This window comes from Lissotriton helveticus, chromosome 5_1 (genome assembly GCF_964261635.1).
Source record: "Lissotriton helveticus chromosome 5_1, aLisHel1.1, whole genome shotgun sequence".
NCBI lineage: Eukaryota > Metazoa > Chordata > Amphibia > Caudata > Salamandridae > Lissotriton > Lissotriton helveticus.
This window is the reverse complement of record NC_136065.1, coordinates 147,600,702-147,672,061: the sequence shown is the minus strand read 5'-3', so window position 1 is coordinate 147,672,061 and position 71,360 is coordinate 147,600,702. Positions and strand designations below refer to the sequence as shown.

The following is a 71,360-nucleotide window of genomic DNA, read 5'->3' as shown; positions in this document are numbered from 1 at the left end:
CACCCTCTCACCCACGCTCTCACCCTCACATACCCTCACTCACACCATCACCCTCACACACACTCACCCTTACACACCCTCACCCTCACACACCCTCACCCTCACACACCCTCCCCCGTCACACCCCCTCACCCTCACCCTTACACCCACACCCCCTCACCCTCACCCTCACCCTCACACCCCCTCACTCACCCTCATACCCTCACCCTCACACCCCCTCACCAGCATAGCAAAACAAAACATAGCATAACAAAACAAAACATAGCATAGCATAACAAAGCATAGCATAACAAAACATAGCATAACAAAGCATAGCATAACATAACAAAGCATAGCAAAACAAAACATAGCATAGTATAACAAAACATAGCATAGCAAAACAAAGCATAGCATAATAAAACACAACAAAACATAGCATAGCATAACAAAACATAGTATAACAAAGCATAGCATAGCAAAACACAACAAAACATAGCATAGCATAACAAAACATAGTATAACAAAGCATAGCATAGCAAAACACAACAAAACATAGCATAACACAACAAAACATAGCGTAGCATAACACAACAAAACATAGCATAGCATAACAAAAAAAAGCATAGGATAGCAAAACTAAACATAGAATAGCATAACAAAACAAAGCATAGGATAGGAAGACAAAACCTAGCATAGCATAACAAAACATAACAAAACATAGCATAACAAAACACAACAACACATAGCATAACAAAACATAGCAAAACACAACAAAACATAGCATAGCTTAACAAAACATATAATAGCATAGCAAAACATAGCATAGCATACCAAACACAACAAAACATAGCATAGCATAGCATAACAAAACATAGCATTGGAAAACAAAGCATAGCATAATAAAACACAACAAAACATAGCATATCATAACAAAACATAGCATAGCATAACAAAGCATAGCATAGCAAAACATAGCATAGCATAACAAAACATAGCATAGCATAACAAAACACAGCATAGCATAACAAATCAAAAGCATAGAATAACAAAACATATCATAGCATTACAAAACAAAACATAGGATAGCAAAACAAAACATAGCATAGCATACAGCATCACTCAGCACCACCACAGCATCACTCAGGGGCACCACAACATCACTATGCGCTTCCAGAGCATCACTGAACGCCACAGCATCACTCGTTCGCCATCACAACATATAACTCGACGCCACCACAGCATCAATCTGTGCACCCATTCAACAACAACTGGTTCAAATATATTCTCTCAATGTTTCAAGCTTTATTACAAATGTAACAAAAAGATGTTATTTCACTTCTGTTCTTGGATTTTCGTCACAATAAAATACACTGAACATAATCTTCACAAAAGTAATTTACAAAAGTTTAAGCTATTGCCATTATAAATTACAATAACTTTTATTTAAGTATTCATTATTTAAAAAAATTAAAAGCCATTGTTATTTGTAATATCAATACATTTAAGTCACGTAAATACAACACATATTGCATTACAAATGCTATAGGTGTCACATTTGCGAAAGTTAAAACTATTGGCATTGTAAATGACAAAGCTATTAATTTCGCTATTTTCAAAAACAAAACATAAATAAAAAATGTGTCATTTACAATACCAATAGCTCAAACTTTCCTAATGCAAGACCTATTACATTGCAAATGCTTGTTTGAGTTGGTACTCCTCCATTGTATTTGAGAACAATAAACGAAAGGAAAAAGTTCAAATCCTCTTTTTTGGAAACAACTTAATGTGTTTATTTTCAATAAAGCTTTGTGAAAATGTTTTTTTTTCCAATTGATTCAGTATCTCATTGGACAGAGGATGTCAGCCGACACGTGTTTCGCCTGTTAGGTCAAATCGACCAGGGCTTTTTCAAAGGAGAAGGGGGCTTGGTGTGCGAGTGAGTAGGTGCTTGGTGCGTGAAGGAGTAGGGTAATTGTAGCGTGGAGGAGTAGGGGGCTTGTGTGAAGGAGTAGGGTGCTTGGCACATAGAGGAGTAGGTGGCTTGATGCACGAGGGTGTAGGATGCTTGGTACTCGAAGGGCCAGCTGACACAACTAGGTGTGGCCGCTGTCCTGTTTTTGGCAGTCACGGTGTGGGTGTTTGCTCAGAACGTGCAGCATCTACGCCGGGAACAAATGTCTCAGATTGCTTGGAAGAAAGCGCCTCTGACACTTCTTGGCACGGGGGCTGGGAGCTGCCGGTCACGGTTGTCCTGTCGGAAGGGTTTATTTTATCGCCGCACTGACGAGATGGAAAGTTACTAGGACCGCTGCCGCTTCCAGCTGCTTTCCGTCGCTGATTTTATCTTCACGAGTTAAGAAAGAATAACCCACGGTTTGCCTCATTGACTTTAATTAATTTATATGTTATAAAACGCATTCTTAAAGACCGAAAGTTGTTTGCAGCGTCATGGCAGGCCTACCCCACAGTGATAGGATTAGAAACTGCATAAATAGCATTATATCGGCTTTGCTTACAGCAATATGAACCTGTCGATTGTATATATCCGGCCTTGTTCGCAAGGACCTGGAGCTGCTAACTGCATCATGTCGGGGCTTGGGGCTGGTTGCATATTAATTGGTCTTGCTCAAAGCGATATGAAGCTGCTGATTGCATTATATCAGGTCTTACTCTTAGGGATAGGAAACTGCTGATTGCATTGGATCAGGCCCTACTCCCAGTGATCTGAAACTGCTGATTACATTTTGTCAGGCCTTACTCTTAGGGATAGGAAACTGCTGACTGCATTAGATCAGCCCTTACTCTTAGGGATAGGAAACTGCTGACTGCATTAGATCAGGCATTATTCTTAGGGATAGGAAACTGCTGATTGCATTAGATGAGGCCTTACTCACATTGATATAAAACTGCTGACTGCATTAGATCAGCCCTTACTCTTAGGGATAGGAAACTGCTGACTGCATTAGATCAGGCCTTATTCTTAGGGATAGGAAACTGCTGATTGCATTAGATGAGGCCTTACTCACAGTGATAATGAAGTACCGGGTTATTTAGAGCCCAGCGGTGCCAGGGGACACACCCAAAGACTTCGGATTCTCCTGTCTCAGACTACAGAAACGCAGAGACTTCTTGGTGACGTCAAAGATCAAATTTATTGGCTGCAACCAGTAACAGAGTTCCTAGAAGTACAACACTGTGTATGTTCTCAGGAGACTGCTCCACTTTACAAAGCTGTCATCCCTTTTATACCAAATATTATGCTTCATGCAAACATTCCTTATTTACAGTTGACCATTCACATATTTTCACGACAAAGAAAAAGCAGAGTCATGATGACAAGCCCATATTTCAGTTTGTCCAGCCCACAATCAATTACCCGGCAAGGCACAACACTTTTCATCAGATAATCGGACGGACCCCTAATAAAATTGGGCACCTCCTCATCGTAAAGCAGGCCATAAAGAAAGAACAGAGACAGGTGTGAGTAAGATTAGACATAGTTGTGTGCAATAAAGGGTTTATGGCATGCTGTGTCTTGATCCCTAATCTTGAGCGGCCACTAGCAAAGGAACTGGCCTAACAAGTCCGGCCTCGGGCAACGGAGTAAGCTTGCCCGGTTCACACAGAAGTCAGCTGAAGGTGTACGTGTTCCAAAAGACTCGTTTGGCCTTAATCATCGGCCTATGTGAGGGCAACCACAAAATGGCTGCCGACCACAAAATGGAACCCGAGGGTTCAGAACGGAATCCCTGATTTCATGGTGATCTTGCCACTCAAATATGACGAAAATACCCGCACACCTTACACTTGTCATTCTCGTCTGATGTTACCAAAATCATCATGATACGACGATTTTTATGACACGGGTGCAGAATCTCAGTACCACAGACCCTCCTTTTGCCCTTACATAGGCAATAACCTACACTCACGCTAGTCTGAGTCTAGGTCTATATTCATAAAATCATTGAGATGTTGCTGTAGCATCATCCTATAACTTAGCTCGTCTCTCGATATAGGTTTCCTTACACATGATGTAGCACAGAGGCCACATATAGTAGGAGCACACTGTACGCACAGACAGAACAGAAAAAGAATGGCTAAGATCATCCCAATGACCATCAGAATCTTCCATCCCCAGGCCGATATCAGTTCCCAGAACCACCCCATCAACGACCAATCTCCTTTATCCACATGTATAGAGTCGGAGATCTTATGCAGTTTGGAAATGGCCTGGTACACTGTCGGAGCATTATCTGGAATGAAAACACAGCAACTTGATTGGATCACTTTACATACCCCACCTCGGTCTGCAAGTATGACATCTAATGCAACTCTGTTCTGAAGAGTCATAAGACGATCTGACTGGAGCTCAGCAGTCAAGTTACTAAGGGCACCAGCAGTTTCAACTACGGTGAACTCAACCACTCTCGTCAATTGCCATATGTTTCTGCTGTTCACCATAGGTCCCCAAAACGGCAGAAAACCCTTCAAGAAATCTCCTAATTCTTGTCCTGCAGTATCTTCCTCAGTGAAGACACCTCTAACTACCCTTGTCTTGTGGTAATCTGTCACAGCTGTGTAGGTGGGAGGCAACAGGAACGAGACAAAACATGTGCCAGAGAAATCAGGGGGCAACCATGTGTATGCTCTATCGTAGCAGATGAAATAGGTACCCTTAGCTGCTAAGAACGAAGGGGAAGTCTGGGACACAAAGACATATGTCTCTTTGCAGATACTCTTCCCTAGCTGAGCTCTTGGATTCTTGCCATTACCCTGCAGACAGTAGTGACCCTGATGGGGTACAACCCAAATCGGGGAGGATCTTTTTGCTAGCTGGTTCTCACTCAGACTAACTCCATATCCGGTTACATTCCATCCAATATATGCCAGTGTCTCATCTCTCGGGATAGTCTTATAGGAAGTAGTTCCTCTAATCATATCTACTATACCCTTAACTAGAGCACTACTCTTTGGATTATCTTTTACAGAACGTAGGGGATGGACTTCACGAGCATAGATGAACATCGTTCTGTATGCCCATACAGAACCATTGTAGCTGAATGGCAGGACCAGGTAGGGAATACCTTTATCAGTAGTATGAGGCATAAGACCACACACCCAACAGTTAGTTGTGTTCACTACTAATTGGTGTTGGTGCAGAAGCTGAACGAAAGAGTTATTAACAAATTCCAATCTTCTAAAGGATTCATGTTCAGGCAGAGGGTGAAAAGAATGTGAGGAAACTAGAAGAAGGCATAGGCTGTGCAGTGGGTAAAAACGTCACTCGAAAAGAGAATAAAACATATCCTATTAAAAACATCATTACGCTAAACAACATGAAAATGCATATTATCAGAAAGCGTTTTCTAGTCATCATTGTACACATTTTGGCTCTAAAGTTCATCTCTTTGGCAGGTCTCTCCATCTCGAAAAACTCCATCCTCTAACCTTGCTGCTCGCGGAGGTAGGGTGTTCCGTGCTAAGGAATGCGCCTGTCAGTCCAGGGAACTCCCAAGGACCAACCAGAACCGTCGACCTTGTGTCTTCGGCTTGCACTCCAAAGACTTGACGCCGCGACCCTACAGCTGAACCCGGATGGTGGTTTGAAAAACAAAAATCAAAAAAGTTTCTCAGATGAGAGAGCTGCACTTCCAAAATTGCAAAGAAAAGGAATTTTTATTTATTTGTCCATAGTTCTCGGCCTCAAATTGTAACGGCTTTTTCCTGGTAATGTCTCATCTCGAAACAATAGGTCAGGCTCAGTAGTGTCCAATCGAACTGCAGATGGCACGGCTTCTTGCAGAAGATCGTCGCTTTCACGCTCAGAATTTGTCCCAATTAAACGTGCATCGCTAAAAGGCAGAAAACGAGGCACAGTCTCAGTTTCAGAATCTGCAATACCCTCCTGGACCCACCGGTCATACGGCAGAGGCAAAGGGACCCTCTTACAGTGTACGCCGTGGATCCAGTTCTTCTTTCCTTGCACTCGCACTGCAGATCTCGTTGATAACAGGACTAAATAGGGGCCGTTCCAGCGGGGCTGATCATTCTTTGTCCGCTGAAAGTTTTTGACTAAAACCCATGAACCAGGATCGATGACGTGTCCTGGATCTTCAGATGCCTGAGGCAGAGTATTGTGAACCTGTTGGTGTAAAACACGCAATTTAGCCGTCAAATCATACAAGTAATCGAGCAGTACAGGGTGTTCAATCTCGCTGAATTTCGTCGGCCTCGGCACTCCCCATATGTTGGCCGGGCGACCGAACACAATCTCATACGGACTAAGTCCCACTCGTGAATGCACAGTCATTCTTGTCGATAGAAGTGCTAGGGGCAAAGCATCAGGCCATTTAAGACCAGAGCTCGCTTGTATCTTGGCCAATTTCAGTTTTAATGTGCCATTATAGCACTCTACTAGTACAGCTGATTGGGGGTGATTTGCAGCGTGAAATTTTTGCCGGATTCCTAGCCCTTCACATACACTCTTCATCACTCGACCTACAAATTCACTCCCATTATCGCTCCAGACCATTCTCGGCAAACCAAACTGTGGGGATGAGGAGCGGTCGGAGCACACAGAGACGGACTCAGACGAGGAAAACACCACTTCCTGGTTGCCGAAAACACAGAACCAGGAAGTCAACGGCCGCGGTCTAGTTGTTGCACTGCGGAAGGAGGAGGAGCCTGGTCAGCCGCCGGAACCCGGAAGGATAAGAAGGAGAGGACTAGAACGGACGGTGTGCGAGGTCGGAGAGGAGGCAGCAGAGCACTCGGAGGCGGAGGAGAGAGGAAGAGCGGAGAGCGAGAGAGCGGAGGCGGAGGAGAGAGGAAGAGCAGAGAGCGAGAGAGCGGAGGCGGAGGAGAGAGGAAGAGCGGAGAGCGAGAGAGCGGAGGCGGAGAGTAGAAGAGAGGAGAACGAGAGAGCGGTGGCGGAGGAGACCCGAAAGGCAGAGCGGACCCAGCGCGTGCTGCTGAGCAACATTCCCGAAACTGCTACCATACCCGGTGGGCTGAGGGGAGAAGATGCCACGGGTCCAGCTGCTGTGGTCCGGGAGTCGGGCCACAGCCCAAGGCAAGTGTTGCTAAAAGGGGCATTCTGGTGGGGTGTTTGGGGAGGCGGGAGGTAGCAGGTTTGGGGAGGCGGGAGGCCCTGTGGTGACCCTTGCACTCACCCCCCCTCCTTTTGGAAAACGGTGACGGTAGCACTACAGTCTAAAACTGAGAACAGATCAGTGAAACCCGTTTCTTTTTCTTTCTCCCTGAGGCCACACGAACCGGGAAGACGGACCAACCCTGACATACCCAGCAACCAGCAACAACCCCCCCTTGTTTCAGAAAGGACTGTGTGGTCAAAGCCCCACTTACGAACCAATAACAATAAACAAACCTTTTTTGTGTCTAAACAGTACTCTGGTCTCATTCTCTGTCCACCACTAGCCCCTACAAAGTGGTGTCAGAAGTGGGATAGACAGGTGTCGCCATGACACAGCCCGTGCCTCTCCCAGCGGGCAACATTATCACCCAGCTAGCAGAAGGACAGAGACACCTGCAACTGGTGTTTGAGCAGCAGTTGGCGACTGCTAAGACAGAAAGGGATGTCCTGCAAGAGGCATTGAAGGATCAGGCCACCCTTCTTCTCGCCAACCAACAGGTACAGGATTCGGCTATCCTGCGCCTTACCGATGCTATTGCCACTGCTCGCATACATCCCAACGTACCCAGTTCGGTCCTTCAGAAATTTCAGGATGGAGAGGATCCGGACTATTTCTTTACTAATTTTGAAAGAGTAGCAACAACTGCGTCTTGGCCGAAGGAAAGATGGAGCCAGTATATAGCACCCCTTCTTGCAGGCGAGCTACAGGCAGCATATCAAGCAGCAAATCCCGCAGGCAGAACCACATATGAGGATGTGAAGAAGGCTATCCTCGAGAGACTTGGGTGCGACCAAGAGTACTACAGGGCCAAATTCAGGAAAGAAAGGTGGAACCCAGGAGACAATCCACGAGCCATGTATTATCGGATACAAGACTTAGGTACCAGGTGGCTGACTCCCCTGAACTCCACCGTAGACGATCTGATGGCGAAGGTCTTCCTAGAACAATTCCTGGAAGCACTGCCCCCTTCCACTCGATCCTGGATAAAACAACACCCTAACCTTTCCCCCACTGTAGCGGTGGACTTAGCCTGTGCATTTCACCGGGCGCCTGAATTCCGCACCAGCTCTAGCAAAGCACCCATACCCGGCCCTAGACCCCTGATCCCCAGACCCCAAACCAGACCAGAACCCAGGGTCCCCTTTCTTCCCCGGGTCCTGTTTAGGCCGACCAACCCCGGCTCTGGGTCCAGCACTCAGGGACCCCAGTGTTACCACTGTTCTGAATGGGGACATATAGCCCGGAACTGCCCCCGCAGAGCCCCACAGGCTGAACCAATGGAGATAGGGTATACCGGTGGCCGTGTGTACGTCATAGGCAAGGGACCATGTCAGTACAAAAGAGAAGTTCTCCTAAACGGAAAAAGACAAAACGCCCTGTTGGATACCGGATGTCGTGTATCCGTGGTCGATACCTCGCTGGTCCCATCACAACAGCTACAAAAAGATGAGACCGTCTACGTCACCTGTGTTCATGGGAACACCAAAGGCTATCCGGTGGCGGAGGTGTTGCTGGATGTATCCAATGACCCCCAAATGCGCCGAGTGGGCGTTATACCCTCCCTGCCCGAGGCCGTTATAATAGGCACTGATCACCCTAAGTTTGACCAATATTTGGAGGAGGCCAAGAAGGAGTCCGTGAACTGGTGGAGGGAGGCCCCTTTTGGGAACAGTGATGTTGAAGGGGTTGTGGGGAGAGACCGTAAGAGCCGAAAAGAAAGGAGGAAGGAGAAAGCCGGGTATACCCAGAAGAAAGGGCGGTTATCTGTTTTTTCTATGACCCCTACAGATACGGTGGGACCTGCTCGTAGCTTCCGGTCAGCCCAGTTGGATGACAACACCTTGTTGCGCGCCTGGGAACAAGTACAAGAGCCGGACAACAACAAGGTAGGACCCTATTTCATTGTACAGAGGGGCTTGTTGTATAGGACCACCAGAAAGGGAGACACGATAACAAATCAACTCCTGGTGCCGCTGGCTTTCCGTAGGCATGTGTTGGAGCTCGCCCACAATTATACAGGGGGAGGACATTATGGCAAAGAGCAAACCCTTTCTTATCTCCTAACCAGGTTCTATTGGCCCGGTGTTTACAGTGATGTGGCCCGACACTGTGCTGCATGTCCTCGGTGCCAGTTCTGCAACCCCGCTGCCGTCAGAAAAGCACCCTTACATCCTCTCCCCATTATAGACGTACCGTTCAAACGGGTGGGTATGGATATCGTGGGTCCTCTAACACCCTCAGCAAGAGGACATACTTATCTGCTGGTGATTGTTGACTATGCCAGTAGATACCCCGAAGCCTTCCCTTTGTCTTCAGTGTCCACCCCAGTGATTGCTAGGGCTATGATCACTCTCTTCTCCCGAGTGGGTTTCCCCGAGGTGATCCTCACAGACCAGGGGACCCCTTCATGTCTCGCTTAATGTCCCACATCTGTGACATCCTGGGAGTCCGACAGATACGGACTGCAGCCTATCACCCCCAGACAGATGGCCTTGTGGAGCGGTACAACAAGACCATAAAGAACATGCTCCGCAAGGTCATCTCAGACACAGGAAGGAATTGGGACCATCAGCTACCCCTTATACTGTTTGCCATAAGGACTCACGAACAAAAGTCCACGGGGTTTTCCCCTTTTGAGGTTCTATTCGGGAGGAGACCCCGTACCCTGCTGGACATGGCCGTAGAACAGTGGGAGGAGGAAGAAGAAGAGGGGAAACCCCTGCCCCAATTTGCAGCTGACCTGAGAAATTCCATAACCCAGATATGGGGAATGGTCCATGACCATTTGGAAAACGCCCAAGCGTCCCAGAAACGCCTGTACGACCGTGACAGCCTGTTACGGACGTTCCAACCCGGGGATAGGGTATTGCTACTCCTTCCCTCGTCTGACAACAAGTTACTGTCCAAGTGGCAGGGACCCTTCACCATAGAGAAGCAGGTGTCCCCTGTCACGTATAGCGTACTTCAACCCTTACATCCGGGTGGGAAGCAAATATATCACGTCAACCTGTTAAAAAAGTGGGTGGAACCCCCTGATGAAGTAGCAGCAGGACAAGCGTCGTTACTAGTAACCACACAGAAACCCCTGGACATCCCAAGTATCCCCACCGCAGTTCCCTCCTCGGAGACCATCCCCACAGGAGAAGTCATAAACCCAACCCAACGAAGCCAACTCGAGGCCACTCTCGCACAGTTCCCAGGGCTCTTTTCCTCCACACCCAGATTAACCTCCATGGTACAACACGACATCGTCGTCCTTAACGACACCATTGTCAAACAGAGGCCTTATAGGATCCCCGAAGCGAGAAGGGAAGCCGTAGAAAAGGAAGTCACCGCCATGCTAGAGGCCAGGATCATAGAACCCTCCGCTAGCAACTGGTGCTCTCCCATCGTTCTTGTGCCGAAATCCGATGGAAGCCTTCGGTTTTGCATCGACTTTCGGCAGGTGAACAGAGTCACTAAGTTCGATACCTACCTGATGCCAAGGGTCGATGAGTTGCTAGAAAAGCTAGGAGCGGCAGCATACATGACCACTCTTGATTTAACAAAGGGTTATTGGCAGATCCCTTTATCCCCCCTTGCCAAAGAAAAAACAGCCTTTTCAACCCCGTCAGGACTTTACCATTTTCGTGTGTTGCCCTTCGGCCTCCATTGGGCCCCCGCTACATTTCAAAGGCTTATGGACCACCTCCTCCAACCCCACCGAGATTACGCAGCCGCCTATCTGGACGATATAGTGATCTTTAGCGCGTCCTGGGAGGACCACTTATGCCATCTCTTTGAGGTGTTCACAGCCATACAGAACGCCGGCCTAAAGATCAACCCGAAGAAATCCCTGTTGGCCACGGATTGCATCCATTACTTGGGTTACACCATTCAGGGCGGCCATCTCCTACCCCAGATGAGTAAAGTAGAGGCCATTAACGCGATACCCAGCCCCAAAACAAAAAAAGACGTCAGATCATTCCTTGGGTTTATAGGGTATTATAGGCGGTTCATACCACACTTCTCCACACTCGCAGAACCCCTTACTGACCTGTTAGCTAACAATCAGCCTGCCCACATCCGGTCATGGGAGACGAAACATGAAACCAGCTTCCAGACTCTTAAATCCATGATCTGCTCGAACCCAATCCTGAGGTGTCCAAATTTCCAGAAACACTTTGTGTTGCAAACGGATGCCTCTGGCGTGGGCCTGGGGGCGGTTCTTCAACAACCCGATCAGACAGGTGAACTGGTACCCATCTTATTTATCAGCAGGAAGTTGTTCCCTAGGGAAGTACACTACTCAACAATTGAAAAGGAGTGCCTGGCCATCAAGTGGGCGGTGGAGGCCCTGCAGTATTATCTTCTGGGGCGTTCCTTCACTTTACTAACTGATCATGCCCCCCTCAATTGGCTTGCTAGGAATAAAGACACCAACCAACGTGTACTCCGGTGGTTCCTTTCATTGCAACCCTTCTCGTTTCAGACCCTGCATGTTCCTGGAGCCAAACAGGTCTGTGCTGACTTTCTGTCTCGGCATCCGTACCCCGATTGGCCACCCCGTCCGTTCCTGAGGGGGAGGATGTGTGGGGATGAGGAGCGGTCGGAGCACACAGAGACGGACTCAGACGAGGAAAACACCACTTCCTGGTTGCCGAAAACACAGAACCAGGAAGTCAACGGCCGCGGTCTAGTTGTTGCACTGCGGAAGAGGAGGAGCCTGGTCAGCCGCCGGAACCCGGAAGGATAAGAAGGAGAGGACTAGAACGGACGGTGTGCGAGGTCGGAGAGGAGGCAGCGGAGCACTCGGAGGCGGAGGAGAGAGGAAGAGCGGAGAGCGAGAGAGCGGAGGCGGAGGAGAGAGGAAGAGCGGAGAGCGAGAGAGCGGAGGCGGAGGAGAGAGGAAGAGCGGAGAGCGAGAGAGCGGAGGCGGAGAGTAGAAGAGAGGAGAACGAGAGAGCGGTGGCGGAGGAGACCCGAAAGGCAGAGCGGACCTAGCGCGTGCTGCTGAGCAACGTTCCCGAAACTGCTACCATACCCGGTGGGCTGAGGGGAGAAGACGCCACGGGTCCAGCTGCTGTGGTCCGGGAGTCGGGCCACAGCCCAAGGCAAGTGTTGCTAAAAGGGGCATTCTGGTGGGGTGTTTGGGGAGGCGGGAGGTAGCAGGTTTGGGGAGGCGGGAGGCCCTGTGGTGACCCTTGCACTCACCCCCCCTCCTTTTGGTAAACGGTGACGGTAGCACTACAGTCTAAAACTGAGAACAGATCAGTGAAACCCGTTTCTTTTTCTTTCTCCCTGAGGCCACACGAACCGGGAAGACGGACCAACCCTGACATACCCAGCAACCAGCAACAACCCCCCCCTTGTTTCAGGAAGGACTGTGTGGTCAAAGCCCCACTTACGAACCAATAACAATAAACAAACCTTTTTTGTGTCTAAACAGTACTCTGGTCTCATTCTCTGTCCACCACTAGCCCCTACACAAACCTAGGGAAAAATTCTTTGACAAGGGCTTTAGCTGTGGATAAGGCAGTGTTATCTTTCAGGGGATATGCTTCTACCCATCTCGAAAAGGCACAAACAACAACGAGTACGTATTTCAAGTTGTTGCACCTCTCCATGTGGATGAAATCTAGCTGCAAAACCTCGAACGGATACGTTGGAGGCGCAAAATGACCAGCTGGAGTTGGAGTTCCCCTACCAGGGTTGTATTTCAGACAAACCATACAATTCTTGACCACATTCTCTGCACACTTAGGAATTCCAGCATTTTGCCATAATGGAGCCAACAACTTACAGATCCCTTTCACACTGATATGAGCCATTCCATGCGCCATCGTAACCACTGCAAGCACATACGCATCGGGTAGCAACCATCGCTGATGCTCTGACAATTCAACCCAACAACCATTTACATCTAATTTACCCGTACTCTCTCTCCACACACTCAGCTCTTTCTCTGTAGCTTCAGCTTGAATAGACATCACACTCTCTATCGTATCTTCACACATTCCAACGTCACTAATCCATCTTGCAGGGCCCGCCACATATATTCGACTCATCATATCTCTTGCTGTTTCTTTCGCCACTTCATCAGCAAACGCATTACTGCGACCAACGTCGTCAGTAACCTTCTTGTGTGCACTACATTTCACAATTGCAACTTGCAATGGCAAGGTAAGTGACTCAAGAAGCTCATTCACCAGCTGACCATGCTGTATCTTGGCTCCATGCGAAGTCAGAAACCCACGCTCTTTCCACAATCGTCCAAAACTATGAGCCACACCAAACGCATACTGACTGTCAATATATATGGCCACTTTCATTCCTTTTGATAATACACACGCTCTCGTAAGTGCAATCAACTCGGCTGCTTGAGCTGAATTATGTGGGATACGTGCAGCTTCAACAATCGTTTGCAAAGTCGTAACAGCATATGCCGCAGTCGTATCCCCATTCGGAAGCTTGAAGCATGAACCATCCACCCATAAGGTACCATCACACTTCACAAGAGGAGTGTCCTTAAGATCTACTCTCCCTTTCGTTTCTTCTTCTGTCCTAAGAAAGCAATCATGCTGTTCAGAAACATCTGTCTCTGCTACAATCGGCAACAACGTAGCTGGATTCAACGTGTTGCATCTCTTTATGTGCACATGACTCGCTAAAAGTGTTAACTCATAACCTGACAATCGAGCACTAGTTAAGTGCTGTGTCTTGGTCCTGTTTAACAAAGTGTCCACTGCATGTGGAACCATTACAATCAATATATTATTCATCACTAAACCAGCAGACTGTCGAATAGAAACAGCTGCTGCTGCCGTTGCTCTCAAGCAACTCGGCAACGCTCTAGCCACCGGATCTAAAGTTGACGAAAAATACGCACATGGACGCTGCTTGTCCCCAAAAGACTGTGTCAGCACTGACAAAGCACAACCTTCTTTCTCATAGACATACAGTGTAAAGGGCTTACTGTAGTCGGGGGTACCCAACACAGGAGCCGAACACAATGCATCATGCAATTCGGAAAAACTTTTCTGACAATCTTCAGACCACGGAAGGGGATTTGGCGTATCTTTACAGGTCAATGCCACCAAAGGTTTGGCTAGCAAGGAAAAATTCGGTATCCATTGTCTGCAATATGACGTGATACCCAAGAAAGCTCGCACTTCTCTCTGTGTAATTGGCACACTCAATTTTGCAATCGCTTGAATTCGTTCTGGGGTCAATCTTCTTCCCTCCTTCGATAAGAGATGACCTAAGTAGGTCACTTCTTGTCGACAATACTGTAATTTAGAAAGGGACACTTTATGATGCAGATCAGACAAATGACGCAACAACGACAAGGTGGCTTCTTTACAAATCTCCTCAGTATCTGCAGCGACTAGTAAATCGTCGACGTACTGAATAAGAGCAGCACCATCAGGTAAAACAATCGTATCAAGCTGTGTCTTCAACTGACTATATATTGATGGACTCTCAAAATAGCCTTGAGGAGCTCTCTTAAACCGAAAGCTTCGACCTAAAGAGAAGCCGAAAATATCTCTACTTTCCTCGGCAATCGGGATGCTGAAGAAGGCATTCTTCAAATCATTCACCGAAAACCAAGTGGTTGAAGCTGGAATCATGGTTAGTAAGGCAGTGATATCAGGAACAACTGGAAACTGTGGCACAACTATTTTATTCACCTCTCTAAGATCAATCACAAACCTGTAAAAAGGTGGCTGAGAAGAGTCAGTTCGCTTCAGAACAGGCAGAACAGGGCTATTGCAAACGTTACCTCTTGTTTCTTCAATTACATCTTTTTCAATCAAGTCATGAATGATCGCTAGCAACGCCCTTTCACCTTCACTAGAGATCTTGTATTGGGGAATGCGTGGCATTTTAACGTTCGCTTTCAACGTCACAACATATGACGGTATTTCCAAAAGACCCACATCATTAGGACCAGTAGCCCAAATAGAATCAGGAAGAGAAAACAGTTCTGCCGGAAGTTTATCCTTCAACAAATACATTGAGGAGACCACTTTCTTACCCAGTGTAAGCTGTACTCCCGAAGGAGAACAATACAATGTCGCGTACAATCTTTTCAATAGATCCAATCCTAACAAGTTCTCACCACAACCCGTCGTCAGAATAAGGGGTGCTTCGAATTCACAAGGTCCAACAGAAAGAGGCATAGGACTAGAAATCGGGTTCCTAACCGGGGCGCCAGAAAAACCTACTGAAACATTCATTTCGCCAGACAAAGGTGCGCCAGGGAGTTTAGAGTGCATAATAGAACTTTTTGTAGCACCAGTATCCAACAGAAAAGGCTCTGACACACCTGATGTAATCACCTCAACATAAGGTCCACTCTGATCTACTGGAACTGAAACAACTCCCTCTCTTTGTCTATGGCTGTCCTAGCAATCATCACCTTCCATATTCTCACCTTCTGCATAGTAGTCATCAGCATAGTACTGAGTCGTCCTACCAGACGCGTTATTCTGCTGATCAAAATTATTCATTGAATTCTGTGGAGGAAAGGGACGTGTGTTCTGGGGAAAACCTACACGTCCTCTACCTCTAGGAGCTTGTGGAGCACCCCGACCTCTTGCGCTAGAAACACCATTCATACGTTGTAACAAAACAGGGCAGCTACTTTTAAAATGACCCTCTCCTTTGCAATATGCACACTGATTAGGGCCTACAGGAAAACGTTGCTGAGAAAACTCGAACCTTTGCGAGTTTCTCTGAAACTGCTGAGGTTGCTGATAATCACGCTGGCCGCCACGAGGTGGATACGCCTGCTGCAAAAGAACCTTCGTCTTTAATTCTTTCGTTTTCTTGTCTGCCGTATCCTTCTCGTCCTTATCTCTATTTTCGTAGTACTGTGCAGTAGCCAATATCTGTGCTGAAGAGGAAACGGCCCACGAACTCTCCGAATCTTTCAATTTCTTACACAACTCAGGAAGTAAATTGTGCACAAACTTGTCAACGAACAACCGTTGACCACCTTCTGTACTCATGTCTTGACCACTGTGGTCGATAAACGTCTCTTCATACCTGGTGAAGAAATCAGACACGGTTTCCTCTTTCTTCTGCTTACATGCAGACAATTTATCCCAATTTACACGCATCGCAGGCATTAAAGTTTTCATGTAAGTAACGATCTTACCAGGGAGTTCTGCTACTAAAGTCTCAGGTTTAGCACCATCAACTTGTCGGCCATCTGCAGCAGCAATATTAACGCAGGTATCACCTAACTCCTGCGCATGATCCGTGTGACGAATCAATCCCCATAAAGGCTGTGGAACCACATTTCCAAACAACATGTCTATATCAGCTAGATTCATAACACATGAGTCTGCGGTCTGTGATAATTCCTTATAATACCCTGCAGGATTTTTACTTGAGTCAGGTAAAGTCTGCTTAAGAGCCAAAACTTCATCTCGCTTCCATGGAACATGCACCCAAACACGCTGAAAATGAGGCTGAACAGGTGGATTAGCTGCTAGATCCCCTTCTTTCCAAACTGGGGGAACTTCTCTCATCGGATATTGTCGCGCTTTTCTCCTAGCAGAGGGATCAGGTTCAAACAACGACCGAGAGATAGCCTCACTCCTAAATGACAACAATGTCGCAACTGCTCTCTCAACATCGGAACCCACAATCGTGCCTTTCGCAAACTCGAACCGTACACGATACATCTCAGGCGGATTGGATTCCAAATCATTATCCTCCAATTCTTCACAAAGGAAAACACACATTTTGTCAAAAACATATCTCTTCTTCGGTGCTTCCCATTGACGGAAGACATCCATAACAGACTCTAACTCATATCTTGTAGGATCAGTAACCCATTTATGCGCCAAGTGATCCAACACTCCCTTCTCTCTAGAATCCGGCAGTTGGCTACGTAACTGTTTACGCTCTGAAACAGGCGTCGTAGTTAATGACCCAAAGAAAGGAGACAAGAGACTAGTAACAGTATCAGTCATTCTCTGTCGAACAGAAGGAAAAGTCAACAAAAGAACAGGAGGAAAGACAGGATGAGACAAGGCAGACGCAGAGGCAGTATCAGGAGGAATATCGGAAGAAGTAGTTGATACAGTAGGCAAAGTCGTAGGAAGTATAAGCGGGGTAGGTAGCAAAGTCGGCGGCCCTTGAGGAGGCTGCACCATAGCAGTGGGAGCCAACTAATGAGCTGGCGGTTGTGGAAGAACCTGAGGCAAAACAACCGGAGGTTGCACAACTAAAGGTTGCGGAGGTGCTGTAGCACTCTGCGCATAAGGGGGTGGCGAGCTCAACAAATGCGACATTAAAGGATCTTTCTCTAGTTCCTTTGCTGCATCCTGCTGAAGAGGCGGCAAAACTGGATAGCATTTATCAATTGCCATTTTACGTTGCCTGTGCAACTGCTCACTCGCTTGTTCTTCTTCATCATCTTTATACTGCATAGCAGCTTGCATTATCGAGATACCCTTTTCTCTTTTATTCCTTTTTGCTAATTTAATTTCTTTCTGTTTGGCTTCCTTACGCCATAGGCGGAAAGAGTCAAACACCGCCGGCCGGGCTTTCTTCTTAAAAAGGCTAACCTCTAGATTATCTAAGATTTCCGTGTCAAAACTACCATATTGGGGCCATTTGAGGACACCGTCCTTCCTCGTGTATCGGATCCACACTTCATTATATGTGATGGGGCCCACGCCATGCTTCACATAGAGTTCATAGGTTGGAGTTCCAATCGGAGGAACCGGACACGAGTCCTCCAATCGGGGATCCCTATTTCGACCACAACAAAACAAATTTCCAAGTCTGCTAAGACCAGGCATCTTCGCTCACTAGTCTAGCTTCAAAGGATTATCAAATACGATAGTCTCATGAATACACGAGTCCCTCGGCTTTGGTACTTGCAAGTTCCAAATCAAAGATCCCAAGGGGATACCCAAAAACTAAGGACTTGGAGACGCTCCACTCATACTTAACTGAGGTATCGATGACGTCACCAGAAGACTCGTCTATCGTTTAACTCTACAAATCATCAAAGGGTCCAGGACAGAGCGATAGTCAGGGCAGCAGTCCTTCGTAGCCGTCGGAAAGCGGGGAACCTCGCAGCAAAGACTTTCGGACCACGACGCGAGTGGTTGGCCTTCCTCCAGAATTTTCACACGAAGCTCCTCACGAACCTTTGGCTTGGACCGGTACCGCTGAAATCGCCCCACGTTGGGCGCCAAATGAAGTACCGGGTTATTTAGAACCCAGCGGTGCCAGGGGACACACCCAAAGACTTCGGATTCTCCTGTCTCAGACTACAGAAACGCAGAGACTTCTTGGTGACGTCAAAGATCAAATTTATTGGCTGCAACCAGTAACAGAGTTCCTAGAAGTACAACACTGTGTATGTTCTCAGGAGACTGCTCCACTTTACAAAGCTAGTCATCCCTTTTATACCAAATATTATGCTTCAGGCAAACATTCCTTATTTACAGTTGACCATTCACATATTTTCACGACAAAGAAAAAGCAGAGTCATGATGACAAGCCCATATTTCAGTTTGTCCAGCCCACAATCAATTACCCGGCAAGGCCCAACACTTTTCATCAGATAATCGGACGGACCCCTAATAAAATTGGGCACCTCCTCATCGTAAAGCAGGCCATAAAGAAAGAACAGAGACAGGTGTGAGTAAGATTAGACATAGTTGTGTGCAATAAAGGGTTTATGGCATGCTGTGCCTTGATGCCTAATCTTGAGCGGCCACTAGCAAAGGAACTGGCCTAACAAGTCCGGCCTCGGGCAACGGAGTCAGCTTGCCTGGTTCACACAGAAGTCAGCTGAAGGTGTATGTCTTCCAAAAGACTCGTTTGGCCTTAATCATCGGCCTATGTGAGGGAAACCACAAAATGGCTGCCGACCACAAAATGGAACCCGAGGGTTCAGAACGGAATCCCTGATTTCATGGTGATCTCGCCACTCAAATATGACGAAAATACCCGCACACCTTACACTTGTCATTCTCGGTCTGATGTTACCAAAATTGTCATGATACGACGATTTTTATGACACGGGTGCAGAATTTCAGTACCACAATATAAAACTGCTTAATGCATTAGATCAGGCCTTACTCTTAGGGATAGGAAACTGATGATTGCTTTAGATCAGGCCTTACTCTTAGGGATATGAAACTGTTGATTGCATTAGATCAGGCCTTACTCTTTAGGATAGGAAACTTGCTGATTGCATCATATCAGGCCTTACTACCCATGATATGAAACTGCTGATTGCATTTTGTCAGGCGTTTACTCTTAGTAATAGGAAACTGCTGACTGCATTAGATCAGGCCTTACTCTTATGAATAGGAAACTGCTGATTGTATTAGATCAGGCCTTACTCTTAGGGATAGGAAACTGCTGATTGCATTCTATCTGGCCTTACTCCCAGTGATATGAAACTGTTGATTGTATTTTGTCAGACCTTACTCTTAGAGATAGGAAACTGCTGATTGCATTAGATCAGGCCATACTCACAGTGAGTGGCGCTCTTAACTGCTATATATCGGTCCTTGCAGTGATGCAAAGATCCTGATTACATTACAGCATGCCTTATTGACAGTCATATGAAGTATTATGTCTGGCCTTGCTCACACTGACAAAGGTTTTGATTGCATTATATCACGCTTTGATCACAGTAACATGAAACCCTTGATCTTATTAGGCATGTATTGATTGCATTATGTTAGGCCTTGTTCTATAGATTGGGTTGGTGTCTGCCCTGTCTCCCTTAGGCCCTGCACACCCTGACTGGATATTTTTCTCAGACGTGCGTGTGCTGAGAGTTTAAGAGATTGGCATTGTAAATGACAATGCCTTTTTTATATTTAAAAAACCAAAACATAAATAAAAAGCTCATCCCCCCTCCGACCCCACTTAATGGAACTCTGCTTTTCTGTGTTTTTTGGGGGGTCTTGACCTGAGAAAATCTACGATGTGTATATATGTATATAGAGATAACTCTAATCACTAGTATATGCAGTAGATCTTTGTACTCTCTACCATTCCTATGTGACTCTTTGAGTATATCCCTTCGTATCCCTTCCTTATGTATATAGAGATAACTCTAATCACTAGTATATGCAGTAGACCTTTGTACTCTCTACCATTCCTATGTCATAGCTGCCAAGGTTTTAGATTGCTATGTGTGATATTTTCATAATTTCAGGAAAATTATGAGTGACATTCCAACGACTACGAGTGACACTTTCTTACTTGCAAAATCAAGCAACAAAATCAAACAATAAAGACGAAGGAAACATATAAATACCATAGACTACACCCTTTTGAGCAACAAGAAACTCTAAGAAGATCTTTAAACTTCTGAAAAGAACCATAAATAGAAAGGTACTAACCACTCTATCTGTGCCGTCCACCCCACTGTGATGGCATTATAACAGGTATATCCATGCCACCCTTTTGCCCCCCTTCTTCCCAGGCCGCGTGATTGGCAGGTGCAGGCTGCTGGAAGCTCCCAGGCGGCAGACCTCTGCAACTCCCTCGCTACATTCTTCCACCGCAAGATCTCAGCTATACACGACAGCTTCGGACCCCAGACTCCGCCTCCAGCCACCAAACCAACTACCCCCACCACCAGCCTCAGCGTATGGACCCCCCATCAGCACTGACGACACCACCCGCGTCATGAACACCATCCACTCCGGCTCCCCCTCCGACCCATGCCCTCATCATATCTTCAACAAAGCCGACACCATCATCGCACCCCACCTCCGGAACGTCATTAACAGCTCCTTCAAGTCAGCCACCTTCCCGGGAAGCTGGAAACACACAGAAATCAACGCCCTGCTGAAGAAAACAACAGCGGACCCCAAAGGCCTCAAGAACTTCCGCCCCATCTCTCTTCTCCCCTTCCCGGCTAAAGTCATTGAGAAGACCGTCAATAAACAGCTGACTGCATTCCTCGAAGAAAACAACTCGCTCGACCCATCCCAGTCCGGATTTCGAGCCAACCACAGCACCGAGACCGCCCTCATCGCAGCCACCGATGACATCAGGACCCTGATGGACAACGGAGAGACAGCCGCTCTCATCCTCCTGGACCTCTCGGCAGCCTTTGACACCATCTGCCACCGCACCCTAATAACCCGCCTCTACAACACTGGGATCCAAGGAAAGGCCCTGGACTGGACCACACCTTCCTCTCCGACAGAACCCAGAGTGTCCGCCTCCCTCCCTTCCGCTCCGAGGCCACCAAGATCATCTGCGGCGTTCCCCAGGGCTCCTCACTCAGCCCAACTCTCTTCAATATCTACATGAGCCCCCTCGCCACCATCGCACGCAAACACAGCATCAACATCATCTCCTATGCCGACGACATCCAACTGATACTCTCCCTCACCAAAGACCCTCTCACCGCCAAAGCCAACTTCCAGGACGGAATGAAAGATGTCGCAGAATGGATGAAGCACAGCCGTCTGAAGCTCAACTCGGACAAGACGGAGGTCCTCATCCTCGGACAATCCCCATCCACCTGGGACGACTCCTGGTGGCCCACAACGCTGGGCACCGCACCGACACCCACAGACCACGCACGAAACCTGGGATTCATCCTGGACTCCTCCCTCACGATGACCAAGCAAGTCAACGCAGTCTCATCCTCATGTTTCAACACCGTGTGCATTCTCCGAAAGATCTTCCGGTGGATCCCCACCGAAACCAGAAAGACGGTCACCCAGGCCCTCATCACCAGCTGACTGGACTACGGAAACGCTCTGTACGCAGGAACCAAAGCCAAACTTCAGAAACGCCTTCAACACATACAGAACGCCTCCGCACGACTCATCCTCGACATCCCTCTCCACAGCCACATATCCGCCCACCTGAGAAACCTGCACTGGCTCCCCGTCAGCAAGAGGATCACGTTCAGGCTGCTCACCCACGCACACAAAGCGCTCCACAACATGGGCCCCGAATACCTCAACAACCGCCTCTCGTTCTCCGCTCCGCTCCACCAGCCTCGCCCTCGCCAGCGTCCCACGGATTTGCAGAACCACCACCGGAGAAAGATCGTTCTCCTCCCTAGCAGCCAAGACATGGAACTCCCTCCCCACGTACTTACGACTGACCCAAGACCATCTCACCTTCAGGAAACTCCTCAAGACCTGGTTATTCGAGCAATAGTAGGCACCCCCCCTCCCCCCCTCCCTTCAGCGCCTTGAGACCCTCACGGGTGAGTTGCGCGCTTTACAAATGTATTGATTGATTGATTGACTTTCTGCATTCCAATACAAGAATGTTTAATTACAGGAGGCCTGCTCGCCACTGACTGAATCCCTTGGCAATTAAGAGAAAAACGTAAAACTTACACCCGAGGATTTTCCTAATGCAAAAAAAAGATGAACACCTGTCCTAATCAGCCTTTCACCTGTGCGTGCCCAGTAGGTCAGGGAAGCAGGCTCTAGCCGAGGAGGGCTGCAGGCACAACCCTGAAAAAGCCTGAACAATGACTCATTCCTAGAAACTTGCCTGGAATTAAAGAACATTTTAACTGTTTTATTTCTACTCCCCGTATCGATGTTTCAGCATCATTTTTGAAATTTATTTGCAGGGAAAGTCTGTGGGACCGGCCTCCAGAGGTCATTATATGCTAATGAGGCCAGGTAGCTAAAAAAAATAATCACAAAACCTAAAGTGAGGCCTCAGGAAATGAGAAGTTCACTGCAGAAAAACTCACCAGAAAACTCGACCTGTACTGCAGCCGTCAATAAGGGTGGAATGCCGGGGCCGGTGTGAGCAGTAGGCAGCACTGCGAGCAGAGGCCATGATTGCGGCCGGAAACCAGTAGCCAGCCGCTGAGAAACTCCCGGCTCTGGCTCTAGGACGTGAGGTCCCCTCCGGCGCCAGTCCACATACAATTTAAATGGGCCAGGCTCTAGGGCACTACCGCGTGATGTCAGGCGGCAGGCTGTCTGACTCAGAGAAGCACAGCGCCACAGGAATGCCCCGAGACCGGTACATTGTATCACTGCAGGTAAGAACCTTCCAGCAGCTCATTGCTCAGTGGTGAGCATACCAAGCCTGCAAGAGCCTTGCGACGTGATGCCATTGCCAGCTGCCACTCACACCAGATAATGTTACAGCGCCTCAGCTGGTACACTATGGAGAATGCTCATATGCGTGACATTGCATTTCAGTGCAGTGAGGCGGAGCACCGCACTGAAATGCGGTAGTGTCACACCTGATACGTGACACTTGGCGGGACTGCTATGTGACTCTTAGAGTATATCCATTTGTATCTCTTTCATGAGTGACTTTACTATTTGTACATTTGCCATTTTTCTTTCTGTTTGTATCTTTTCCTTGTGTGACTTTACATCTTGTACATTGGCAATTTTTTCTGTTTGTTTCTTTTATGTAACGCATGTAATTCTAAGTCTTTATGATTTGGCAACTGGTTCTTATGTAAAGCGCTCTGACACCTTCGGGTAAAGTTCGCGCTATATAAAATCGCATTAAATAAAATAAAATAAATAAAATAAAATAGCGTAATACGTTAGTCTTTCGGTTACTGGCGACAGGTTTTCTATTACAACATGGCCACCTTAATCCCGCACAGCACAGACGAGCCTTCGGCATTGATGTATTTGATCCCTTTTCTATGTCACTGATAGACAAAAAAAGCGAGCCACAAGCTGGGCGCGATGGAATGAACTTTGTCCCTGCCCGGCTGCCCTACTCCGGGTATATAAATGTCTGTCGCGGCACGTGATGTTCTCTGTGTGACTGATTATTTGCATGGTGTCAGCGTGAGCTGTTGCGGCGCTGTGTGCTTGGGGGTAGGTCTGTGGCTTGTGTATGTTTATTACTGTGGCTTGTGTATGGTTATTACTGTGGCTTGTGTATGGTTATTACTGTGGCTTGTCTGTGACTCTCCCTTTTACGCTGATGTTTTTGCGGCTATCGTCCTTTTGTAAATAGGCTCCATTGATCTTGAGCACGTGGCACAGCGACTTGCTTGAGTCTTCTTGGTTGTGATTTAATTAATTCCGTGTGTTGCTCCGTCAATTCTGAGCTCTTGCTATTCCTCGAATTCGAATAAAATGAAACTCGCTACAGCATAGTGATTTTCCTGATTACAACTTTAAATCTTGAAACGAGGCGGTCTCTTTGGACTAGGTGGGAAGCGCTTTCGATCGTCTTCCTGTGGTGCATTGTTTCCTATCAGACTAACACAGCGACCACATGTTAAATCTCGTCCCTCCATTTTGGATTTTTGGAAACTTGTCTTTTTCAATATGAGTAACATAGGCTTATTTAATCGTAAAGTTTGTTACGGTTTAACTTTTTCTGGCAACAGTAGCTATTTGAAGCACTGTTAATTGTGAAACTCTGGGTTATATTAGCAAGTGTTAATTTTTACTTTTTTTTTTTCTCTCCTAGGTGCCACACGTTGTTGTAAGACTACCTGGGTAGTAGTAATTACTGAGTATTATTGCAAAGGTAAACTGGATGTGGATTTAATTGTTAACGTAAACGCGTGCTTATGCATCTGGCATAATTCCCTCCCTATGTTTGCACCAAGTTTTGAGATTTGTGTTCATATTTAAAGGCAAACTGATTTGCTCAGTTACATCTGGATTGTCATTAAGGATATTCCAGTTTGTGACTTTTAATTTTTATTTGGTTACTCAAAAAATGACTGACCAATATAATGTTTCTTTTCTGGTTTGTTGAACATGCTTTCCCAGTTGTAAAACCTGGCTATTTTTAAGATTGACAACGTTTCGGGTAGCCCCTCTTTCAAACAGTTTCTCAGTAACTGGAGAGTCCAAATTAGGTATTTTAGAGTGGAACTGAAATAGCGTAATGTTTCATCGCTTGGGGGGGCCCCCCTTGCCCCTAAACAAATTATCAATAAAGTGATACCAGCATTTCAGTACATAAAATGGGGCAATCTTTTTGTAAATCTATAAAACTTCATCTGAAAGCAGGGTTTCTGAGTAGGCCTGGGCGGTAAATTCCGTTTGCTGAATTTGGGTAATTTCACGTTCCATGGAGAACGCGAACTTGCCCAAAATTCAGCGTTCTGCGACATTACAAATTTTTTGCTTCATTTGCGTTTTCAAATGCATGTTCGTAGGATATTTTCCCCCGAGCACGCAAACAGAAATTGCGAACAGTAAAAAAAGCATCGCGAACAAGCAATTCCGCATGTTCACAGAGATTTTTAACAGTTTCACCAAGATTTGCGATTACGCAAATTCCGCCCACCCCTAGTTCTGAGTATTGATGATAACCCCCAGATGGAACAGATCAGCTTTGAATATGGATAGTTGGTTTTATTGTGGTATTTTTTCTGATAATTTTTATGCTTCACTGTTGTACTGTGAAGATATTAGATTTTTAATTGAGAATGAATTTAGTTTTTACTTGTATATCTAGCGGGTTGATACAACATTGTACTTGTATCAACCCACTTGTGTTTTTTTAAAGTTTTTTGTTATCAGGGTCTTCAAATGACGAGATTAAATCATGTGTTAAACCTACATGGTGGTACTGTATTGTAGACTTAGTTTGAGAATTAGATGAGTAATAGTCTGGGGAAACTACAGAGCCCTGGGCCCTGTCTAGACTAGATTCCAATCGGTATTGTCAAATCCATTTTCTTTGACTAGAAATGTTATCTTAAGCATGTAGGACTGCTGTAGTCAATAGCCAAACATTCTGACTTTCCCAATGCTGGTAAATGTGTTGGTTCAGATTTTAATTTAGGTAGATACTGTTGCTGCACTATTGTAAAATAAAAGTTTTGAATTGGACCAGATTTGGATGTCCACGTCTTAAAACTCCTTTATTTGCCCCTTTAGTGTTGCAGACATGCCTGTTGTGTCGTGTTTGTGTCATTCGGTGGCATACAGTATACTGGCTATATCTAAACTTGGTGTTTAGTACCATGAATACCTAAAGATGGTAGCCAGACAAAGTTTTACCTTGCTTTTTGATAATTTAATTGTTTAAAGCTTGTTGCGCAGAAACCTCTGTGCTAAAGTGAAACTTAACGTTTTTTTCTTCTTAAAATTCAAAGTCTTAATATTGACTGTGGGCAATGTCAGCTCATCCCTGTTACCGCAATTCAGCAAAATGGCATTGCATATTACCTTGTCTTTACTTTTTTATGTAAATTGGCTCCCTTTCTGAAGGAAATTAAGTATATTGATATGGGGGTGGGATTGGGAACAGATTTGAACAAAATCTGTTGCAGGTTGGGTCGCTATAATTTAGATATGGCAAGTTCCGTTTCCAACCTGTAACTTTTTTTTTTTTTTTTTGCGTACTAATAGCACTTGTGCTTGCCAAGGTTAACAGTGTTTGTAATGAGTATTTAACCACGTTCACTTTATTCTACTACCTTGTCTTGAAGTACTTGCTTTGGGCTTAAATTTATAATCCTTCCGAAACTGAATTGCTTCGTTTTAGGCCTGGTTTGACGGTGTAGTTATCTATTCATCCTCTTGAGACCAGTGGAGACTGTTTTACTTCATAGTAAATTGGACACTGGGCCCGATTCACAAAGGTAAACTGAGATGAAAGTTTTTCTTTAGGTATTCACAAAGGGCATTTACAAGTAGTAATCTACACCTGTGCTGATACCATGAGCACTCAGAATGATTAACAGCCTAACACAAGTTTAAGTGACTTTTTATTTTCAGTATTACCTAGTGCTTGAATGTGAAGCAATAGGTGTTTACCATACAACTGCATAATGGGCTATTTCTTAATTTAATGCAGAATTGACTTATGTGTATTTAAGTAACCTGGATAATTAAACCTGTAACAGATGGAATTTGATTACATAAAATGAATAACCCAGGAATGGAAAGACTCCCTCTTAAATCAGTTAACCATGAAAGGAAATCCAGGTCCTAAGTTAGTCCATGATCTTCATGAAAATCCATGTCCTTAATTCAATCATGAAGCTTCAGGTGACTGGGCAAAGGGATTTTCTTTTCTTTCTTACACGATCAGAAAAGGCTGACCTTAAGTACACAAGACAAGGGGCCGAGGGAGGAACACAACACACCACAGTACAGAACCATACAGGTGAATCCTTAATCCAAATACTACTCCCAAGTAGGTCACAGGCTCCTCTGCTCTGAAGATTAACGCCTCCGTTTGTCACCATTGAGCATCAGGGGCTGTTTTTAAAAATATATTTTTTTTATCCAAGAGTCGCCTTCAAGCCGTTGTGCATTTACGTTCTAAGTGGAGGCAGACAATCACTAAGTATGAAGCAGGTTGTCTCAATAAGACCTAATTGAAAAGCCATAGCTGCAAATGACATCCACCAGTGGAGTCTGATATTGAACAAGTTGAGGCTCAACAACGAGCCTTTAGGGACTCGATGAATGGCTTTGGTTTTAAGCAGTAATGTTTAATCACTGCTTGGGAAGGGTTACTCAAAGTATGAGAACCACTTAGATGATAAATGTTAAATTACAATAGACTTTACTGTGTCTCGCAGCATATGGAGACACCCTCAAAGAGAGCATACTGATCTAATAAGTTTTTTTTTTTTTTTTTTTTTTTTTCAGCCTGTAGCCATGAAGACAGTTAAGTTTGGCGAGCCTGACTGTGGCATGAAGGTGAGCATATTTCAATTCTTCAAATGTACTCTGCTCGAAGAGGTGCTGTAAACCCAGCTGAAGTGCTGTGTAGGTGGCAGGGAGACTAATGTCAACACTGCTCCATGAGCACTCTGAATGGTTGAACAGCCAAACCAATACCATTTGTTCTATTTAGATAGAGTTGAACGTGTATCAAATAACAAGTGGGTCCAATACAGTTGCAACTTCAGTAACTTGAACACAATGTGACCGCCTACCTGGACTCTGAAGAATTTGAAATAAAATGCTGCCAAGCCTTTTTATAAGTTGACTTACTGGAAAAAATGTCATCCATTAAGTCAGTTTGTGGTGATTTAAAGCAGCGCGAGTCCTTTTCTCTTCAAGGCATGTTGTATATACACTGTGGGTTTACATCCCACCCTTTGCTTTTTTATTACTTTGGTTGTACTTTAAGAAGGTTTGTGGTTACACTTTGTTTTATGTCCATGCGCGCTGCATAGGAAAGACCTGTAGCAATCACTATGGTTTTTGTCCCAAAAGTGCACGCGTTGCATTGCCTTCATTGGCAACACGTTCACGTTTAGCGATTGCCTTGCTGCTCGCTCCTGCAAGGTAATTGCGCAGGCCCCCCTCCTGCATGAGCTGTTTTTTGCTATAGTTAAATATTGCTGCTTCTGCATTTGCAGTCTTCCCTGGTATGAGCACGCATAATGCACTGTTGTAAGCAACAGTGGAGAATATCTGTTCCAAATGTCACGCTAGATACAGAGTAACAAAAGTACCCTGCACCTACCGACCGTCTTCAATAAACTATGAAGGGGCCGAGTGCAGCAAACACCCAGCCCCAGAACTTCACTCGACCCTGTGGTGGTTGGCCCGCTTCCCAGTCTTCCTATGATGAGACTTTTCACAGACCTGTTCTGAATGTCCGTGAGGAAGTGTTTTTCTGAGTAAGACTGTGCCCCACGCCCCGTGTCTGTCACTTGTGACACTTTAGATAAAGCTACTGAAGTTCTATTTAGACTCCCACACCCTTGTTTTACACTCCTGCTGCAGGTTACTAGTTTTAATATTGACTTCTTTATTTTGTAGTTTGACGATATGCTTCTGGACCTTACTGACAATCGGGTGAGTAAATTCGAATCTGCGGTTTCTCAATGTCCTTGTATGCCACCTAAACTGCAGGCTAAATATTAAGTTAGTGTATGGTCAAAAGTTGCCGCGTCATGAGGTGTAAACAATTTTACTTGAGGCAGTCCAATAAAATTGTTTTTATATGAGCAACTTGGATAAACTTCCTGATGTACTTGCAGTGGCCCTGGTCTTCAAATAGACACCACGGCTCGTAGGGCATATAAATTCTAAGGAGTGTTGGTGACTGCCTCCGATTCAGGAGCTTAACTGATTTTTAAATGACACTATGGCTTATTACCCCCACCCTCCCCCGGGTTCTAGTCATTTAGTATTTTCACAGATGTTCGTTCATAATAGAGCTAACATCTATGTACCTTTAGCGGACCTCTTCCCACGAATTATCACTTGGGTACTGCAATTAATGGTCAGATTATACATTTTACAAACTACCATGCGTCATTGTACGCCTTGGCAGGTGTAGTAAGCGCTATATAAATGCAATTATAATAAAAGTAAGATGATAAACTAGTCTTGAAGCCAGTTTCACAGTTCACATTGCAGCCCATTCACCGCAGGCGTTTATCTATGTAGTTTTGCCTAGAATGGGGGGGGGGCAATGCAATGCTGCAACGATGATAACTGAACTCTCTCTTTCTGACTGTTAGTGGAGACTTCTTTACCAGATCCTGAGCAGCATAGCCTAACCACATGTGCGAAGTGTTAATGTGCTTCAAGCACATCTAACATTAGATTTTTTTTTTGTTCCTCTCCTAGAATGACTTGCTGTATGTCGAAATGGCTACAACCAGGTATGTTCCGCTGCAAGCAATTTAAGGTGTGGGCCTAAAATTTAGTAATCACTCTGTAGTTTAAAATTCTTTGACTTGTCTAGTGATAATGTTTAACAAGCACATAGCTGACCTTTTTATGATGTATTCTAACGCTGAGCTAGTTGCCCTGCTTATGAGTAAGACTAGTTGTGTTGGAGAAACTCTAATGCAGCGAATCTTTGCTTTCAGGTCTCTAGCTCCTGCTGCAAAGCGCAATACTCAACCCTGCTGACTCCAGGTAAGTTTGCGCACCTTGATTTCATGATGGGCTTTGTGGTTGCGCAGGTTTTAATAGATTTGTCTCGTGAGGTGGGCGCTCTTCTGACACTGGTACCGTTGGGTTCCCCCACTCTATTTAACAACTAGCATTAACTGAAGCTTTACCATCCGTGGCGCTCGAGGGAGCAAACTACTTATGTCAGGCGTCTTAAACAACGTGTCGAGGTTTGAGCAGCGTGGGTGAAAGCAACATTGTTTTTGACCATTTTAGAGGTGTTTACAGCACCCAGGCCTCTCCTCTGCAGTCGTGGAATAACAGTATAACTTGACTCGTCTATTTTTAGCTCCTTGCAGAATTAGTAAATTCATTCAATGCGTATCTTCACACATGGCACCGAGGAGAGCAGCATGTCGGACGTACCCAGTCATGTGCCATTTCTTAGTCCAGTTTTACGTTCTGTAATCATTCACTGATTTTTAAAGGATGCCAAACCAGTAGCCCAGAATTCTTTATTCTGTGTATAATGAACCCGTTAAAAAGGTTCTGTTCTGTGATGAATTCTATAGACAAGCATATGGCTGACTGTATGGTGATGCCATCTTTAATCTGAGAACAGAATAATTTAAGGGGGGAGATGCCCAGAAAATCTTGTCATGGGCAAGACAACCACTTAGTTGTGTGCTCATTATCAGCCACTAAGCAACCAACAATCCTTTATTCTTTTTTCAGGGTGAGGCTCCATGAATGGACACTCAAAAGGTAAGTAACTCATCTGTCAGGATGGGGGAGGGACAGGGTTTTGATATTTCTTTACCTCCACATGATGATTTAAGTCTCGTTCGTCTGAAACTCTGTGAAGAACACTCCTAGCATGGTGGAGTTCTGATGGTGGCAAAGCAGTCGGTGCATGTGATGGTGTGACTGTACGACCTGCTCCTATACCTGCGCGTCTTTCTTTCAGGTCCCTCTTGACTCGCCAGGAAGCAAGCATGGCAGGTAAATTACGCTTTAAAATAACTTCTAGGCTGGCTGCAGTAGTCTGAGGATGAAATGGGTTAAAACCCATTACTAGCTGGACGACAGTCTCATGGCACCTAAGCCCTGATCGGACTTCCCTCACCTTTTCAAATGTTTACTTAGCAAGCCTGATGGTGATGCAGTCTTTCCTTTGTAGTTGGCTGTACTGATGCTGAGGCGGACTCCTAGAATTAAAGTAATCCATTCCTTGAAAGAAGTCAGGAAGGGTCTGCATCTCTTTAGCTGGGTTGGGCACAAGGAAAGGTTGTAGAGGCCTATATTTATTTATTTATTTAACTTATATAGCGCGTTATAACCACCGGGGTCTCTAAGCGCTGTTTGTCCAGATATACATGATAAGGTGTAGCATTCACTGATCCCATTTCTGCGCCTAGGAGCTGCTCCATGCTTGCTTGAAGAGTACAGTTTTTAATTTCCTCCTGAAGGATAATAGATTACTTTCCTTCCTAAGCTCTGGAGCCAATTTGTTCCACAGGGCTGGGAGTGTTAGAAAAAGCACGACCCCCCACCGTGGTCAATTTAAAACGGGATTGGGACAGAAGGGTAGGATCAGACGAGCGCAAAGTCCTTCCAGGTATGTAGGGGAATAGACGGGATTTCACATAGCTTGGAGCTTTGCCATACAGCGCCTTGTGTACAATGCACATTCCTTTAAAGACAATCCTCTGGCGGATATATTGCCGCCTCCTCCTCAGGTAGCTGTGATATTAGTGCCACTAGCGTGTGGTGCTTTGTTTTCGCTTAAGAACAAAGCATGCATATTTTGGGACCCAACCTTCCACAGGGAAGGAGTAGGGAAATGTTTAGAACCCTACAGGGGGGCTTCCTAGTTCAGATGAACCCTGCTCTGATGCAGGTTACATGTCCAAGCGCTGTCGGTGATGAGTACACTAGCTCACTTTGATTCCTTGTGAAACGTACCGAACAACTGAGACAACGCGGCAGGAGGGGCTGGGGAATGTTCTTGCTCTAGCTGCACACTGCCTCACCATGCGCATTGCTTTCCCGATAGGTCTCCGCGGCTGACGGACGTCTTGCAGTCTCACTGGGTAAGTTGTATTCTGGGGCACACCTTGGGTGTCTTTAGATGTGCACTGATATGATGATTAACTCATGGAATCTCGTTCGGCTGAAATTCTGATGAGACCTTGTTTTTCTGACAGCTGGGGTGTGGGGTTCTGGTAGTGTGTGCCAGTCTGTATGATGCAGGTGACTAGTTAAAGGGGCAGTGTTTAAATGTGCCTGTTTTTTGTCTTCTAGATTAAAGTGGTATCCTGATCCTAGGCTGGGGTGAACTGCTTTGCAGGTAATATATTGGATGCTAGGGGTCGCTTTTCACCCCCCCCCCCCCCCACCCAAGTTGTATGAACTGCCTCATGGCTTCAATCTGAACGTTGCCCTTTCCCAGGTGCCTGCAGTTCCATCTGCAATGATTAACTTGTAACCACTATACCTTGTGCCTTGGCTTTGATGACTCTTGTCGCTATCCCTACTAGATAGACCACTGTCCCTGCCTCTCCTCTTCAATTTGAAGGATTTTTTTGTAAAGTAGTTCTTTTTGATTTACAGGTCCAGCCGCTCCCGGTGGGTTGCTTAGGTGAGAACGTCTTAAATCTATATATACTACTATAGAAGGGGGGTGCGATGCGTAGCCTTGCATGTATGCAGTGACCAGTCAAGATGATGAAATCCTCACACGTCTTACTATCTGTCTGGTGCCAGAACCTGCAAAGGTGAACCCACTGGCACCGCCAGTCTGATAAGAGGACAACTTGTTCCCGATGGAACAGTCTGACAGACTTGGTTCCGCTGTCGAATTTCATCTTTAGTTGGCATGTACCGCTGAGTCTTAGAGTTGTAGTGCTTGGTGTTTATGATGTAGCCAAACTGTGGGTTACCTGTGAAGTACTTGGAGATTTTGGTGTGGCTCATTGCCACTGAGACTGGAACAAGAGTGCAAATTAGTGGGAAGGGGTCGTTGTCTGGGTGAAGAGGGGTCTTGTTTTGCTAAATTTATTTACTGAGTTTTTTGCAGGATTCAGTCCAGGGATGCAGCGTCTTGACTCGTACGTAGCAACGGGTAAGTCACATTTCATGATGTAGTGATCCTAGTAGGATCAAAGCATTGGCTGGCTTTTTAGGTGCTGGACACTGAGCAGCTCTTTATTTTCCTGTCCGAGCTTTGTGATGAACCCATTACCGCCCCAGTCTGATTTATGTGACTGATAGGTAGTTTCTGAAGCTAAACTAGTGTACTGTTATATACTGCAGCCCTGAGATGTGGGTTGTAACTCCTTTTACTGTTTCTTACAGTGTTTGGAAAATCCTCAACTCCTACGTCGTAGCAGGACTTGGAAGTACTTCTCTTTCAAAGGAAGACAACTGCAATGGGTAAGCGGCTACTTGTATCGATTGGCACTGAGGTGCAGATGTGAACAAGTTACTCCAAATCGATGCGACTTTTCCTTGGGGAGGGAGGCTGGCTCTTAGGAAGTTTAAAGCCATGCTGCTGAAGTTGGCGTGTCTTCTAAATTTCCATTACGAGATACCTTGACTGCTCCATTCTTTGTCTGCTCCATTCTTTGTCTGCTCCATTCTTTGTATGTCGAAGCTTGTCACCACCTTAGCTCCACAGCAGTACAGCAACCCCGTATGTACCCCTAAAACATGTCACACCAGAGCCCATGTCGACATGTTTATTTTCTTGTCCTTTATTTTGGTGTAATTTAGATCATATACAGACTAATACATTTCATACCATAGTTTACACAACTTACAAGCTTAAAATTAAACTCTTCCTAATATGAGAACCTAAAGTCTAAAAGATGAAGCCAATTGTACATGCCAGTCGGCACATTTTGCACAATCAGAGCGCTTCTGATATAGCTCAGAAGAGCGACCATTACTGTAGAGCCTAGTTGTAAAAATATTTAGGCCAACTAATATGAACCTTGTCCAATCAAACCTCTCGTGGGCTACATAATTGGGATGTAAGGCTGGGACATGTAGAAGTGGTCGTGTTTTCGAGTGCTACCACTTAGCATCTCTAACGCTTCAAATGCCAAGTTTTAAAACTTAGTCTAGTAAAGTTTGCCCTTTCTTCAGACAAATAGTTGGCAAATTGGGTACTCTAAAAATACTAACCCTCAAACTACATGTGTCCTAGAATTTGTGTTTTTTTGGGGGGGGGGAGGGACCCATGACTATGAAATGATTCAGAAGCTAACCCTTAAATCTTAATACCAATCAATGCCACATAAATACACGCCACATAATTACACTACTGGATGCAACATACACTCCACATAATACCACTCTGTGCCACATAATTACTCTATGCAATGTAAACGCCACATAATACCACTCAGTAGCACATAGTTACACGTCACAATTACACTATTCAATGCAACATTAATACATGCCGCAATACCACGGTCACAATTTCACACCACATAATTCCTCTACTCCATGCAACATAAATACCCTGCACAAAATACCACTCAGTGCAACATAGTTACACGCACATAATTACTCTACTCAGTGCAACATAAATACACTCCGCAAATACCTCAGTACCACCTAATTGCACTCTACTCAATGCAACATAAATACACTCCACAGAATACCACTCAGTGCCACATAATTGCACTCTACTCAATGCAACATAAATACACTCCACAACGGCACTCTATGCCACATACCACCAATCAACATAAATGCCCTCCACACCGTGGCAAAGTTTCACTCAACCACAGTTCCAGGCTACACATTTCAACGCTACACATTTCAACTCTACACATTTCCAATACACATCACATAATTGCACACCAAACAACCTATTTCAACTCCACAACATACCTCCAATCCATACCATATAGTGGCACCACATTAATATCAAACATCTCTCGCCACCACCATTTTGCATCAGCGCACCACCTAAGCATCATATCAGTATGCCCTCGGAATCTGGCATCTGTTGATTCTCCCTTAGTGTCAGTCCGCTGCTCGTGGTGTTATTAAATTACTGTTTTCCAACCGCCACTCCCCTGTTATGTGCCGCTCCGCCATAACAAAAAAATTATAACAAACCCACATGAACAGGCAGGAAGAATTTGCCAGCAGTGCAAGTACAAAAAACTAGACTTTTGTGATCTATTTTAACCGCGGTGGAAATTCCGCCGCAGTGCGGGTGATTATGGGCTGGGCGTGGTACGGACGGCCCATGGCTGTCCTCCGCACACGCCCAGAGTGACGTCGGACGGCCAGCGGCTGTCCGATGCACGCAAGGGGTTAAAGCAGGTTGTTCAGTTGTAAATGTCTTGGTTTGTATTAAGGTAACAAACATGCTTAACACTTTTTATTATAACTTTTCAACATGATGCACAGCAGCCACAATGCTCTACAACATAGTTCTGGCTAAACACAAGGTCCCAAAGGCGAGGCCTACTGGCTATGCCAATGCTTGTCTGCTTTAACTCCCACAGAGCAGCACCTAACCACTCCTCTTTCCACTTTGTGGCTTATTTGTTTGTCTTGGACTGTTTCTTCTTGCTTTTGTGGCAGCTAGACCTAGTCCTTCTCCTTTATTTAAATATTTACGACACAAGGGCATGATAGCGTCTGCTCCAATCACTTTCTCCCCATCACTGCTTTAACCCCATTGGTCTTTGTCCTGCAATTCATTGTCATCAATGTTTCGAACTGATCTCCCCCCTGGATCTGTTTCGAGTCTCTGCAGTCATGTTCATTCAGGTGATTTGTTTTTCAGCCCAAAGATATGCTGCTTTATATTCTTATACCCCTGTACGTGTTGTATGCTATTCATACTTTACCAGAAGTTATGCTCGTATTCATTTGAAAGTTTATTGGATGTATCCTTGTTCGAAACAAAACCAGGTTTAACCAAAATGTGTTGAATTTGTTTTTTGCATATGTTTTTAGCAATTTCTGGACTAGCTTTTGGTTTTTCAAATTGTTACAGGGTTATGTCAGACAACTTCTGAGTGCAAAGGTCATCAAAGCAGTATTCAATCCGATCTATGGGCTTAATCCTTTAACTTGCTAGTGATGTTGATCACTGTAGAACAGGATGGGTTGATGACTGGATATGAACACATTGATATGCTGGTTGAATGACCCTTCTAAAAAGCACTTGCTGGGCCTCTTGTGGCTCAGTGAGTTGTCGTTGAAGGGCAAAGCAACAACGCGGCGTTTGGGTGAGGTGTCTGCTGTGTGCAGTTTACCTCAATCCGTTGCGTGACAGGTGCTAGAGGGGGGGTGTCTACATGAATGTTTTGTTCTAAATTCAGTGAAAGTGTCTGAAGACAGTTGTGCTGTAAATCTTACATGGGGATAGTAATTTTAGTGTAAAATAGCCGCTGTGAAACCAGTTTTTTTTCTTCAGGACACAGCTCATTGTGTGCAAAGTTTGGCATCTCACTTCGGCTCCCTGTGATTCGTGATCAATTGCTCTGGAGATAACGGTAAGTCCCAGTGGATTGTAAAACTGTAGAAGCGTTTAGATTTAGTTAGTAACTCAAAGTGAGTATTGTGTGCAGGATGATAGTTGATGCTTTAATTTTAGAGTGGTGATGCACTGACAAACAACGCTGGGTTTTGTGCTCATTCAGTACATGTAAGTAGCTACTGCTTCATGTTTCATGGCCCTTTTGGAATCCATGCTAGTAGTAGCAACGAGCAATTTGAGCCCAGCACAATGGGCACTAATGTGCACAAAAGTGTGTGTTTTTTTTTTTAACAAGTACCTGTTTGCATAACTGCTCAGTTTAATGCTGCTTGTCAGGCACATTATATTTTGCAGGTGATTATGAAAAGGGGTGCCTACAAAGGTGTGTGTATATAGCATCACATGAATTTGGGCTTCTGCTAAATAGTTGTGTGGCTCCAGCAGCAGTCGCGCCTAAGCAGCACTTGTGGTGTTTCTACAACATTTTGTCTACACTTTATAGGCTTACAGCCCACCCATTACCTTTTTGTTGCTGTGCCCTTCAAAAAGACTTGACTTGCTAGTGGTTAATCTTTGCTCCTCAGTCCTTTTTGTTTCCTCCCACAGAGCACTGCCCAGTTACTGGTATTACTCTTTCCTGACCTGCTTTCCAGCACCCTTTTGTTTCCTTCCCGTGTTTGGCAAAGTTTCCTTTTTGGTGGGTTCCTCGTTGGGAGCATTTGTGTCTTCCCTTGCTACAGCGTCGTGTAAACTGGGCTGGTAAAGATGTTTGCCACATCTATGGAGCATACAGAGACCAATCTGATGCTGTATTGGCCTCTATGGGTTGCCTCATTGCTGCTCATTTTGGATCCTTGGTAATAATTTCAGTTTGTCTTTAGCAGGTCATTAACTTGCAAGGAAAATCAAATCTAAATATTTTCAACATTGATAAATGACTACTTTAAAATTGTGAATTCCCATGAAGCTTTTTTAAAAGGGGTGAAAGCATTCGTTGTTTCGTCGTGGCAAAATTATATTCTTTAACCTATCTAAATATTATAAACACTTATGTGTTCTGCTGGTCCCACACAGATGGTGGCCAAGTGTTTACAGCAAGGAGTGCTTTGAGGCACACTGATGGGTCCACTTTGGAGTTCAAGCAGTATTGTACAGGCAAAATAGGTGGTGGAATCGCATGCATCTACAGGAACAACCTCTGTTCAGAAAGTCAATTCCACCTCCCTACCATCCCAACATCCTGGGAATACATCTGCCTCGACATTATTAGTGAGGGCAAACCGATATGCTCTCTTCACAGCATTTACCACCCACCCAGGGACAACTTCACCTTTTCCCAGCAAATCATGGATTTGATCTCAACCAATTCCGGACGGCAACTCACCCAAATATACCTTGGTGACTTCAACCTCCACTGGAACGATCGCAACGACGCAGTGGTAAATAGTCTTAAAAATTTCCTCGATGCCCTTAACCTCACCCAAATATGCAACAGCCCGACCCACGAGAGGTTCTACCCTCGACCTGATCATCTCCAAAGAGGACTCTATCCAACTCTAGTCCATCCAACCCTGTGACTGGTCAGATCATCTTATCACATTCTTTATCAATGAAAAAGTCAAAGTTAACCCGGCTCAACTCTCCAAGCCCAAAGTCTGGAAAAGAGACTTGAAAAAGCTCAACCCAGGCTCTTTGCCCCCTAACAGTTGCAATCTCCTACTCCCACCGACAGGCGCTACGGATGTCCAAACTCTGACTGACAACTATCTCAACGCTATGACCTCTATAATTAATGAGGCTGCACCTATGGAGCTGAAAAGAGTCTCTACTAAAATCTCCAAACTATGGTACGACGGGAGTCTCAATGAGGATAGACGAGACATGCGAATGGCAGAGCGTACCTGGAGATCAGCTCCCTCTGCAATGCACCTAAAAGATCTGAAGAAGAAGAAACGCCTACTTCAGGAAAATAAAACGCTCAAAATCAGACTTCTTCAGCCTCCAACTCGACCAAGCAAAAAACCGCCCGAGAACTGTTTGAGCTAATCAAAACACAATCCAAGGAACAACCCCAACCACTCCTCACTAGGCGTGAGGCACCCTCATGTGAAGACTTCGCTGCTTTCTTTATCCAAAAAACTGACAAAATAAAAAGCGATCTCCTCATTGACGCAAGCATCTACTCCAAACCCCAATGCCTAGCACCCACTGAACCAAAAAACAATGCTACGTGGTCAACCTTCGGCACATACTCTGAAGAAGAAATTGGCAAACTGCTCAGCACCCTGAAACCATCCAATCACCTCACGGACCCCCCTCCCTGCCTCCGCAGTAAAAGACTTTACCCCTTTGCTTCTCCCTCTCTGGACTAAAATTATCAACAGCTCTCTCCAACAAGGAAGCATACCTGACTCCCTCAAAGTTGGTCAGGTCACACCTCTACTAAAGAAACCTACAGCCGACCCCTCTGATCTCAACAATTACCGTCCCATCACCAATATTCCCACTCTCGCCAAACTGCTGGAAAAATGTGCACAACTACAATTGACTAAACACATTGAGCAATTTGATCTCCTCAACCCTCACCAGTCAGGCTTCCGAGCAGGACACAGCACAAACTGCTATGACTCACATAATTGACGACTCACTTCAAATGCTAGACCAAAACGACACCTGCCTCCTCATCCTTCTTGATCTCTCTTCAGCATTCGACACTGTTAAACATGAGAATCTACAAGAACTACTAAACACAAGAATGGGTTTATCTGGAACTGTTTTCAAGTGGTTCACTTCCTTTCTTCACAACAGGTCGCAGAAATTCAAGAGTAACAACCTGATGTCCTCGCCAATACCTGTAACGCTAGGCGTCCCCCAAGGATCCTCTCTATCCCCAACTTTGTTCAACCTAGTCATGGAACCTCTCACCACCTTGCTACAAGCATCCAATGTACACTTTCACATGTACGCCGATGACACCCAACTTTACCTCAAATTACAATCCCCCCAATGACATCTTGCTCCTGAACTCAACGATCAGATGCACCCAATCCTGGCTTGCCGATAATCACCTCAAACTCAATGCCCTGAAAACAGAGTTCCTTCTGATCTCACCTCCAGCGAAGATATCCACCTCTCAAATTTGGCTTAAACTCCTAACCGCACTCAATGTCCAACCCACCATCGTGGACTCAGCAAAATCTTTAGGCATAACACTCGACACCAATCTCAACATGCAGCAACATATCAGCAAGGCAACAAAGGGAGCGAACTTCCAGATCAATACTCTGAGGAAACTTAAACCCTACCTCCCAGCCAAAGACTTCCAAACCGCAGTACAAGCGCTAGTCATCCCACAAATTGAATACGGCAGCACCGCCCTCTGCGGACTCCCCCTAACTACAACCGCACCACTAAGAGCTTCTCTGAATGCTGCAGCGAGACTCATCACTGGGTCAAAAAAGCACTCCCATATTACCCCTGACTTGAAATCCCTGAATGGCTGCCTTTTGAAGCCAGAATACATCTGAATCGCCTGCATGACACACAAGGCGGTACACCTAAACTCACCTGGCTACCTCGCTCAGAAACTGACAATCTCTGGGGGAATTAGAAACACGAGAGGCACAAACAATCTTCTGCTGAAACCTCGAAGATTCCGGAAGGAAAAAACATACAAGCGCTCCTTCTCAGGAATGGCACCTAGGATTTGGAACTCACTCCCTCCCGAAACCAGGCTTATCTCTTCCACTACACTCTTTAAAAAAGAAGTAAAAGCTATCCTCATGGCTAAATACACTTGAACTATTATCTCGAACACGGTTAACACCCTGCACCGATCTGTACTACATGTTTGACCCATTTACTTATTTGTATGAGTTGTCTTATTACTCACGTGATGGGCTTTGCAGCCACATATTTGTACTGTGTGATCTATTGATTTATTTGTTTGACTATGTTCCCTCATGTACCCCTCTATGTAAAGCGCTCTGATATCTGCGAAGATCTTGTTCGTGCTATATAAAACTTTGAAAATAAATTGTATGGGCACTTAATGTGCCTTTGTACCTCTAAGCACCTTAGTTTCAGAATTAAATGGCTTCTGTTGTGCATGATTGAAAGACTGTACAGTAGGATTTTAAGATGAGTGTGCTGTTCATGTCTCCACAGGTATGTTGCGGTGCTTTAGTGTTTGAGGTGAGGCTCAAACGTGTGGGCAATGAGGTCGCGGTCTGTATAAACGGGACAATTATTTTCAGTCGAGGCCCATTGAAACTTTTGTTTTAAGTAACAGCCAGATGGGTTTTTTTTAGAACCCTTGGTAATATTTCATAAGTTGGTCCAGAGCCTCTGATTCTGTGTAACATATCTGGATATGTAGTGACAAACACCACCCAATTCCATAACACACAATTCACTACCACCAACATAATTACACTTCACAGAATACTGAATACAACCTGATTAAACGCCACAATCGCGACTCTTAACACAAATGTACCCACATTAAACCACTCTGCCACATAGCAACAATCCACAAATAGTCAGCATGCCACATTTATCTGCATAATTTTACTCCACGCCAGTTCTATGCCACATAACCACATATCCATTCCACATAATTCGACACAATGGCATTCAACACCACATCCAATCCACATACTATGAAATGCAAGCGCACAATACATAATTATATCACAATACCGATCCACATAGTTACACTCCATGACAAACTCACTCCCCATAATTCCAGTACACAATACCACATAATTACTATCCACTTTCTACCTCACGCCACAATTCCACTACACAAATCCACACAATTCCACAACTGACCATTCCAGCCCTCATAATTCCACTCCACACAACCTACATTCACTCCACAACACATGGGTAAAAGACACTGTCACAACGCCGATCAAGACCTATTGTCTTGCCAATACTTGTCTTACATGGTTGCCACCGCTTATAAGAGCAACCTTTTCTTCCCATGAAAGGGGTGTCCGTGAGTTTTATTGCAGCCCTTCGTTACACAATGAAATATCCAAGGCTCACATTGGTCTACTTTTACTGTTGACCTCATGCGTGCGGCGGTTTTTCCCCACCGTGCGCTGAGTTTTTTTTTAAAAACCTGCGTTACATGACAAGCTCAGCTCTTCATCAGCGTACGACCGGCTCGTCATGAGTGTCGAAGGGGTTAAACGGAACAAACTGCTTTCTTTGTATTTTTGAATGAAGGGAAATTTAGTCCATGAGAATGTCTTGTGACTGCGTTGGCGTTTAAGAACGAGCCTTTAAACAGCAGTCAGCATTAGTGTATTTAACACTTAAAAGTATTTCATAGGCGTGATGCATTGTATGGCTTTTGCTAGCATTAAAGAAATCTGGCACAGGCAAGTGTAACTGTGGTCCATGCATTGAAAAATTTAGTTGCAGGCAAGGATAGTTAAAGCTGTGGTTTATCTGTGGGGGCCAATCCTTGCGAACGTTTTTAATCTAGTGCATACCCCCTTCTTGGGGTCAGTCTGTTATTGTTCCGATTTATAAAAAAAGCAAAGGGTCCAATCCTTACGAACGTTTTTAATCTAGTGCATACCCCCTTCGTGGGGTCAGTCTGTTGTTCCTATTTATAAAACAAGGCAAAGGGTCCAGCCTTAAAATTATCACCCCATATCACTTTTAGACTCATCCGTCAAAGTGATGAGTAAAGTTTTAGTATCGAAACTGGAGGAATAAGTAAACAATCTAATTTCCCCAGCGCAACATGGTTTTAGGAGAGTATTGGGGACTACAGAAAAATTTATTTAGAGCTGCTAATGGGTAAATACACACGTGCTACAGGGAGTCTACCTATGCTCTGCAGATCTTAGTAGGGCCTTTGATCTAATTGATACAATTTTGTGGCCTGCTTTACTTAATCTCTGTGCACCCAAAGGCATTCATTTCCTTGCAAGGCTTTATGAAATGTTCTCCTGCAAAGTGAGATGGACAACGGGGCAAGTGCACTCCAATTATGTAAAACATGGCATCTGCCATGGTCGTATCCTTGCCCCACTACTTTTTTCACTGTTCATTAACAAAGATTGATAAAATGTTGCAGTTGGAGTTGGACTCTCTGGCAATCCCCTATTATGATAGATGATGCAGTGCTACATTCTAGGACCCCTGTTGGCCTACGACTCAATTCTGCAAGTTTATAGCAGAACGAAAACTGTTAAATAACAAAACAAACGTTTACCATAATATGTGGAACCAATGAAATGTAACCTTTTATATTGCTAGCATTAGTCAAAACTGTCCATTTTGCTGTCTAGGGGTAACCTATTTGGGTAATGAGAAGTGGAATCTGGAATTATCTAATGTTTGCTCCAAGAATGCACAGCGGGCTTTTAAATGTGACTCTAAATTGGGTAACCACCCTGTAAAGGAAGTGTTGACAATATATCAGGAGAGATACGTCGCTATAGCCATATATATATATATATATTAGTGCCGGGGTATGGTGTGGAGTGGAAAAACGATGGATTTGGGCCCAGATCTTTGGACTGGGGTGAATGCGTGACATTGATCCACATTCTGTCCATCATTGTTGTGTTTGCAATTACCGGGGTATGGGGGCTATCATGTTTGCCAGGCCCTGCAAGAATAAAATGTCAAACTACTTTTAAGCCCGCCAACCTCTGCATCTGCTGAGCTAACACAACTGGAGGTGGATCTAATATACCGAGCAGATTTGAATTCTATGCGGCCACTGCTGGGATGGAGATCTATATGGGCTAAAGATGAGATCGCCTTTACTAAATATCGATTGTTTACTCCTCAAGAAAAATCACATTTCCCATGGCTAAAATATATTGGTGATGTATATTAAGCTATAAAATATACAGATCTTTGACAACCCACGCTTGGTGGCTTCTTTAAACAAAAGGGAAAACAATTAATTCTTGGCATTCAAAAAAAACTGTAGGAGCGCCATAGTTAAATTTTACTAATCCAAAAGAGGAATCCACGACTATCTGACAGTGAATAAATCTTCACATTGTTATATATTGACTAGATTGGGATTAGGCAGTGCACCTAGTCTCTCTCCTAGTTAGGAAAATATGCCCCTTGGATTCTACACCCTGCCCTTGCGACAAGCTTTCCATAGCACTGCACTTTGTGCTCTTATGTAAAAATATATATAGATTTGCCTGCATTTTAGATGTTTTATCTGAAACTGCTTTTAATAAATGTGAGGTCGTATCACGCAGCTATGAACTTACTACTTGCACTGAATGATCCGGTTGCTTTTAAAAGCCGTTATTGCGAGGAAAGATTGTCCCTGTTCATAAATCAAGAAATGCATATACTGCGAGGTTGTACAATGTTATGATCTGCCCTTGTTCGTAAATGATTTTGGAATATACTTTAATGTCGCGCTCTTGATTTTAGAAATGTTTTTTAATAATGTGAATGCTTTTATGGCTTCAACAAACCGAATAAAGTATATTGAATCGAAATAGTCTCCAACTCGTTAATTGTGCGGTACATGACCCTGGTTTTCTAATTTGTACATTCTATTGCTCTTAAGGGGATCCGGGTGTTATAAAACCTCCCATAATGTGTCGTGAATGCACTTTTAACACACATCCCACCACGGAGGTTGAAGAATTTTGCATTTTTTCTTCTCCTGCCGTAATAGAATTTCAGCACAGATCCCGTTGCGCCTGGGTGTTGCTTCTCGTTCAACTTGTACTTTGTGGGACAATGTTTAAATGGGTTTCTCCTTCTTCCGTGTGACTTGATTGCGATTGAAATGAACTTTCCGCGGAAGGGTCCTTTGTTGAGCCTCTTACATGTTCCCTTTGTTTCAACAGATGCGACCAGAAGCCCTGCCGGCCTTGGGATGCCTGAAAGGCCCTTCATGGTGAGTGGACTGTGGTTCTTGCAGTGTTCCGCTCCTAAAGGCGTTGCAGACACAGCTGCAGTGCTGTGTGTGTGTCAGTAGGTGGCGCAGAGAGACTGGCTGTGTCTACGCTCGGTGCTTTGAAACCGTGAGCACTCAGAATGATTAGCAGCCAAACACTTGTTTTCTAGAGCAGTGGTTTTCTTGTACAGTTCCGTTACACTGAAGCTTCATTTTATGCATTTGGTAACTAAGTCAGTAGCTATAATTCACAGCTTTAAAGTCTGCTCTGAAGTCCTGTGTTTATTTAGGTCTGAATTGGACTCCCAGTTATGCTAAAGCCTTTGGTTCCTGGTCCTCCATTACAACCTGTTGGCTGAATGTGGGATTTTTCTCGCCCCATTCTCAATCCTTTTAGTCTTGATGCCCATTTTGCCTGCTCTGCCTTCCTGTAAAATCGTGTTCACGGCATTTGGGAATGGTTGGATGTACATCTTGCCACCAGCTGTGGCACTTGTCCACCCCCCCCCCCCGTGCCTTCTACCCTCTCCGCACCTCGTATCGCTACCATGGCAACTCGAGTTATGATGAAGCTGTTCCTTACAGCTTTGCACGTCATGGGTCTACTCTAGATGTGACTTGTGAAGTTGTCATTGCATGATTGGGCAAGACCTCCAGGTACACAGGTTCTCTTGGAAAGTACACTCGGAGCCCCATGCTGTAGGCAAATCTGGTCTTTACCCTCCAAACAGAGGGCTCCTGTTTTCTAAAGATAGTTTTGCTGGGAGTGCGTCTTCACTAGTATAGATCTCCTTTGGCTCTTTATACATGTCTTTGATACCTTGTGGTGGGTACCTAGCAAGAGGATGGCTCTAGGTCACATAACCAAGGGTCTGCCGGTCATTTATTGTCCGATTCAGTGATGGCTCGATGGTGGTATCTTCTGGAGCTGGAAGACTGAGTGAGCTGGAGTGGGGGAACAAAGTAGACCTTACCTGTGAGTCCACCTGCACACCACGTCCTTCCTGATCGGGAAATGTGGCATCAGTGACCTGGGCTGGGGACACTCAGGGCAGCTGACACCTGCGCAGTATGGATGCTCTTACCATTCCTAACTAGTCTGCTAGTCACCATCTTGGAAATGCTTGTTTAGCTGGTCTCCTGTATGCTGGGCAGTGCTGCACGGTCCTGTGCATTTTCTGGCCTACTGTTTCCTCCAGTGAGTTCAGCAAATCAAGCAGACTCTCTGGAGGTGGGGACTAGTTTCATTTCTCATTGACATGAGCTGATTGGTTAATAGGGCACACAGGGCACACAGCGTGCCCCACCTTGAGGGCCTGTAGTTGCTGCCCCATAGCCTAGGCTGTTGGTGGTAATGTCCAGGGGAAAATGACTTGATTAAAACGCTTGTGGGTAGTCTGCCACAGCTTCCATGCCAGGAAGCTGTCAAAGCCCAAAAACTGGGGCCTCGTGCCAGTCATCTCGCAGACGTGTGCCGGTCATCTCGAAGACGTGTGCAGCGCTTATGCAACATGTGGACTAGTTAAGCCGCAGGCATTAGTTCATTGAGCGCCTGATACATGCGTCACAAAATGGTTGTCCCTGAACACCATGTACCAAGTGGGTTTTGGGCTCTAGATAATCTGTCCAGGCCCTAGATAAAACTTTATCTTCCTGTGTTCGCAAGTCTCCCTTGGCAACAGAAGGATGCCAAGAGTGTAGCTCCACACCCTGCGCAGCCCGATCTGGGTGGACTGAGGACTCTCGGCTCTACCAGACACTACCTGAACATGGGTCACTTAGAATCTCTCCCATGTTCCTGTTGGAATGTCCAAGTATTTATGGTTTTGTCGGGGTGATGGGGTCTGGGATTCATATTTCAGGGTAGGACTATTTATTTCAGCTCGATTTTCATTTTTGGCGAGAGACTTGGTTCTGCACTTAGTTTCAACCTTTTTTTGGTGCCAAGTGCTATGTCCATTCCCTCGATTTCACACCCCTTGTGGAAGGCTGGCTGTCTAAAACCCTTGTGCTACCAAAGAGGACTGGGCTGTTCCTGGGGTGCAGGTGCAGGTCAAAGGGATGTGAATATGCACCTATCCTATCCGGTCCTGGCGGAGAGGGCTAGGCGACACAGCGGAGGCACGGGAGCAATAACCTTCGCTACAGAGGCTTGACTCACCGATGCCCATCCCGCCAGGCACTGCTGTTACATTTAATTATTGACCTTTAGGCATGGAACCATATATAAGCAGGTATTTTACTTCCAAACTGTTTTAAGCACTGATACTTGGCTAGATCAGCAATACTGTAGACAGCAAACTTATAGGTACTGATGAATCGAGGGTGAATATACCCGAAGCGAGAAATGTCGACCACTACCTTCACCTTTTAGTATAGTCTTGAGTGTGGAATACATCACTTTCCAGACCTCCCAGACTAACTATTGTTTTTAGTTAGCGCACGGAACCATCCGAATAAAGTTCCTTCTGGTACTCCTGCGCTATTTTAATTCCCTTTCCGTCTACTACTATTCTGGCCCCTCACCCACACTTCACCCATGGGCAGTTGGATAAAAAGATCTCTGCCAAAGATCCCCTCTTTGAGGTGTAGCCTGTTTGGTATTGCACCGCCCACCCAACGAGAAGCATTGCCCATGATGAAGCATGACACCTGCAAGGGTGTGTGAGGCCAAAATATCCAACAAAATACCCACTGGTTGGTTACTATTTAACCACCCTTGCATATCCATATCCCTTTGAACTGCACCTGCACCCCAGGAACAGCCCAGTCCTCTTTTTGGTAGCACATATGAGGGCCTACACTGTGGTCTGGACCTTCCACTTATCCCAAGGGGTAATTTGGCCCTCTTGATTTTTGAAGATCTCCTCCCTCTTTTTGTATACAATGTCTAAAACCCTTGTCACTAAGTGATCGTGTATCAGTCATGCCTGGATCCATAGATTAGCTTTGATCAGAGGGTCCTTGTGAAATCTAGCGCTGGAACGCTTTAGAATGCTTTAGAACTGTCCTTTCTCTTGTAGCGCTGACTGCATGGCGTTGGCGTTCCCGTTCTGCTGCCCCCGTGCTTGACGCCCTCTCATCCTGTTTTAAGCCTGGACTGCTCGTCCAGAGACCCTGAGTGAAGTCCTGCCGAGATGTGGGCTGGTTTGACGGCTGCGTCTGTTGGAGCGGTGGGCAGCAGCCCTCCGCACAGTCTGTATCGAGGTGTCTGGCAGTGGTGGAGCAGGCGTATGTTAATTTGGCAGCAACAGGTGCTGGCCCTGGGAGCTCTGCACGCATCCCTTTTACACCACTGGTTGTGCTACTCCAACTTCTGACTTTCTTTCCCACCCCCGATACCCCTGGGGAGGCCGCTTGTGAAATTTATCCTGGCTCAGTAAGTTTACCCCAGAATTAAACTTCTAAGAGCAGTGTACTGTTTGCGCAACACGACATGAGGCCGGGCTGAGGTGTAAATCATACTGGCAACCATCTCATGAGTACAAATGATCCCTTAAGTCACGTTTATTGAACTTCTTGGTTTGGGGGTGGAGGGGCAGGTAACATTTGGATCTGGCCACTTCGAAAATGTCACTTGTGTATTGCGCACATGTAGCAAGGGAACTATGCATTAATCGCATCCCTGCTGCAGACATGGAATTACCGCATAAGACTGCGTGTCTTCATTATTTGGGAGATGCGTGCTTTAACAACCCACACATGGCCCTGTTGTGTTCACGGTCTAACGTGCGTTTGAATAGACTCCACGTTTGAATGTCCTCTGTCTTCATATTGTCTCGCTTTGTTTTTGCAGATGGATATGAAGGCGGCTGGATCTCCGGTGTCTCCGAGGTAAGAATGATTCAAACCTTTATTGATTCCCGCTCCTAAAGGCGTTGCAGACGCAGCTGCAGTGCCGTGTGTGTGTCAGTAGGTGGCGCAGAGAGACTGGCTGTGTCTACGCTCGGTGCTCCCAAACCACGAGCACTCAGAATGATTAGCAGCCAAACACTTGTTTTCTAGAGCAGTGGTTTTCTTGTTCAGTTACACTGAAGGTTCATTTTATTCATTTGGTAACTGTAAGCCAGTAGCTATAATTTACAGCTTTAAAGTGTTTCCTAGTCCTGTTGTTCAGGTCTGAATTGGACTCTGTGATGCTAAAGCCTTTGGTTCCTGGTCCTCAATTACAACCACCAAGGAAGTTTGCGGTGGTATGTTACTTTGGTGGTAGCAGCAGGTGCTGGCCCTGTAAGCTTTGCTCGCATTCCTTTACACCTCTGGTTGTACTCCAACTTCTGACTTTCTGACCCCCCCCCCCCCTGATACCCTTGGAGAGCCCGGAGGGGGCAGGCGCTTGTGAAATTCATCCTGTCTCAATAAGTTTATTCCAGAATTAAACTTCTAAGAGCAGTGTACTGTTGGGCAACTGTAACACATGGTCCCTATTTCACTTTATTCTTACCTGAATAATAGGTCTGATCTTATAGCTTCAGTGAGCAACTTGAAGAGAATGTGACCTACCTGGACCCAATGGAATTTGAAATACAATAGTGCCAAGTCTTATTAGACGTGGACTCTTATTGGTAGAAATGTCATCCTTGATAGTGTGCCATGAAGTCAGTTTTATAGGTTGAGCCTAAGCGAGGTGTGCGCTTCCTCTTCAAAGCATGTTACATACATTGTGGGTTTACATCCCGCCCTTTGCCTTTTTAGGTTTTGCTGGCAATGCGTACGAAGTACGCATGCGCTAGCAAAATCCTTATGTTTCTCTGTTTGGGTCTGGTATCCCGCCCCCTCCTCCCATTGGCTAGCTCCATAAATGGAGGCTAGCCATTGGGAGCCGGATCTGTCCGTCAAAGGTCGGACCAGATTCGGGGGCGTTCCCGCTATTTTTTTCCCCCTCCGCCCCTCTGTGCGCTCATCTCGGCGGTGGGCGTGCTTTTTTTTTTTTTTGGTTGTCAGGGCGTGTTCTCTCATTCCGCCGAAGATGGCGCCGGGGGCCCGTCGACTTCTCTTTGCTCCACGAAGTCCAGGTCAGTGCTCTGCATTTTTATTTGATATCCCGCCCCCTCCCGCTGCCTGTGTGCCCCGTTCCGGCCCCTCCCCCCCATGTTTCCGGCCGTAAATGCTTCCGCTGCCCGTGGCCAGGTCACGCTGTATGCACTCGTCACTCCTCTACCCGTTTTTGTTGCTTTTTACCGCTGCCTCGGCTCCCGTTCCCGCCCCCTACCACTGCCTCGCTCTCCGTGTCTCCCCGGCCCCGTTCCCGCCCCCCTACCGCTGCCTCGGCTCCTGTTCCCGCCCCCTACCGCTGCCTCACTCTGTCTCCCCGGCCCCGTTCCCGCACCCCTACCGTCTTAATATTAATGTGAATAACGTGATTTACATACTGCGCTACAAAGCACTTCTACAGTTTCCAAGCACTGTACGTAGTTACACATTTAATAATACTTTAAATCCACAATATTAGTAGGCACCCTTTGAAACTTTGGAAGCGCTCGAAGGTAGACAGGGGACAGCCTGTTTCCATAATTGCAAGTTGAAGGAAGTTTAGATGTTTTTTTATATATTGACGAAATCCGGGTAAGCTCTTTCACTATATATCACGCGTTTCATGTAATAACACACACACCACGTTTGACAACACGTCTAGGTAAACACTCAGAAGTTGTATTTTTATTGTTTTGGTGCCTTCACCAGCAAGAGTACTTTCTTTTGTTCACGTTGCGCTGTTTTCTAGTAGTGTGCCAGGCTCCGGGTGGCACAGAGCCTGCCAGCGTTGGAGTCCTCGGTCTAGAACGTGCCCCGTAAAGCGCTGCCCACCTTAAAGAGTGACTGCCCTTGCGCTACATACCGCGTTTAAGAATGTTGTAACCGTGTGTGCCCCTCTTGCATACGCCATATTTAACTATTTGTGGCCAGGTACACAACTCTCTCACTCCTCTTCTGGAGTTCTCTAAATGTTACTCTCCTCATAGGCAGTGTCTGGCCGCGGGCGCCGCCAGGGTGCGCAACTCTGGAAGTTATCTGGTGTGCACTGGGGGAGGGGTGTTTAGTGTGCACTGGTGGAGTGCACCGTCCTCAAATTGTGGCGGAGTGCGAGCGTGTCTAACAGTGCCCTCCTCGGGGTGTGATAGACTGTACTGAGAGGGTATAGTGAGAGGCCGTACTGAAAGGGTGTACTGAGGAGAGGGTGTACTGAGAGGACGTTCTGAGAGGGTTTACTGAGGTTGTAGTGAGAGGGTGTACTGAGGGTGTAGTAAGAGGCCCTACTGAGAAGGCGTCCTGGGTGTGTGTACTGAGGAGAGGGTGTACTGAGAGGACGCACTGAGTGTACTGAGGGTGTACTGAGAGGGTGTACCCACTTCCGGTTCTGGACTCCTCTGGAAGAGGGCTCTACTTTCCTGGTCTTCTGGTGTGTGCTGCGACAGGCTGTGCTCTCTCCTCAGAACATTCTAGATCATTCTGGAAGGTTTATCCTGCTTGTTTGTTCTGGGTGTGTATGCGGGGCATTCCACTGTAGTAGAGCCGTAAGGTGTGCTGGAAGTAGGGTCTGCCCAGGGGCAGCAGTGCCTTGAAACGCTACTTGTGTGTTGAGGTGCTGTGTTTATGGTATGTGTTGGTTTATGGGACTTTTGCTGCTGGAATTTACTTGGTCATAAGAGATCTCATGTGCATTTCGACTCGTAGGATTGGCCAACGCTTTTTTTAAATTAATTTTTTGTCATCATATATAATTAAATATGCTTTAAATTCAATGCCAATGCTTGTAGTTTGTAAAATGTGCTGTTGGGGGTTCTGCGTGTAGGATCGCATGCTGGCTGCAAAGGCAAAACCGTTGCATTGTAAATGCTTGTTGTTTATTACTTTGGTTGTCCTTTAAGAAGCTTGCTGGTTGGTGATTAACCTTTGCTCTTTGTCCCTCCTTTTTGTGCTTTGTTCCCTCCCACAGAGCAGCACCTAACTTATCTTTCCACTTTGTGGCTTATTTGTTTGTCTTGGGGGCGATCTTTTATTCCCTGCTTGTTTGCACAGGCTTCAGTTTTGTTTGGTTCCTGATCCTTTTGTGGCATTTGAACAGCAGTGTTTCACCTTGTGCTTTTGTGGCAGCTAAAAGACATTGTGCTTCTCGTTTATTTAAATATGTACGTCAGAAAAGGGCAAAATAGTGTTTCAAACTGATCAGCCCTTACTGTCCTATAGAGTTCGACCAATTGTGGCACCCCATACATTAACCTACATTTTTCTGACTTCCGAGCGCAAAGGGCACCCTAAGCAGTTTTCAATCCGAAATATGGGCTTGATCCATTACTTTAATTTGTTGTTGGTGGTGATTCCTATAGAACGGGATGTGTTGAACACCATTGATATGTTCGTTGAATGCCCCTTCTAAAAAGCACTTGCTGGGCCTCTTGTGGCTCAGTGAGTTGTCGTTGAAGGGCAAAGCAACAACGCTGCGTTTGGGTGAGGTGGCTGCTGTGTGCAGTTTACCTCAATCCGTTGCGTGACAGGTGCATTGCGCCCAAGCCTTGCAAGTGTGGCTGTTTCCATGAAAGTTTTATTCTAAATCCAGTGAAAGTGTCAGAAGGAAGTTGTGCTGTAAATCTTACATGGGATAGTAGTTATTCTGTGAAATAACCGCTGGGCCCCCAATTTTTCTTTTTTCTTCTGTGCAGGATGATATTTGGTGCCTAATTTTAGAGTGCCCATCCCCGGACTAAACCCTTGGGCTTTGTGCTCATTCAGTGCATTTAATGAGCTACTGTTATGTTTCCTGCCCCTTTTCAAAGCAATGCTGGCAGTCACAAGGGCAACTTTAGCTCAGCAGAATGGGCACTAATGTGCATAATGCACCTTTTTTTCAATCGCCCATGTGCAGAAATACTCGGTTTAATACTGAAACGACTTTTTATCCGACCTAAACAGAAGGTACTGCTTTCAACTTTTGAATGAGGAAGGGGAAATGTCCATGAGACCTGTGAATCCTGGCTGGGCGTTTACGAACGAGGCTTTAAACAGCTGTTGACATTACTGTGCTAATTAACTCTTAATAGTATTTCATAGGCCTCGGAATGAGTCCAACTCTTTAATGGTGATCTACATGTTCCGGGTGTTCTAATTTGTATAATCTATGACTTTTAAGGGGATCCGGGGTGTTGTAAACCTCCCATAACGGGAATTCACTTTAAAGCACAAATCTCACCGCAGAGGTTGAATGATGTTGCTGCTTTTCTTCTCCTGCCATGATACAATTTCAGTCCAGATCCCATCGCTCTGGGTGTTGCTTCTCGTTCAACTTGTACTTTGTGGGACACTTTTTAAATGGGTTTCTCCTTCGGCGTGACTTGATTGCGGTTGAAATGAACTTTCCGCTGAATGGTCCTTTGCTGAGCCTCTTACATGTTCCCTTTGTTTCAACAGATGCGACCAGAAGCCCTGCCGGCCTTGGGATGCCTGAAATGACCTTCATGGTGAGTAGATTGTGGTTCTTGCAGTGTGTCCCGCTCCTAAAGGCGTTGCAGACACAGCTGCAGTGCTGTGTGTGTGTCAGTAGGTGGCGCAGAGAGACTGGCTGTGTCTACGCTCGGTGCTTCAAACCATGAGCACTCAGAATGATTAGCAGCCAAACACGTTTTCTAGAGTAATGGTTTTCTTGTACAGTTCTGTTACACTGAAGCTTCATTTTGTGTATTTGGTAACAGTAAGCAAATCTATAATGTACAATCATGTTCACAGCATTTGAGTGGTTCCGTATGTCCATCATGCCACCAGCTGTGGCATTTGTTCTTCCCCAGTGCCTGCCTACCCTCTCTTCTTCGCCCCTCCTATCTCTTCCATGCCAACTCTTCTTCGCCCCTCCTATCTCTTCCATGCCAACTCTAGTTATGAAGCTGTTCCTTACAGGGGTTCACGTCATGGGTCTATAAGAGATGTGACTGCAGTGACTTGTAAAGTTGTGTATGTCCTTGCATAATTCGGCGAGACCTCCAGGTATACAGGTTCTGCTTGGGAAGTACACTCCAAGCCCCCGTGCTGTAGGCAAATCTGGTCTTTAGCCTCCAAACCAGACTTCTCCTGCTTTCGAAAGGGTAGTTGTGCTGGGGGCACGCATTCACTGGTACCGATCTCTTTGGACACTTTATACATGGCTCCTTGATACCTTGTGGTGGTTACCTAGCAAGAGGATGGCTCTAGAGCACATAACCAAGGGTCTGTCTGTCATTGATGGTGGTCTATTCAGTGGTGGCTAGATGGTGGTATCTTATGGAGCTAGAAAAGTGAGCTGGAGTGGGGACACGAACGAAGGCCTCGACTGCGAATGAGTCCCCTGTACTGCAACGTCCTTCCTGATTTGGAAATGTGGCTTCCAGGGCTGGGGGCACTACGAGATGTATGAGCCACCGGGGCAGATGACACCTGCACAGAATGGATGCTCCTACCATTCCTAACTAGTCTGCTAGTCACCATCTTGGATATGCTTGTCTAGCTGGTCTCTTGCATGCTTGGCAGTGCTGCACGGTCCTGTGCCTTTTCTGGCCTGTTTCCTCCAGTGAGTTCAGCAAATCATGCAGACCCTCTGGAGGTGGGGACTCGTGTAATTTCTCATTGACATGAGCTGTGATTGGTTATTGGGGCACCCGGCGTGTCCCACCTTTTGAGTGCCGGTAGTTGCAGCCCCTGAACCTAGGCTGTTGGTGGTAATGTCCAGGGGAAAAATGCCAAACAGTTGTCCAAGCCCAAAAATTGGAGCCTCGCGCCGGGTGTCTCTTGAAGACTTATGCATCAGGTGGACTAGTAAATGCTGCAGGCATAGTTCCTTGAGCGCCTGCATACATGATTCACAAAATGGTGGTCCATGTACCCCATGTGGTGGTCTCTAGATCTTTATCCAGGCCCTAGAGGAAGCGTTATCTTCCAGTGTTCGGAAGTCTCCATTGGTGACAAAGATGCCAAGAGTGTAGGTCCACAGCCTGCACAGCCCAGACTGAGGACTCTGCCCCTACCAGACACTAACTGAAAATGGCTCACTCGGACATTCCCAACATGAACACAGGAGAGATTCTAAATATTGATGGCTTTGTCTCGGTTATGGGGTTCATAATTCAGGGCAGAACCATTTATTTTGTCCCGTGTTCCATTTTTGGCGAGAGCAAGACTCTGTTCTGCGCTTTAGCACTTTTTTGGTACCAAGTGCTATGTGTCCCTTCCATCTATCAACCCCCCCCCCCTTGTGGGAGGTTGGAGGCTTAAAACCCTTGTAACCAAGGGATTGTGTACCAGTCATGCCTAGCTCCACAATCTTTGATCCTTGTGAAATCTAGCCCAGGAACTCTTTAGAACTGTCCTTTCTTTTGAAGTACTGACTGTATGGTGTTACAGTTCCTATTCTGCTGCCCCATGTTTTGATGCCCTCGCATCCTGTGCTAAGCCTGGACTGCTCGTCCCGCGACCCAGACTGAAGTCCTGTCTAATTGTGGGCTGGTCTGACGGCTGCATCTGTTGGATGCGGAGCGCTGCTGCCCACTGCCTCAGTCTGTGTATCGGTGTCTGGCAGGGGTGGAGCGGTCGTATTTGTTACTTTGGCCTGGGAGCTCTGCACGCATCCCTCGACACCACTGGTTGTGCTACTCCAACGTCTGACTTTCTTTCCCACCCCTGATGCCCCTGGAGAGCCCGGAGGGGGCGGCTACTTGTGATATTTATCCTGGCTCAGTATGTTATCCCAGCATTAAACTTCCAAGAGCGGAGTACTGTTTGGCAAGAGTGTAACACATGGTCCCTATTTCAATGTATTCTTCCCTGATGAATAGGTCTGATCTCAATCATCATAGCTTAATTTTTATACTTCAAACCAGATTAGACATTTACATGTGACCTTTTCTATGCAGCTTTTAGATGCTTGTTTTTTCTTTCCAGCCTGTGGCAATGAAGACTAAAGTTTAGCGACGCTGACTATCCTGATGGTGAGCATATTTCAATTCTTCAAATGAACCCTGCTCATAGAGGTGCTGTAGACCCAGCTGAAGTGCTGTGTAGGATAGTAGGTGGCGGAGACAGACTGATGTCTACACTGCTCTACCATGAGCCCTCCGAATGATTGAACAGCCAAACCAGTACAATTTGTTCTATTTAGATGGAGCTGAATGTGTCAAATAACAGGTGGGTTTCATACAGTTGCAACTTCAGTGAGCAACTTGAAGAGAATGTTACCTCCTACCTGGACCCAATGGAATTTGAAATACAATAGTGCCAAGTCTTATTAGACGTGGACTCTTATTGGTAGAAATGTCATCCTTGATAGTGTGCCGTAAGTCAGTTTTTTTTTTAGGTTGAGCCTAAGCGAGGTGTGCGCTTTCCCTTCAAAGCATGTTACATACTTTGTGGGTTTATATCCCGCCCCTTGCCTTTTTATTTATTACCTCGGTTGTCCTTGAAGGTTGGTGGTTAAACTTTGCTCTTTGTCCCTCCTTTTTGTGCTTTGTTCCCTCCCACAGAGCAGCACTTAACTTAACTTTCCACTTTGTGGCTTATTTGTTGTTTGTCTTGGATCTTTTCTTCCCTGCTTATTTGCACAGGCTTCAGTTTTGTTTGGTTCCTGATCCTTTTGTGGCATTTGAACAGCAGTGTTTCACCTTATGCTTTTGTGGCAACTAAAAAACATTGTGCTTTATTTAAATATTTACGTCGAAAGGGCAAAATAGTGTGTGCGCGTTAAAAAGGTTCCCCCCTCCCGGCTATGCTTGCTCCCAATCACGCACTCTCCAACACTGCTTTAAACCCCTTTTGGCTTTTGACCATGCTTGCAGGATACTGTTTCAAACTGAGCAGCCCTTACTGTCCTGTAGAGTTCGACCAATAATGGCACCCTATACATTAACTCTTCCGAGCGCAAAGGGCACCGAAGCAGTGTTCAATCCTATCTATGGGCTTAATCCTTTACTTTTTTAACTTGTTAGTGGTGGTCCCTATGGAACGGATTTATTGATGACCAGATAAGAACACCATTGATATGTATATTGAATACCCCTTCTAAAAAGCACTTGCTGGGCCTCTTGTGGCTCAGTGAGTTGTCGTTGAAGGGCAAAGCAACAACGCTGCGTTTGGGTGAGGTGGCTGCTGTGTGCAGTTGACCTCAATCCGTTGCGTGACAGGTGCATCGCCCCAAGCCTTGCAAGAGTGGCTGTTTCCATGAATGTTTTGTTATAAATTCAGTTGAAGTGTCTGAAGACAGTTGTGCTGTAAATCTTACATGGGGATAGCAGTAATATTTATTGTTTAAAATAGCCTTTGTGACCACAATTTCTTTTTTCTTGAGAACATGGTAGTTCATTGAAAGTGAGCTTTTATCCTGTGCAGATGATATTTGGTACCGAATTTTAGAGTAGTCATCCCCTGACTAACAGCCCTTGGGTTTTGTGCTCATTCAGTGCATTTAATGAGCTACTGCTATGTTTCCTGCCCCTTTTCAAAGCAATGCTGGCAGTCACAAGGGCAACTTTAGCTCAGCACAATGGGCACCAGTGTGCAAAATTGCACCTTTTTTCAATCGCCCTTGTGCAGAAATATTCAGTTTAATACTGAAACAAAACTTCTTATGCGACCTAAACAGAAGGAACTGCTTTCTATCTTTGAATGAGGAAGGGAAATGTAGAATGGTGCACTAAGTGACCCTGGTGTTCTAATTTGTATATTCTGACTTTAAAGGGATCCGGGGTGTTATAAACCTCCTATAACATGAATTCACTTTAAAGCACAAATCTCACCGCAGAGGTTGAATGTTGTATTTTTTTTTTCTTTTTTCTTCCATGATACAATTTCAGTCCAGATCCCATCGCGCTGGGTGTTGCTTCTCGTTCAACTTGTACTTTGTGGGACTATTTTGAAATGGTTTCTCCTTGCTCCGCGTGACTTGATTGCGATTAAAATTAACTTTATGCGGATGGTGCTTTGAGCCTTACATTTTCCCTTTGTTTCAGCAGATGCGACCAGAAGCCCTGCTGGCCTTGGATACCTGAAAGGACATGGTGAGTGGACTGTGGTTCTTGCAGTGTCCCGCTCCTAAAGGCGTTGCAGACACAGCTGCAGTGCTGTGTGTGTGTCAGTAGGTGGCGCAGAGAGACTGGCTGTGTCTACGCTCGGTGCTTTGAAACCATGAGCACTCAGAATGATTAGCCCCCTAAAACACGTTTTCTAGAGCAATTGTTTTCTTGTGCAGTTACACTGAAGCTTCATTTTATGCATTTGGTAACATTAAGCCAGTACCTATAATTCACAGCTTTAAAGTCTGCTCTGAAGTCCTGTTTTTGTTTAGGTCTGAATTAGACTCCCAGTGATGCTAAAGCCTTTGGTTCCTGGTCCTCCGTTACAACCTGTGTTGGTTGAATGTGGGATTTTTCGCGCCCCTTCTCAGACCTTTAGTCTGGAGATGCCTATTTTGCCTGGTCTGGCAGTGCTGCACGGTCATGTGCATTTTCTGGCCTACTGTTTCCTCCGGTGAGTTCAGCAAATCATGCAGACCCTCTGGAGGTGGGGACTCGTGTCATTTCTCATTGACATGAGCTATGATTGGTTATTGTGGCACCCGGCGTGTCCTACCTTGAGTGCCGGTAGTTTCAGCCCCTGAGCCTAGGCTGTTCCAGGGGGAAAAGGACACAATACTTCTCTTGTGGGTAGTCTGCCAACTCTTCCATGCCAGGAAGCTGTCCAAGCCCAAAAACTAGGGCCTTGTGCCGGGCATCTTAAAGAAGACTTTTGCAGCGCATATGCAACAGGTGGACTAGTTAAGGCTGCAGGTATAGTTCATTGAGCGTCTGCATACATGCGTCACAAAATGTTTATCCCTGAATCAAGTGGGTAGTGGTCTATAGATAATCTGTCCAGGCCCTAGATGAATCTTTATCTTCCGGTGTTTGGAGGTCTCCCTTGGCGACAGAAGGATGCTAGAGTGTAGGTCCACACCCTGCGCAGCCCGCACTGGTTGGACTGAGGAATACTCTGCCCCTACCAGACACTACCTGAACATGGGCCACTTGGACACTCCCAACAGGAACACTGGAGAGATTCTAAATATTGATCGTTTTGTCGGGGTGATTAGGTCTGGGATTTATATTTCAGGGTAGAACCATTTATTTTGGCACGTGTTCCATTTTTGGCGATTAAGACTGTTCTGCACTTTCTTTCAACCTTTTCGCTACCAAATTTATTTATTTATTCAAAGTTTTATATAGCGCGAACAAGATCTTTACAGATATCAGAGCGCTTCACAGGGGGGGGGAGTGGGCAACAGGAGGGTGAGTAGACCTAATAATTGGGTACAGTATAGTGAACGGTAGCATAATAGGATAACAGTCATGTGCTAATAAGATACAGGTAAACACTCAGACAGTAAAATAAGGCGGTGCAGCGTCTTTGATCTAACTAAAATAGAGATCATGAAATAGCAGAGAGCACTCAAATAGACAATAATATAAGACGGTGCTGAGTCTGAGCTAGCTACAATACAGGTCTAGAGATAACAATAAACATTCAAATAGACATTAGGATAAGGCGGTGCAGAGACTCTGATCCAGCTGCCATAGGGATCAGTGGATACCAGTAAACCCTCAAAAGACAATACTATAGGACGGTGCAGAGTCTTTGATCCAAACTGCAATAGAGGTCAAGAGGTCATGAATAAAAAAAGTAATTGGATCATTAAGTATCCAACGTTACAAGATCGGTGCAAAGTCTCTGAGCAGCAACAGTAAGGATAAAGTGAACTTGGCCATAAGGATGGCTTTCACTTCTATCTTGAAGAGTACAGTGGAGGAGATAATCCTCGTTTCAGGAGGGAGTGCATTCCAGATCCTGGGTGCCATTCCTGAGAAGGAGCGTTTGTAGGTTTTTTCCTTACGGAATCTGCGAGGTTTCAGGAGCAGACTTTTTGTACTTCTATTGGATCTCGAACCTCCTGATATAGTCAACTTTTGAGTGAGGTAGTTGGGAGCCTTGTGGTGTATGGCTGAGTGTGTCCCCTCCATTTCAGACCCCTTGTTGGAGGTTGGCTGCCTAAAACGCTTGTAACCAAGGGATCGTGTAGCAGTCGGATGCCTGCTACACAGAATAGCTTAGATCAGAGGGTCCTTGTGAAATCTAGCGCTGGAACTCTTTAGTACTCTCCTATCCCTTGAAGCGCCGACTGCATGGTGTGAAGTCTCGCTTCCTGCTCTAAGCCTGGACTGCTGTCCAGCAGCCCTGAGTGGTCCTGTCTAGTTGTGGGCTGGTCTGTCAGCTGCATCTGTTGGATGCTGGGCGCTGCTGCCCACTGCCCCAGTCTGTGTATCGAGGTGTCTGTCGGGGGTGGAGCGGTCGTATTTGTTACTTTGGCGGCAGCAGGTGCTGGCCCCGGGAGCTCTCCACGCATCTCTTGATACCACTGGTTGTGCTACTCCAACTTCTGACTTTCTGTCCCACCCTGATACCCCTGGAGAGCCCGCAGGGGGCGGCTACTTGTGAAATGTATCCTGGCTCAATATTCTGTTTATTCCAGAATCAAACTTCTAAGAGGTGTACTGTTTACATAAAACGGACTTGAGGCCGGGCAGAAGTGTTGATCATACTAGCAACCATCTCCGGAGTACAAATCTGATGGAATGGCCCCTTCAGTCACGGTTACTGAACTTCTTGGTTTGAGTGGGGGCGATGCGTGCAGACGCACCGTCGCCAGACCCGAGGTTTACTAAGTCCAAAATATCACTTGAGTATTGCGCAGATGCAGCAAGGGAACTATGCCATTAATCGCATCACTTGCGCAGACATGGAATTACCGCATCCGACTGCGTGTCTTCATTATGATAGATGCGTGCTTCAACCACCCACACATGGCCCTGTTGTGTTCACGGTCTAACGTTTGTTTGAATAGACTCCACATTTGAATGTCCTCAGTCTTCATATTGGCTCGCTTTTGTTTTTGCAGATGGATATGAAGGCGGCTGGATCTTCGGTGCCTCCGAGGTAAGAATTATTCAAACCTTTGTCTGATTACCGCTCCTAAAGGCGTTGCAGACGCAGCTGCAGTGCTGTGTATGTGTCAGTAGGTGGCGCAGAGAGACTGGCTGTGTCTACGCTCGGTGCTTTGAAACCACGAGCACTCAGAATGATTAGCAGCCAAACACGCTTGTAGTATTGTACGGCGCGAGAATCTTTCTGTACCAAATATTTGGGGTACCAGACACCTGGAGGCCTTAATTTCTAGTGAAACGGGATAAGATTCAGCTGAATGACCGGGGGAAGCACTTAATGTGCAGTAATATGGGAAGAACTCCCTCAAAGATTGGTCCACTCGGGCGGCCTCACCAGTGTTGCACGTGTTGTCTCCTCACAGCAAAGGTGTTGACAGTAAACGAAGTTATAGTAACGAGGTTTCTGCCCTCGCATCATTGACCTCTCCAGCAAGTGGCCTGTAGAACAGTTGTATCCTCTGCTGTGTCCGCGTGACTGGCCCAGTTAGTCCCAGTTGCAAGAGTTTTATAGCGCAGTTTTGATGGTGTTCGTGAAGGCGATGTAATTGGGTCTTTTCAGAACCTTGTTTAATGAATAAGTACTTTAGGTTGCGCAAGAATAAGTAAATTCTGTTTCAGAATTTATGGCATATTGGAATATTCACTACCAAACATCCATGGCGGGACTCCTTTCCGCAGAATGCCTGTGCTTGGATGTGCCCTATGTAGTAGATTTGACTGACACTGGGCAGTTCTAGGAATGTTATAGCTGCTAACTTGAGCATTTTAAAGCTTTGCCTCTGTCGGACTTTGACTTGCTTTGAACGCTAGGCAGCGCTTCTCGACCGGGGCTCACTCCCTGTCTTGTATCTTATCTGCAGAATGCTTTGAAGTTTTTCGGCTTCTTCTGAACTTGTGACTGGAGCAGATGGGCCCGAATTCCACAGTGGCTTCAACAGGATGCTGTGAACGGCAAGGCGCTCGTCTGAGGTGAGTTGTACTGGTGATGCTGTCAAGGGATGCATGGGTCCTGGTGCAGTTCTGCCAGTTAAAGTGTAACACATACATCCAAGGTGTCTCTTACAGCAACCACTGGCGAATAACCGCTAGACACATGTTTGCAGTCTAGGCCTGGGCGTAGTTCGCAGCATTCCGCGTAGCAAAACTCAGCTAAGTTATACAAAAAACTGCATGGAGTGCAGTGCGAACTGCAGTTTGTGCTGGTATTCCTGCCGCTCAGGTAGAAATTCTACCCGCCCAGCTGCTCACATTCTTGAAGCTACCGTTTGCAATCACATGCGGGGGGTGGAAAAACTCCGCTGCACATCGCAAAGCTGAGTTTTCTGCACCGCAGAGTGCAGAAAACTCTGCAAACTGAGCGAAGTTCACCGCCCAGGCCTCATTGCACCATCTCCTGTCGCTACACAGCTACGATCGGCAAAGGTGGTTTCTATGGAAGTGTGGGCACTGGAGCCAATTCGACCTCTTAAAAATATACCATTATAAAAGATGTAGAATAGATTCAGCAGGAGATTTCATAGGTCAACAGTTCCTTGGGATTTAATGTCACTTGTCCTAGATTTAGAACTGCCATGTGTAGACTGCTGTGGCATAGCAGAACTCTGGTTTCCTCGATGGGCTTTGTCAAGGCTTGCATATTGTATAATGGCTCGCATAGGCAAGTAGATAAAGAGTATTGGGAACTGCTAAACGGGGGTGTTGTAATTGCCTCCAATGCAGGATGCTTGCCCCTCTGGACACTACACGGACCCTTTGTGACATGCTGCAGTCACTTATGAATGAAATTAGGACGACTTGCCTAAGCGATCTGATCTACCACAAAACGATGCTTGACCAAGTCCATCAGACAATTTGTCTGCTGCGCTGTTCTGTCCAGTGATGCAGCAAGCTTCGAAGAAATATTTAAGTTCATGAGCTCTTGCAGAATTTGTACAGTCTTCATACTGCTTTCACTCTAGGCTCATTGTTTCTTCCGGAGACTTTATGGTTCGATGGACCTTCACTGTTCCGCAGGGTCCATGCCCCCAGAGGCGTTGCAGACACCGCTGCAGTGCTGTGTTTGTGTCATTGGGTGGCAGAGAGTAACCGGCTAGGTCTACGCTCAGTACTCCAACCATGAGTGCTCAGAATGATTAATAGCCGCACACTGACCATATGACTGGCTTTGAAAGTCCAGTGGAGTTGTGGCTGCTAGGAAAGACAATCTGGTATTAATGCGAGGCCCTGGTTTGTCAAACTTGACATCGCTGACTCATTGGCTCCAGGGTCCTAAACTTTCTGGGTCTGCATGCTTTTGAAAGACTGCAGCAAGGTTATGGCTACTGTTTTGACTAATATGTAAGAAATATACCAGGGGGCAAGGACCCTGGAATTTGACAGGTTTGTTTTGTGGCATATGTTGGAAAACTGGTTTTAAAGCAGTCAGTCCTATTTAGCATCTGTTCTCTAGGTGTCTTAACGATTGTTACGGAAGTTTGTAATACCAGCTTGAACTTCTTGCGTATGCTTAAACTAACAAACTAACAAGATGTATTTCTCTTTCAGTTGGAATTGTGCTGCAGGAGAATCCAGAACTATGGACGGGGAGAATTAGCTACTTTTTGTGTCCATTGCTACATTTTGTTAAACGGCATTAACTTGCAAAAACTCTTAATAAAACAATTTGACATGACATTTTTGTGTTCATGAATGTACAGCGCCACACTGTACTATAGTTCTGGTATTTAGTATGATTTGAATTGTACAATCTTTAGAATGCAAATTCCCTGACATGCTTTTGTATTTTGGCATTTTCCTGCCACAATTGGAACGTGTAACTTGCATGTGACTGATTCTGCAGCTTTGTCAAGCTTTAGGATTTAACTGACTTCACAAATTTTATTCTGCTTTTAAACAATCTGTTGGGCAGCGAGTCTTTAGTATGCAGTAGGAGTTCAATAAATTGAGCCCATATTTATCCTGGGATCGCATTGGCCGTGCATCGTGCAAGGGCAGTGCAATTCTTAGATCAGACTAAAGCCACCTTGTGTGGCTTGGCAAATCTGTAGTGAAACAAGACAGTGCAGGTCACTGCATTGTTACTCTGAGCTGAACAGGTGTTCCATGTCTTACCGCGCATCCAACCATGTATTTTTGCAAATTCCATATTTACCAAGGCTGGAAATGCCTTCAAATTGTAGGCCTCCCTGAAGTTTCAATGAGCTTTTTTCTTTTCCTTCTAGTTGTGCTGCATCCTGCAGCAGACGGAGGAAAACAACCTATGTTTGTGCAGGAAGGTATTCTTCCCATCTAGAAGGCCATCCTGTGGTGCTAGAAAGCCACAAGTGCATCTGCGCCAGGAGAGCAGGATTTCACAATGCCTTGCTAGATATGGTGCATTCCTGTCATCCCCACTTGGCATGGTACAGCAAGTGGTCTCGCTGTGCCAGTGATACATCTGGGCCTTGCTTTAGATCTGTGAAGCTCAGAGGTGGCAGAACACTTGCTGGGTGAAGTGGATGCTGGAATGTTACATGGAAGTGCTAGGTCGTTGTTTTTTTTTTTTTTTTTGTTGGTGGTGGGGTGTAGTGAGCCTTAACATGGTATATGGTCCCTATAGATTATAAAGAAGCCACTGTCTATGATTCAGCCTTTAAGTTTCATATTTGGCAGTGCTGCTCACTTTATTTGCATTTCCACAGGGCTTAACATAACTGCATTGTGGCACATTCTCTATCTGGGTACTCGTTCACATGAATGGGTGTTAAAATTGCTGCTTTTTTGAGATTGTGGGTGGTTGGGAATTTGAGTCCATGGTTAACCCCACTTTAAAAAAACCCAAGGTAGACTGCTCTGACCCTAATGTCTGACCAATCTCCAACATCCCTACTCTTTCAAAGCTCATAGAATGTGTCTAGAGCTACCTCTGCAATTGGACAACTATCAACTCCTTTATCAACAAATCCGGATTCCGTCAAGATCACAGCACTGAATCTGCACTTCATGTCACTTGTGGATGACATACTAAAAATGCTGGCTAGAAATGAATCATGCCTTCTGATACTGCTTGGTTTATCAGCTGTCTTTGACACTGAAATCATGATAGTCTACTGGAACAAAGGATGGGCTTATCAGGGGTCGTTTTAAAATGGTTCTTCTTCCAACAGATCCCCAAGTCAAAATTGATCAATCTGTATAAGCTCCATGCAATCACTATTGGTGTTACTCAAGGATCTGCTCTCACCCATTCTCTCAATTAGTCCTGGAACCACTGGCAAACCACTTAAAATCTGCTAACATCCATTACGATATGTAGCTTGATGACACTGCTGTATCTCAATCCTGTCAGTCCTTGACAAAGGAACAGACCGGCTGTCTTTGGACGCACTTGCAGTTGAATGTTTTGATGTCTAAGCTCCTTTTGAGGACTTGAAGTCATCCTTTCGTGGATCGGCTGCCTGTTTGGGGGTCTGCTTCTCTTACCTCCTTCGTAGTTCTCTTTTCGATCTCAACTGGGGCGTGCATGTCCTCTTCGGCAATGTTTTCCTCTTCGCCAACATTGTCCTCTTCACTGAGAGGCCCAGGTCTCAAAGTGATGGAGGTGGTCCTTGACCCTGCATGTTGTAATTTGCACTTTGCCTTGCTCACCCTTACAATTTTTGGGGTGAACACTGAGCATGTGTTGCAATCTTCGCTTCGGTGGTCTAGCGGCAGGCAAAGGTTAGACTGGATGCTGATCCTTCTGTGCATGCTTGTGGTGACAATTGTTGTCTTACTTTACTATTTCTTGTCAATTACTGCGCACAGGGAGCCCCCTGTATGCGCATTATCCGTTGGACATCGAAGTTTAGTTTTTTCTCTTCGCCGTATCCCACTTCACCGACAAGTCCAGTACATCTGTTTTCTTGATGGCTTAATTTTCGTTGATCCTTCTCCAAATCCTTGGAGCTCCTTCTGTATCGATCCAGAATCCACTTCAGGGAAAAAAATTGTAGATTGCGACCAAAGGTGTGAGCTTCCAGAGGAAGCACGTCGACACGACACCAAATGATGGTATGTTGACGCCCACCGGCCACACAAATACTATTCTGTACCCAACCACTAGACGGCGGAATATTACAGGATAGTAAATCCCAAAAATTCTTCAAGCTGCAAAACTACACCGACACGTAAACTATGTTTCTTCATCTCTCCGCCGAATAACATCCCCATGATCTTTGGTTGAAACATCTTACAGCCATCAAATGCTCTCCTCAGACTGCTAGATCCCTGGGTTTTTCATTAGACGAACCACTGAATTTGCATGATCACATTCTTGCAGCCACAAGGAGGGATCTACCAACTGAGCATTCTGCGGAAACTTTAATCCTACCTTCCACATGAAGACCCAAACTGGCTACCGTACAAAGCAAAAATTCAACTGAAAATTGCATGCATGAGTTACTTCAATTACCCCCCCCGATATCGGACTCAAAAGCTAGAAAAATCAGGGGGCTGTAGACCCTTGCGTTCACCTTGCTTCTGAAACCCCAACGAACCCGCAAAGAAAATGGCTGCCAGAGCATTCTCGTTTATTGCACCTAAGGTATGGAACTCTACCACCAGACATTCTCCTAATCTCCTACCGCTGCCTTAAAAAAATCTTTTATGCTGCCTATGAAATAGTATCCATACGAACCTGACTATTTTATTACTGGCTTTAATGGAGACGAGCCTTTTATTTAACTCTTATGTTGGTCTTGCGCATGCCTCCTTTACAAGACCAATTGTTACTCTACGTATTATGTAAAGCTCTCTGATACCCACTAGGGTCATGTTTGTGCTATACAAAACTTGATAGATAAAATAAAATGGTCAGTGTAGAAGTGATTTGGGTAAATTAGTTTGAAGGTAGGAGTTTTTGTTGCAATTATGGTGTTGTGTATGTGTTAAAGGACTTCATTTTATTCTCCTCTAAATGCTTAGTTGTATTTGGGTGGAAGTGGTCAATCACTACAATCCTGGGCCCATATGACTAAAGGGGCGCATTTGCACCTGATCGGGTGTGCCTGGCACATGGGTAAAGTGTGCCTTATTAAGAAAGCACTGCCCTCAGCTGCTGTGAACTTGCTCTTCCCTGGGACAGCACATTCAGATGAAATGGAGTGGCTGTTTCCCCCCCACAATGCAGGATTAAACTTGCACTTTCAAATGGGATTGCACCTCCCCTGCATGTGAAGTGACTGCACCTACCTGCAGCAGGTCTCTAGGGGTCCATTAGACCCTTTCACTCTGTGTATGCGGCCCTCGGGGGTGCATGCACTGACAGTGCATCTTTTAAAGGCACAAGTGCCTCTGTTCCCTACATTGGTGATACAGTACAAAGGCAAAGTGATTCATTTGCATTGGGCTGCACCCGATGCGTATAATGGAACACCCTCTGAATAGCACTGGTGCTACATGTACATCAGCAGTATTAGTGTTGCACCCCTGGGGCACGCTCCCAAATATGGCCCTAGGTAGACAATCGGGATATCTGCATAAGGGTGCTTTATAGTTAAGCTACATTTCTGTGTGGTTCGAAGGTGTATCCACGTGAAACGTCTATTGCGGTCTTTAGTACCATGTTGTACTCTTTTGATTTGGTTTCTCTTATTCTGTATGAGATAAAGGGTATAGGGGAAAGGTGTATAGTGGTGGACTGTGATAACCAAACTAAATGGTTTATCTGGATTGTGTTGGTGTTTCGTTGCATATTAGTGTTGTGAGAATAGTGATCTTGTGGTGCATGCACTGTTAATGAATGCCCAGTGGAGTTTTTTCTGTTTTCGTGTTACCATCTATGTAGTAGCTTTATCGCTGATTGGTAGGCAGCATTTGGGTTGCTTGTGTACAAGCATCTACAGTGCTGTCTGCTGAGATGCACATTGTAGTGTTGTGTGCACCTAAGTGTAGTCGCAAGAGACGTCCAATGTTTTTACTGATTTTTTTTTTTTTTTTTTTTGCTGAACAAAAGCCTTAAAACAGCAGCTCCGTTTGAGATGTAAAACTATACTTCTCTATGCATAAGCCATATAAAGACCAGTATAGTATCTTTTTGATGTTGGCTTTCTTCAGAGTCCCAAAATACAAAGCCTCACCATTTCGGTTTGTATGAGAATACTTGTAAGGATCAAAACCTAGCCAGGTTGACTTCTGTGCATAGAACTATCTTGCATGGGAGTATCTCTAAAGGGAATTACTTTAAACTATTGCTTTTACTTTTTTAGAAAAAAATAATCCCTATGCAGGAGTATAAACCTAAACCAATTTACTTTTGATTTAGCTTATCAAGATAATAAAAGGGCACATGGCCATTTAGATAATCCCTGCTGCATGATATAAGGAGATAGCAAGTCAGAGGTTCCATGACCACAGAGGATAAAGGATAAGTTTATGGAACTCTGAGCGACTTGCAATAGCCTCGTACCAAAGGGAGTGCTTAATCATTTTAAATACGTTCACACCATCCCTTGTCCCACAAACTACTTTAAACCTTGGTGTGTAGCTTTTTCATATGGAAGAGCAACTTTGCAAATATGAAGACTAAACTCGTGTAAAATTCAATGTAAAACCGGTTATCTTTTTGCAACAAATCTAATTCAACTGTTAGGTTTCTACAGTTACTGCGACTTTAAACCGTTTTTTCCTTTTTGTTTTGTAAGCAATACAAAAATCTTGCCACCAAGTTAGAAAAATAGAGCAAAAAATGAAAGCAGTTAATTTCCGTTGCTTTGAACGGCTGTTCGTGATCTAACCTACCTTTCACCTTGGATGCTGGCAGCAGACCTTGTGACATCGGAACTCTACTACAGTATCTTGTTACAGTTGATTTCTGACTTTTCTTTACAATCGGCAACCGGGTATGTCAGAAGTTTCCAATTATGAAGAAATTGGAGGCGGGCATTTATACAGGAATTGCAGAATAAAATTCTAAATTATGCATAACTTGTTACAAGGTGTTTACATAATAACATTACTGGTGAAGTGGTAAGAGTAACCAGGCTGAGAAATTACATGCATGTTTTGTATAACATTCTCTTCCATCTAGTAATGGGTTTAGACTTGGCAAGTTTTGTTAGAAGTCTGAGGTACCCTGTGAATCCTCCCTTGGCAGGCAGTGCGCATGAACTCCATTGTTCTCTGCCATCTGTGTATCAGTGGTGCTTCTGAGCTGCATGTCTATGGGTCTTCACGGTTTCCCTTTACTCCACCTCAGTTTATCAACTGCTATTTTCCTCCACGCTTCCAGACTTACTTTCACTGTCCATGACTGTAGATCGCGGTCACAAAGGGGCACCTAAATTAACAGGGATCGTAGATATGAATGTCCACGCATGGTGGGTGATGGAATGGACACCTTTTCAAAATTCTATTTATTGCCCACGGCCCAGCCTTTAAAAACATCTGCAGATTTTCTCTTCCCTCATAATGACAATGTCCCTTCTGTCTTGTGTTTAAGTGCTAAAAGAGCCTTTGATATGGGACAAGTATCTCTCAGCTGTGGCAGTGTGGAGTAAAGCGGCTGAAGGAGCTCCTGATATCTTGGGAAAGCAGACCCCCCCCCCCTGTGTACCAAAGAGTAAGATCTTCAATATTCTGGTATTATCAGCCTAGAAGTCATTTACTTCATGCATGGGGACCAAGCACTCTGTAGGGCAAGAGGACCCATACACTTCAGTCGCAGCTTGCGTCTAAAATCATGCCCAATACATACCAAAGCCTGGACACACTCCGCCTCACAAGCGGAGCACCACTTTGGAGTCTTGCTTCTAGCCCTATGCACAACCAAATGCGCAGCTCTGGTTGCTTCACCAGGAGCTGGAATGGGATCTTCAGTCTATCCCTATTGGACTCTGGCTGCAAAGATGCCTCTTGGCACTGATAGCTTGAATCCACCATAGCCATTGGCTGCTCCTGCCGTGGCCGTGAACAACCCCCTCCCCCTGGCTGGTTCAAACTAGGTCAAGAGGCCAATTGTTGCGAAACTCCAAGAACCTCATTGAAAAGGCTGCTCATTCCTAGTCTAGGACAGAAGATTATTGCCAAGGTTTCCCCCCAGATAAACCGGTCACTTAAGCAAGCAAGACCTGACTTTAAATCTCTTGGTGCTGGTATGTTCAGATGGTGAGAATTCCTTAAAGACCTGGTAACTTGTACACCTCATTTTGCCTCCCTGCCACATCCTTTCCCACCTTTGCTTCCTACACCACCTCTCCTAATGCTACCTTTAAAATGGCTACCCCCTTCATTCCCAGCAGGAATGAGGAACCATTTCACCCTTGGAATGACTAAAGGGTTGGTTTTTACCCAATAGGATCCAGAATTGGAACGTTCCGTTTTGAGACTTCGCACCCTGGCAATACTACTACCTTTCTTGGGGCGCATTGCATATGACTGCTGCTGAGCATAAGATGGACATGCACATTTTACAAGAGGAAGACTGAATTTTCGAGACGCTCTAAAGCGTAACATTCAATCCAATTTCCACACATATAAAAGTGGATGTTTAAGACTGCGTCTGTTTTCAGAGCCAGTCAAAGCCACAGTGCTCCTGCCCTGTGTTGAAAAGTACAAGCCGGCCCTGTCTGACCCCATATAAATTAACTACTGGACTGCATGTTAGAAGCGGGCAAGCCACAGGTGATTCTCATAGATAAAGTGGGGTGGCAGTGGGTGTGACCACACACTGGTGCATTGCCAATGTTGGCCTTATTGCATGAGCTGGGTGGGCTCTGGGATCAGATGGAGGAGCTCATCCATCTCCCTAACAATTTAGAATGGGATGAGGAACGTGTGATGGAAATAAACTATTCCCAGCGCTGCAGAATGCTGTGCCTTATGCGCCTCTGCTGCCAGTGTAAAATTCCTCCATAATCCGGTCACCACTTCTGGCTTCAAGCCCGAAGTCCAGCAGCATCTAATCAACGTGCCATTCAAAGGAGAAATCTTTCCCAAAGTTCATGGATGCCCCAGACCATCCATTACAGCTTCCTTTTGTAAGCCACAGTACATGGGATACAAGCACACCTCTCAAGACCCTCCCCATCCTTTGTGAGGCAGTAACACCTACCATGAAAGGGGTAGGATACATACATGATTATCCTTCAGGGGCAAACATTCTTTAGGAGCAGAGGAAGTCTCATTAAGAGAGCCTCTAGATCAAAGCACTGACTTGCCTTCATCCCCACTCTGATCTCCCTACACCAGTCTGGAGACTGAATTTCCTTCCACAGTGGTAGGAAATCTGACACCTGTGCCCTTGCAATAGTAAAACGGGGGTATTGTCTGGAACTCCCCTTAACCCCACCAAAGATTCCACCCCGTGCACACAGCCCAACACCACATTTTTCATGAAGCTTCAAGTCCTCAAAGGAGCCAGTTTGTGCCGCCACAAGACCAAGACACAGTGGTGCTCCCCTATATTTCCTCATTTCTAAGAATAACTGCTCACTTGGACCAATCCTTCCTCTTGGGCCCTTCCAGGCACATCCCGTCAGAACATTTCCATATAACAGTCCTAACTGGTGTAGTCCCAATGCTGTGACAAAGCAACGTCCTGACTGCCCTAGATCTGAAGGATGCCTTTTTCTATTTATTTGAAAAGTTTTATATAGTGCTGGCTAGACCCGGTGGTATCCGAGCGCTTTACATGAGGACGAGCATGGTTAGAGCATAGTTACACCTTTTCAGAGCATAGTTGCAAGTTGCTGGAGCATAGTTACATGCGTTAAAAACCTATATGTAAGGGGGAACAAGCAGGCAAGGGAAGAGATTCAGTGGAGAGGGGATAGTAGTGGGAAAGGTAGACCAAGAATGAAAGGGGAAAAGAGGTGGGGAAGGGTAAAAAACACAAACCGAGAGAAGAAACTGTGTCCAACGTCTGGTGTGCTGTGATCCCAGTGGAAATGGGGTCCTTCCCACACCACTGCTATATGTGGCTCTCTTTATGCTGTGGACTCTGAGGGATCTCAGAAAATCCAGTATGTATGCCCTGGAGTCCAAGTCCTGGTTTATCCTGCTGGTCTGATACATTTGATTTGTCGT

General features: G+C 45.5%; 1 long non-coding RNA gene and 14 other non-coding genes across 16 annotated transcripts; all 15 read left to right on the top strand.

Annotated features, from left to right (window-relative positions):
* Nucleotides 1-23,897: 23,897 nt before the first annotated feature.
* Nucleotides 23,898-62,984, top strand: LOC144754285 (uncharacterized). Of its 2 annotated transcripts, none has more exons than XR_013594690.1 (22): nt 23,898-23,950; nt 24,555-24,614; nt 27,707-27,757; nt 28,832-28,867; nt 29,648-29,682; nt 29,893-29,941; nt 30,653-30,682; nt 30,885-30,919; nt 31,974-32,010; nt 32,222-32,267; nt 32,531-32,558; nt 32,997-33,041; nt 33,275-33,352; nt 36,366-36,444; nt 44,285-44,334; nt 48,131-48,168; nt 52,738-52,787; nt 55,234-55,280; nt 57,297-57,341; nt 60,272-60,309; nt 61,178-61,286; nt 62,862-62,984. It is a non-coding gene; the product is annotated as an uncharacterized LOC144754285 (long non-coding RNA). The 2 variants fall into 2 exon arrangements; XR_013594691.1 differs by having other exon boundaries at nt 57,294-57,341.
* Nucleotides 25,969-26,097, top strand: LOC144756977 (small nucleolar RNA SNORA17). Its single transcript, XR_013595448.1, has one exon. It is a non-coding gene; the product is annotated as a small nucleolar RNA SNORA17 (small nucleolar RNA).
* On the top strand, nt 29,498-29,568 carry LOC144756922 (small nucleolar RNA SNORD26). The gene has a single exon (XR_013595402.1). It is a non-coding gene; the product is annotated as a small nucleolar RNA SNORD26 (small nucleolar RNA).
* LOC144756920 (small nucleolar RNA SNORD27) lies at nt 30,469-30,537 on the top strand. The gene has a single exon (XR_013595401.1). It is a non-coding gene; the product is annotated as a small nucleolar RNA SNORD27 (small nucleolar RNA).
* LOC144756923 (small nucleolar RNA SNORD30) lies at nt 32,057-32,126 on the top strand. Its single transcript, XR_013595403.1, has one exon. It is a non-coding gene; the product is annotated as a small nucleolar RNA SNORD30 (small nucleolar RNA).
* Nucleotides 32,637-32,761, top strand: LOC144756931 (small nucleolar RNA SNORD22). Its single transcript, XR_013595410.1, has one exon. It is a non-coding gene; the product is annotated as a small nucleolar RNA SNORD22 (small nucleolar RNA).
* On the top strand, nt 33,139-33,206 carry LOC144756924 (small nucleolar RNA SNORD31). Its single transcript, XR_013595404.1, has one exon. It is a non-coding gene; the product is annotated as a small nucleolar RNA SNORD31 (small nucleolar RNA).
* On the top strand, nt 44,362-44,494 carry LOC144756971 (small nucleolar RNA SNORA17). Its single transcript, XR_013595442.1, has one exon. It is a non-coding gene; the product is annotated as a small nucleolar RNA SNORA17 (small nucleolar RNA).
* Nucleotides 48,197-48,329, top strand: LOC144756975 (small nucleolar RNA SNORA17). Its single transcript, XR_013595446.1, has one exon. It is a non-coding gene; the product is annotated as a small nucleolar RNA SNORA17 (small nucleolar RNA).
* LOC144756963 (small nucleolar RNA SNORA21) lies at nt 51,700-51,829 on the top strand. Its single transcript, XR_013595437.1, has one exon. It is a non-coding gene; the product is annotated as a small nucleolar RNA SNORA21 (small nucleolar RNA).
* LOC144756972 (small nucleolar RNA SNORA17) lies at nt 52,817-52,948 on the top strand. The gene has a single exon (XR_013595443.1). It is a non-coding gene; the product is annotated as a small nucleolar RNA SNORA17 (small nucleolar RNA).
* LOC144756964 (small nucleolar RNA SNORA21) lies at nt 56,341-56,470 on the top strand. Its single transcript, XR_013595438.1, has one exon. It is a non-coding gene; the product is annotated as a small nucleolar RNA SNORA21 (small nucleolar RNA).
* Nucleotides 57,369-57,501, top strand: LOC144756976 (small nucleolar RNA SNORA17). The gene has a single exon (XR_013595447.1). It is a non-coding gene; the product is annotated as a small nucleolar RNA SNORA17 (small nucleolar RNA).
* Nucleotides 60,339-60,471, top strand: LOC144756974 (small nucleolar RNA SNORA17). The gene has a single exon (XR_013595445.1). It is a non-coding gene; the product is annotated as a small nucleolar RNA SNORA17 (small nucleolar RNA).
* On the top strand, nt 62,335-62,465 carry LOC144756973 (small nucleolar RNA SNORA17). Its single transcript, XR_013595444.1, has one exon. It is a non-coding gene; the product is annotated as a small nucleolar RNA SNORA17 (small nucleolar RNA).
* Nucleotides 62,985-71,360: the final 8,376 nt, after the last annotated feature.